At 39.5% G+C, this 72089-nt stretch overlaps 2 protein-coding genes across 2 annotated transcripts; both read right to left on the bottom strand.

Annotated features, from left to right (window-relative positions):
• Positions 1–40753: 40753 nt before the first annotated feature.
• LOC142172514 (uncharacterized) lies at positions 40754–48592 on the bottom strand. The gene is made up of 5 exons (XM_075236146.1): positions 48280–48592; positions 47949–48013; positions 45164–45748; positions 43798–43910; positions 40754–40877 (listed from the first exon to the last, which is right to left on the bottom strand). The coding sequence occupies exons 1-5, from the start codon at positions 48590–48592 to the stop codon at positions 40754–40756; spliced, it is 1200 nt and encodes a 399-aa protein (XP_075092247.1).
• A 12150-nt stretch (positions 48593–60742) lies between these two features.
• LOC107783468 (cyclin-D5-3-like) lies at positions 60743–62627 on the bottom strand. Its single transcript, XM_016604440.2, has 4 exons — positions 62117–62627; positions 61642–62020; positions 61414–61547; positions 60743–61327 (listed from the first exon to the last, which is right to left on the bottom strand). Exons 1-4 carry the CDS (start codon positions 62321–62323, stop codon positions 61211–61213), a joined length of 837 nt encoding a protein of 278 aa, XP_016459926.2. The 5' UTR covers positions 62324–62627; the 3' UTR covers positions 60743–61210.
• Positions 62628–72089: the final 9462 nt, after the last annotated feature.

The raw sequence follows: 72089 nt of genomic DNA, 5'->3' as shown, positions 1-72089 counted from the left end.
CATACCTCCATTGAAGCCGACGACCACGTTGTCATTACCCCGACGTCGTCACTGCTCAAACGACCCTCCACAGCTGCTCCGGCAAACACCTTTGTTTCAGCAGCTGTTGCTTCGACTTCCCGTTCCAAGCGTATTGCGGGCTGCTGCTGTGGAGTCCTTCGCCATAGTTGCTGCTTAGGCGTTCGACCTCAAGCCCCGAGCATCCTCGCCGACGACGAACTGCTGTTGTGTTCGCCGCTGTCCATCGCTGCATCTGCAGCTGCACCGTCGTTACTGTTGCTGCTGCCCTTCCTCCATGGATGCGGCATCGACCACTTGCCCTCATGACTGCTGCCCGCACCCCATCTCCTTCACGTAACCAAACAAACCCCCAGCTGCCTTTGTTGCTTCACTTCTGCCGCGTCAATTGCCGATATAGCTTCGGCATGGCTTCAGTTGTTTCTTAGGTTCGTGTTCGTCGTCGTTTGGTCGAGGTTCGTCGAAACAGTCCGTATGTATGTTGTTCGATCCGGTTAGTAGTTTTTTTTTTAGTTTTATTTTTGTCCGTATTTTGTTTTGATATTTTCGAATCTAAAATCGGCAAATGTTTGTTTTGTTTATCGTTTGAATTAATTTTTTAGTTCATGTTCATGTGTTGTTTGTTAAATTAATTTTTCAGATTTCAAATGAAAGATTAATTAACTGTTTTTCATATTTATTTCATGTTTGTATTGTTGTTTAAGTGAATATTTGTTGGTTTGATGTTTGTTAGATTCAAATTGAAATTTAATTAATTATTTCTTCAATTTGTTTCATGTGTTATGTAATTTCCAGAAAATATTAATGTTGTTTGAATCGTTAGAATCCGTCATGTTTGTTGCTTAAAGATAGATTAAATTCATGTTCGTCTTGGTTTGAAGTTCATGTTTAAATCCAGTGATTTAATGTGAGTTTATGTTTGTCTTTGATTTGTTAGTTTAATTTGAATCATGCATATTGTTGTTTGTATTATTGTCTCTTTGTTCATCCATTAATGGTCTAAATTAACCAGGATTGGTTCCCGATATGGTTGATTTATTTCCATTAATTTGGAGTTTGTGTTGTTCATCATGTTCATGTAAATTGTTGTTGAAGATTGTTGAGAAATTGGTCATCTTGACTATATTTTGGTTGAGTTATGATTAATTGATTGTTTAGAGCAGAAGGGTAATTTGGTAAATTGTATTGCATTCGGGGGTAGATTTGTAATTGCAACAAGGCCGGAGGGGTAGTTTGGTAATTGAACATTATTTTGATTCTTTATGTTAAGCATGGGGGACAAATATAATGGGGTGGAGTTTTTGATGTACTTGTTTAATATAATGGGGAACAAGACAAAACATAATGGGGAGGAATCTTGTACTTTTTTAATATAGGCATGGGGGACATATGGTAATGGGTTGGGAATGTGGTATTTATTTAATATAGGCATGGGGGACATATGGTAATGGGTTGGGAATGTGGTATTTATTTAATGTAGGCGTGGGGGACAAAGTTTAAAATAAAGAAAACATTAAGTAGTGGGACAAAACATGCCATTGGGGGAATAATTTTGGGGTTGGGAATTGAAGACTTGTCTTGCTATATATAGAGGACTATTCTTGACATTAAGGGAGAACTTGAACCTTGAGAGGATTTTTTGGGAGAGAAAAAAGAAGAGAATTTTTAGAACTTGAATATTAAGAGATACTTGAGAGAGTTTGTGAGAGTAAAAAGAGAAATCCAATTTGAACTTCACTCGAATAATTTCTGTTTGCTTTTCTTCGAGTGTTATTCAAAAATCCGAAGCTACTGCATCTCGTGTCTTTTCTCTCTTCTGCTTTGACTGCGATTGTACTTTTTTCACTGTTGAGTTTACAATCTGTCACTGGGTTATTCTACTGGTTGTTACTGGTTTTGCGGTGTTGCGGAACCTGCTGTTGCTGCGTTATTACTGTTGCTGACTCCTACTTCTTTTGTTCTTGTACTGCTGTTTCCAGGTACACATTTGTACACTCTTGGTTCGAAGCAAAAATGAAATATTAATCAGGCTCCTGTTCCTGTTGAATTCTTTTGTTTGGATTTGTGTTTGAATATTAATTTCCCTCTCTTGGTGTAAAAATGTAGTTGATTGATTAAATGAGCAATGATGTCGCATATGTATAACTTCTTCATCTAATAATGTTAGTTTACATTAATCGAAGAATAGTTAATCTGTTTTGATATTATTGTGTATTTATCTCATGTTCTAGCAAATAATAAAATGTGGAATGAAAACAGTTTTTCCTTGTACAAACGCGATCGCAATTTTCCGTTCACATTAACCGTAACTTAATAACTAATAAGTTGCGTTTTTCAGCATGTAAATAATTAGGAGATTTTTCTTTTATTTTAGAGACAAACTTAATAGAAAAATGTAGTCGCTATAGGCTTATCCTTTTAAAATAAAAATGAGACGAGCCTCGCCAAATAAATCGCAAACCGCCGGGGCCCTCAATAAAATACATAACCATTGACTAGACTTTGGATTTGGTCGTTTAATGAACCTTCACGGCCTCTTCCTAAAATAACAATACGTTAGACTCTTTAGGACGCGCCTTAATAAATCTTACCTTCGTAAACTCGGGTGCACATTTATGTGACCCAAATCCAATTCACAACGGAGTCGAAATGTGTTTCTAATCACGGGTACATTGATTGTGACGTGATTCGAGATGCGTGTCCATGACGTTGCTGTAAGCACGTGATTTTTGCTTCACGGGCAATCGCTCCGAAAGAAAATAAAAAATAGTGGCAAAAGGCTTCGCTGTACAATTTTTCGATCTTTCCGTAACATGTGTTGTTAGTCGAGTCTGTCCATTTTGCATCTAGTCATTATCAAACAAAAATACAAAAAATATATGTGGCGTTAAAAGAAAATTCAAAAAAATATAAATATATGTGCATCGTTCGTTTTAGGTTGTGATTTAACTTACTTGGTATGATAATTATGTTGAAATGCCATATTGTTATTTGTTTTAATTTCATTTGTTTTATTTGTTATTTTTATTTTTCTTTAAATGGGAAAACAAAAGAAAGTTGAAATCAATTTGGGCCCAAAAAATAAGACAAAAACAGGCCCAAACCAACGATCTGACCCGGTCCAGGCCAGGCCTGCCCAGGCACCTCCTGAAACGACGTCGTTTCAGGCAAATCAATCTGAGCCGTCCGTCCCAGCCGATCCAACGGTTCAGGACCTCTTTCAGCGACCCATGTTCAAACCCGACCCAAATAACCAATCCGATCCGACCCCTCACTTAAACCAAACGACCCCGTTTAACTACCAAACGACCCCGTCTCATGTCTCATCCTCAGATCCAAGCCGTTGAGATCATCTGATCTAACGGCTCAGATCCAATCAGACTCCCCATATATAAACTCAACCCTTCACCCCACGCCCCCTATCCGAACCCCACCCCTCACTCGTCTCCTTCCCCGAACCCTGAAACCCCCAAACCCTAACGCCGCCCTAGCTTCCCTTCCACCAAAACCCGGCGGCATGAACGCCGGGGGCCACCTCCTGAACACCCTAAGCCCCCCTCACTCTCCTGAACATGGATCTGTTACCCCCTAGGCTCGAATCACTTTCCTTCGACTCGAATCTTCATTTGAAGATTTGAGTCGAACCTGGACCTATGCCAAACCACCCCATCTTCATACCAGACACTCCCCTGACCTTCCTCGTGACCAAGCTAAGCTTGGTTTGGTCCGAATCTACCCACAACTCCTAAAAATCCAGATCTGGAAATCCAGAACTTGAAACACATGCACCTGGGGAACCCGACCAGTTTTGACAAGGGTTTGAGGTCTAATAGACCTTAATCAAGGTGTTCTCATGTGAGAACACCCTGATTAAAGTTTGTTCGGCCTCAAAAGTTCGAAGATGAATCAGATTTGGGTCTGTTTGATTTAAACATTTTCGGTACGTTTTCCTTTCTTTGGTGTTAGTTTTAATTAAGTGGTCAGCATGTTTCGTTGGGTTTGTTTGTTATTTTTGTTATTTTTCATTCGGATTTCTTTCATCTCTTTAAAGACCCTTTTCTTTGGTCGGTTGATTTTCTATGTGTGTATTCTGAATGTACTCTGTGATAAACATGATCGTCGATTAGTTTAATCGTCAGATAAGTTAACTCATATAGGCCCCAGTAATTGAACAAAAATTGTCTGATGCCCTTTAGGTCCCTAAATGTATTGTTTATGTGAGCGATTGATTATTACCTGTTATAATTAGTATAGTCGACTTGATAAATATCGTCGATTAGCTTTCTATAACTAATAAATCGAATGAGCTAATAATGTCGCATGACTAATTGAGCTTTGCCACTAACTGTATGCCCCAGCATTGTTTGAAATGGTTTGTTTGCACTGTAAAACTGACTGAAAAGGTTCAGCCCAGGCAGTCTTGAGTTCGAACTTTCATCAGTTCAAAAAATGCCCTGATGCTACAATAGGCAGGGGCAGTAATAATCAAGGTTGACAGGGGTATTCCCGGGTGTTAAAAAGAACAGAAGTAATTAGTTTAAGTGAGCTGACAAATGGGGTACTAAATTAGGATTAAACTAATGCCAATGGGGGGACAAGACACAAGAGTATGGGTTTAAAATGAATAAATAAAACGAGCCCATAATTCTTGATTAAACAAAGACCAGGCGTGGGGAATAAAGGGGGCTGACACTAAAAGATGCTTAGGCATGGGCCTTAAAGGGTATGGGCATTCTGCCAATTGGCAGGGGAGGCAGCTCAACTGCACTAGTGCATTTGGCCTATAAAGAGGCCATTGGAGAACTTAAAGAGGGCTGGACTTTTAGTCTTCAGAAAAAGAGAGAGGAAAGACTGGAATTTTTAGTCTCGAGGCTGGACTTTTAGTCTTCAGAAAAAGAGAGAGAAAAGACTGGAATTTTTAGTCTCGAGGCTGGACTTTTAGTCTTCAGAAAAAGAGAGAGAAAAGACTGGAATTTTTAGTCTCGAGGCTGGACATTTCTTAGTCTTCAGAAAAGAAAAACAAGAAACATAAAGTCTCAGAATATTGTAACCAAACACTGTCTGAAAATTACATAAGAGTTTATGTTGGTTTAGCTGTCTTGGCCAATTACTGTTAGTTGCCTGTTTGAGCTGTTTGTGGTTGTTGAATTGCTGGGGTGTTTACATTGAATACTCTGCTGTCTCTGCTGGTTCATACTCTGTTTCGGGGATTGTTGTTTGTTGCTCGACTACTCGGGAGCTTCATCTTTGTTGGTTGATTTTGTTACTGTGTTGTTGCTGTGTATCTGCTGTTGCTGTGTTTACTGCATACTGCCCAGCTGATCATTCCTTTCTTCTTTGTCTTCTATACCAGGTACACAACCCATGCACTGTCAAATGTAATTGGGAAATTTGAGCATGAGTATAAATGAAAGTCCTGAAGAATGTCTTTATACATAGATGGTTACATTAAATATTCATGTAATATGTAATAGTTTGCATCCTTGTTTAGATACTGAAGGTAGCCTGTGTGCCCAATAGATGTCAATATGTGGTGATTGAATGCTAGTTTGTATATGTAGGTTGATAGATAAAAGGGTCTCAAATGCAGTAGGTTGTATCTTAGGTTTTTTATGGTTAGCATGTCCTTAAAACATAGAACTAACCATGTTAGTTAATTTCATGTCCTTTTGATAAATTGTCTCCTTATAATTGACAAACCATTGCTTTAAAATAAACGGCGCAAGGCTGCACTTCTCAACCTCCCGAAGGTCGAGCCCGAATCAAACGAACCCAGCAGCCTTTCATCAGAAAGGCATTGGCCCAGGTCCAGCCAATACCGTGTGGGCTGGGTTTGGGCCCACGGTGCTCGATTAGCTGCCCATGGGCACGATCATGTTTTCTTATTCTGCAAAGGCACTCGGGATTCCGTTATAATAACCTGCAAGCATGTAATTAAATAGGGTCATTTTTAACCTCAACTAGTAGAGACAAATGTGACAAGAAACGTAGTTGCTATAGGATATCCTGTTAAAATAAAGACGAGATGAGCTTCGACAAACAGAAACGCACAAGATGCGGGGCCCTCGTTAAATGTATATTATCAAAGCATTTAGTTTCCAGGACGGGTTGTTTAGTAAATTTCACAACCCTCCTAAAATAACAATACGTTAGACTCTTTAGGACGCGCCTTAATAAATCTTACCTTCTTAAACCCGGGTGCACATTTATGTGACCCAAATCCAATTCTCAACGGAGTCGAAATGTGTTTCTAATCACGGGTACATTGATTGTGACGTGGTTCGAGATGCGTGTCCATGACGTTGCAAATTCATTTTAAAAAAAAAATAAGAATGAGATGAGCCTCGCCAAATAAGATACAAATTGCGGGGCCCTCAGTAAATATTTGCTTTAAAAATTATTTAGATTTCGGGATGGACCGTTTAGTAAAATTCCACGGTCCTACCCAAAATAAATACGCTAGTCGCTTTAGGCGCGCCTTTAATAATTTAATTTCCTTAAACTCGGGTGCACATTGATGTGACCCAAATCCAAATCTCAACGGAGTCAAAGTGTGTCGACGACCACGGGTACATTGATTGTAACGCGGTTCGAGATACATTTTCACAACGTTGCAATTCTTGATAAAAACAGTAAATGATAAAAGCGGTTAAAAGTTAAATTTTGCACATAAGTTCAGACTTGTATAAAATCAGATAATCAAGCCGAATATAACAGTTGAGCGACCGTGCTAGAACCACGGAACTCGGGAATGCCTAACACCTTCTCCCAGGTTAACAGAATTCCTTATCCGGATTTCTGGTACGCAGACTGTAATATGGAGTCATTATTTTCCTCGCTTCGGGATTAAAATTGGTGACTTGGGACACCCTAAATCTCCCAAGTGGCGACTCTGAAATAAATAAATAAATCCCGTTTCGATTGTCCTTTAATTGGAAAAACTCCCTTGCACCCTCTCTGGTGCGGAAAAAAGAGGTGTGACAGCTCTGGCGACTCTGCTGGGGAATGACCCAGAACCACTGGTTCAGGGTTAAGAATTCGAGCTTAAAATAATTGTTATTATTTGGCTTTATTTATTATCTGATTTTTACATGTTTGAGCCTAATGTGCTAAATGTTGCTGTTACCGCTTTGATATTATTTGGACTGTATATAAACTGTGCCGAAACCCTTCTCTTCTTACCTACGGGGAGAAGCTCGCTGGTCGAGACTCCCTATTCTGTTAGTGTCAATACCCGAAATAAGAAAGAGGACGGATAAGTTACGAAGCCGGACGGCCTTTTGGTTCCCGGTAAGTTGCCCCTCCTCGGCTCGAGTTGTCCGCTCGGGTACACTGTCTAGAACACTGACCCAGGTTTTGAACATAGAATAACGTGACTTCATGCCGGATCCCTAGTAGGAACGCTTATTTGCATCATGTTGCATATGACTTAGGGGACTCAACACAGGGGTTGGGTCCGTCTAGGACTAGCGACCTGATATGAAAAGACCATTCTGATGCATCCTATTGTTTTTCGTGCATTTATTTGTCTCATGCCCGCATGCTGACCGGTGTTTGAATATTTGGAAAATTATGAAAAAAAAAAGGGGGAAGGAATAGCGGTTAAGGAGTTAATTGTTTATTTTTGAAAAAAAAGGCCAATGCCAAAATACCGTCAAAACTCTGCCGAAATTTTGAGAAAATGAAAAGAAAATGTCTTATTAGTTTTGTTTTATTAAATGCAAAGGGGAAATAGAAAAGAAGAGAAAAAAAGGGGTCGTCGTTCTGCTTTTATATACTTTATATATATATATATATATATATATATATAAAAAAGAGGGGTTTTCATAAGGTTTTATAAAAAGTATACGTCTAAATAAAGTTTTATTTTTTTCACTTGGCATAATCACCCTAATAAATGTGCAGGATGAGCACGGTACAAAACGAACCTTTTTCAGTAATGACCAAGATCCCGTTTGAGTTGCGGTTATGGTGGAACGACTTAGGCAAAGAAGGGCAAGACAAAGTAAGGAAATATCTGAAAGGTCTCCCGGACCTACTAAACGTTCAGCCTCGGGGTGATATCATCAGATCATTGGTCACTTGTTGGGATTCCGCACACAACGTGTTCCATTTTTCGGACTTCGAGCTCACCCCGACGTTGGAAGAAATACAGGGTACATCGGGATTGATGAAGCCCCTTTTAGGTTCAAATACTTGATTGCACCTAGAGCTATCACGGTACACAGGTTTCTGGATTTCCTAAAAATACCTCGGACGTTCCACCATCCAGATCTTGCCAAAGGATTCTGCAGTCTCCACCTCATATATGCTAGATACGGCCATGTGGGCGGGTTCAATAAGCCGGATTTCAAATTATGCAGTAGAGGCAACCGACAAAAGTGGGACGAACACAGGCTAGTGGCTTTTATGACAGCCTTTCTGGGTCTTATAGTGTTCCCTAGGAAAGATGGAAACATTGATCTAAGGATAACCGGGGTCGTCAATACTTTGCTTACCCAAGATAAAAGTACTCTGGCGCCTATGATTATGGCTGACATTTTCCGGGCTCTCACCGCTTGTCGAGCCAGGGGCGACTTTTTCGAAGGATGTAACCTACTGTTGCAAATGTGGATGACCGATCATTTATGCCATCGCTCCTCACTTTTGGGTTATGGTTCGCCAGAGAAAACTTGTATTGGAGAATTCTACACGAGAATCAAAGGGCTCAATTTACCTGAGGGAGTCACATCATGGACCTCATTTCTCCGAACTCTCACTGACAGCCAAATCCAATGGACACTCGGATGGTCACCTATCGAGGAAATCATATACATGCCGGCAACCCGGCCTCACTTTCTGTTGATGGAACTGAAAAGTATCCAACCCTATGCACCGTATCGGGTTTTGAGGCAACTTGGGAGGTACCAAGTGGTACCGAAAGATGAAGATTTGAGTACCCAAGTGATTGAAATCAGTCCGAACGGTCGTTTCCCTGAAGAAGAAGTTCGCCAAATCTGGAGTGAATGCCAACATCTGACAGCAGACACTTGTGTGATTGATACGGCAAAAGGGGAAGTCGCCCCGGGATATCACGCTTGGTTTAGAGGTAGCCTGTCCTACGAAAGACCGGCTAAGAGGCCGCATCTCAAAGATTTCGTAGAATCATCCCAAGGACAATGGAACTGGTTAGCAAAAGAGAAGGGTTATCGGGCAGAGATTGGCGATTTGAAGCTACAAATGGACAGTCTGAAATTCGATAACAGCGTACAAATCGCGACAGATCGAAGCGAAAAGAATAGATTGATCCAAGAGAATGAAGAGCTTAAGGCCCAAGTCCAAAGATTGAGATTGTCTCTTGATGAGCATCCCAGAAGTCGATCAGACCAGCGGTTGATAAAGGGTTTGAAAAGAGAGATCACGGAATGGCGAGACAGGTTAGAAGAATCCGAAAAGGTCATGACAGAGTTCAAGGCACGGTGGGGAACAAGAGTAGATAAGCATCGCCGATGTTTGAACCAATTGAAACGTGACCACGAGAAGACTGTGGCCAAAATAAAGAGGGAGATGGCTACACTTGAGTTTAAAGCAGTTAAGCAGGCCGGGGATTTCCAATCGGAGAGTAGATACTGTTACGACTTGTTGGCCCAAATGAAGGAAGAAGTGCGGCAGCTAAGGGATCAGCATATACAGGACTCACAGGTATTCAAGACGTGCAGTGATCAGATAAGACACCTACTCATAGAGAGGAAACAAACCAGAGACAAGATCAGGGCCATTGCCCATGCCATCATCAGAAGGTGTCGGCGGTGTGAAAACATGACCTGCGTTACCGTTCTCCCAGCAGTGATGGGTTATGTCAAACAGACCATGCACGAGTTGGAGCAGCTCGAAAGGGATCTCGCACCTAGAACCGCGAAAAGTCCGAACGACGCCTCGCGAGTCCCTAAGTTGGAAAATTAACCTCTGGTCGAGTCTTGTTTTAGTTGAGCTTTGATGTTTTCCCATATGTTGTTTTCCACTTTTCCTTCAATCAAATAGGGTCAAAGAACCGTGGAGTCTGTACTGTTGCTATTTTGTTTGAAGCAATGTGTAATAGCAAATTTTGATAATGAAATTAAGTGACTCCGGAAGAATTTCTATGTGTCTTTACTTTGAGGCAGAACTACGCCTGGTCTGATTCACGCGGGGACGTGATACGTAGGCAATCCCCATAAGATTCGACCGCTTTTAATAAATAAAGAAAAGAAAATGTAAATAAAATAAAACGCGGGGTTTCGCAAAATACTTTAAGAAGAGACGAATGAACAAACCGGGATGACACATGTGGTTTGAAGCAAAGCATGTAGAAACGGTTAACTGCCTAGGTGCATTGCATCCTCTATGTGTTATGATCAAATCTGTTAAGCTCTAACACTAACAAAGTTTGTTTTTGTCTGATACCAGACAGTTAGTTGTTAAAGAATTCTGGCAACACATTCATACCAAACCAGATCCAAAGGACCGGTAGCAACAAGCATGACAACTTCAGAGAATAGTAATGAGGAAGAAAGGCCGATGAGCCAGTTGCTAAAAGAAGCAATGGAAAAAATTGAAAGGATGGGACTAGAGATGCATGCAATGCAGCTAGCCCTGGCCAAAACACAAAAAAGCCCTGAGACACTGGGACACATGCCGGAGTACCCTCACTCTGGCCCTTCCACAAGCTGCCCAAATCCCCTCTATCATCCAGAAAGAAGCCCTCATGATTCCCAAGCTCCACCACCCCATCAACCTCTCCCAACACCCAATATTCCCATTTTTGTGGGACCTGCATCAGCCCCTTTGCAGCGAACGACCAGTGAGCCATTGTTTCAGGCTCATGATACACAATACTATCCCCCTGAGCCTACATTCCATGCACCCGAACCACAGGCTTACAATCCCCATTTGGAAGTACCGGCAGAGGTTGAGAAGCCGGTTAAGGCCCCTGAACAGGATGAAGTGTTGAGAAAGTTCAAGAGCCTGGAGCAATCCTTCAGGAACTTACACGGGCTGGGCAATCAAGTCAGCGTGGCATACAAAGATCTGTGCCCTTTCCCAGATGTCCAACTCCCGGCTGGGTTCAAGATGCCCAAGTTTGATTTATATGAAGGGCACGGTGATCCCATGGCACATTTGCGGGGATTCTGTAGCAAAATGAGAGGGGCAGGAGGCAAGGATGAGCTTTTGATAGCTTATTTCGGCCAAAGTCTGAGCGGATCTGCACTGGAATGGTATACCAGGCAGGATTTCAGCAGGTGGTACACGTGGGATGACCTGGCGCAGGCTTTTGCAGGTCATTTCCAGTACAATCTGGAGATAGTCCCTGACCGTCTCACGTTATTGAGAACTGGGAAGAAACCCGGAGAAAGTTTTCGCGAGTTCGGGTTCCGCTGGAGAGAACAAGCAGCTAGAGTCGATCCTCCCATGAGAGAGGGAGAGATGGTGGACTATTTTTTGCAGACATTGGATCCAACCTACTTTGGTCACTTGGTGACAACGGTTGGAAAATCTTTCAACGAGGTGGTCAAAATAGGGGTCATGATAGAAGAAGGTTTGAGGTCGGACAAGATCTTAAACTATTCGGCACTTAAGGCCACAACCCAGGCTATTCAAAGCGGCACGGGAGGTGAGCTAAGAAGAAAGAAAGAAGAGGTTGCCACGATCGAGGCAGGCAGTTGGTCCAGGGCTGGCAGGCCGCACTACAACCAACCCAGGCCTCACAGGTCAAACTACCCATACAACCCACCACAAAATTTCTATCCACCTCGAGAACCACATTGTTCCGTACACCAAGCCCAGGTATACACTCAGCCCCCGGTTCGCCCACAATGGCGCGCACCAGCTCCCCAGAACATATATGCACCACCACAAAACACCTACCCTCCACCAAGGGCATATAGAAATCCTTCAGGGGCAGGTTTCCGGGGAAATCCAGATGCCAGGAATGACAGGTTGCGGAAGCAAAGAACCTTCACCGAACTGGGAGAAACCTACACCGCTGTGTTCCACAAGCTGCGGCAATTGGGTTTGGTTAGTCCTGTCCATACTCGGGAACCAAATCCCCCGCCTCAGAATTTGGATCGTTCAATCAGTTGTGAATACTGTTCAGGGATGCTCGAGCACGATACCGAGAAGTGCTGGAAGTTAAGGCATGCCATACAGGATCTTATTGACACCAATAAGATCGAGGTCCAGACACCCGAGGCTCCTAACATCAACCAAAACCCACTGCCAGCGCACCACGAAACTCACATGATTGAGTTGGTGTGTGAGGGAGGAGAATTAAGAAAACCTTCACAAACAGTGATGATGATCCAAGCTGCCCCAAGAGAAGTCTTAACCAGTGGAGGAACAAATGTACAGTCGCAGGGAGAAGGCGTCAAGCCGGTAGTAATATGGGGGAAGAGCCCGTCTGTCATAGCAAGCAAACCCGAGCCAAGCAAGTTGGTAATACCAGGGATCCTGCCCACACCGGCAGTCATGTTGAAAGGGGTATGTAGAGAACGGGTGACCATAAAGCCGGTGGTCCAACTGCCAATGCTTGACAGCAGGGCTGTGCCCTGGAAATATGAAAAAGCAGTGGTGACATACCAAGGAAAACAGGTGGAAGAAGTCAGTTGTGAAGCGCAAGGGCTGACTCGATCAGGTCGATGCTTTGCTCCGGTGGAGTTAAGAAAAACCAACCCAGTGGCAACCAAGAAGCCAGTGTCAGAAGAAGAGGCTGAAGACTTCCTGAGGAAGATGAAAGTACAAGACTATTCTGTGGTTGAGCAGCTGAGAAAAACACCTGCCCAGATCTCACTATTGTCATTACTCCTCCATTCCGAGGAACATCGTCGGGCCCTGTTAAAGATATTGAACGAGGCCCATGTACCCAGTGAGATTTCTGTAAACCACCTAGAAACCATTGCTAGCAAGATTTTCGAGGTGAACCGAGTAACATTCTCAGATGATGACCTGCCAGTGGAAGGTACGGAGCATAACAAAGCTCTATCCTAGTTGTCAAATGTGAAGACTCGGTGGTAACTCGAGTATTGGTGGATAACGGCTCAAGCGCCAATATTTGTCCATTGTCCACCCTGGACCAGTTAAAGATTGACCGTGGAAGAATCCGGGAGAATAGCATCTGTGTCCGGGGGTTTGACGGAAACGGAACAACCACTATGGGGGATGTCGTACTTGAACTGACCATTGGCCCGGTCCTGTTTACCATGGAATTCCAGGTATTGGACGCCAAGGTATCTTACAACTTGCTGTTAGGACGACCCTGGATTCATGCAGCTAAATCGGTGCCTTCCACCCTACATCAGACAGTGAAGTTCGAGTGGGAAAGACAAGAGGTCGTGTTGCACGGCGAGGATACAACATGCACCATGGGCGGAACCATTGTGCCTTTCATAGAGACCACTGATGACAAGGGTCCCTGGGTCTACCAGATTCTCGATACAGGGTCGGCCAACAAAATTTCTGAAGGAGAAATCATCCCGCACCCTAGGGTGGCTGCCGCAACAGTCATGATGGTATCAGAAATGCTGGGTAATGGGTTTGTGCCGGGAAAAGGCCTGGGAGTTGAACTTCAAGGGATAGTCCAACCTGTCTCCCTTCCTAAGAATCTGGAAACTTTCGGGTTGGGGTTCAAACCAACCGCAGCAGACAGGAAGCAAGCGCGAAAAATGAAGAAGAGAGTCTGGTTTCTGCCTAAACCAGTGCCATGCCTCTCAAGGTCTTTTGTTAAAGCTAGTGCCAAGGAGTCAGCGATCCCAAAGATTCGAGGACCTTTGATCGGCATAAGTGAAGACCTGAATCAGAGTTTTGAGAGACTATTCGCGGATGTCAGTATGGTGGAAGCTGGAGAGGGTTCCAGCAGAGCAGAGATACAATTTGTGGGGCCTGAGGCCAAGACCAACAATTGGACGGTTACTCCTCTTCCTGTCCGAGGGGAGTCTTGGTAGTAGGCTTTGATTAATGTTTTGTTTGTTTGTTTGTTTGATCGGATTATTCAAGGGTGTAATCCAAACTTTACTTTCGTTTTGTAAAAGTGTGAACCCTTTTTATCCTGCAAATTTAATAAAGCTCTTTTCTTTTGTCCCATTTTAATTTCTTGTTTTGTTCTTTTTCTTTCTGAACAGTTCTCTTTTTACTGGTCCTAATGACATGGCATGCACAGCGGATCTTCGACCTAGTCTAATAAATCAATCTGAAACCGACTCAATGATGCAAAAGGTCGTTTGTGACGATGAATCTGAATGTGACGAAGGTGAAGCCTTCGAAGAAATAAACAGAGAACTGTGCCAATTTGAAGAGAAACCCAAGCCTAACTTGAATGACACCGAGGCTGTAAATCTAGGAGACGCGGATAACGTCCAAGAGACCAAAATTAGCATCCACATTGAGCCGAATGTCAAAGCAGAATTGATCGAAACTCTCAGGGAATTCAAAGATGTTTTTGCATGGTCATATGATGATATGCCTGGATTGAGCACCAATTTAGTGGTTCACAAACTACCCACTGACCCGGCATACCCTCCGGTCAAGCAAAAACTAAGGAAATTTAAAACAAAAATGAGTGTAAAGATCAAAGAAGAAGTGATTAAGCAGTTGCAATCGAAGGTCATTCGGGTCACTCGATATCCCGAGTGGTTGGCCAATGTGGTACCAGTCCCTAAGAAGGATGGAAAAATCAGGGTATGTGTCGACTACCGCAACCTCAACAAAGCAAGTCCCAAGGACAATTTTCCGCCACCCAACATTCATATCCTGATCGATAATTGCGCTGGGCGCGAGATCGGATCCTTTGTGGATTGCTATGCGGGTTATCATCAGATCCTAATGGACGAAGAGGATGCGGAGAAGACAGCGTTTATTACGCCATGGGGGACCTACTGCTATCGGGTAATGCCATTCGGGTTAAAGAACGCTGGGGCAACGTACATGCGAGCAATGACTGCTGTGTTTCATGACATGATACACAAAGAAATAGAGGTGTACGTCGATGATGTGATCATCAAATCTCGGCGTCAGGAGGACCATGTTGCAGACCTAAGGAGATTTTTCCAAAGACTCCGGAGGTATGATATCAAGCTTAACCCGGCCAAATGCGCATTCGGGGTTCCATCAGGAAAGTTGCTAGGATTCATCGTCAGTCGACGGGGGATTGAGTTGGACCCATACAAAATTGAATCCATCCGAGACTTGCCACCGCCAAGGAACAAAACAGAGGTAATGAGTTTGCTGGGTAGACTCAATTATATCAGCAGGTTCATCGCTCAACTCACAGCAACTTGTGAGCCCATATTTCGGCTGCTGAGAAAGATGCTGCAGTAGGTTGGACAGCAGAGTGTCAGGAGGCCTTCGACCAAATCAAAGGGTATCTGTCTAATCCACCCGTATTGGTCCCGCCTAAGCCCGGGAAACCCCTAATCCTTTACCTGACGGTCTTGGAAAATTCATTTGGTTGTGTACTGGGGCAACATGATGACACAGGGAGGAAGGAGCAGGCCATCTACTATCTTAGCAAGAAATTCACAGTGCATGAGGTCAAGTACACTCAACTCGAGAAAACATGTTGCGCCCTAACTTGGGTAGCTCAGAAGTTGAAGCACTACCTGTCTTCATATACTACTTATCTCATATCCCGCTTGGACCCATTGAAGTATATCTTTCAGAAACCTATGCCCACGGGAAGGTTGGAAAAATGGCAAATTCTGCTCACAGAGTTTGATATCATCTATGTGACGAGGACGGCCATGAAAGCCCAGGCGCTGGCAGACCATTTGGCCGAGAATCCTGTTGATGAAAAATACGAGCCCTTAAGAACGTATTTTCCTGACGAAGAGGTGATGCATACGAATGAGTAGGAATTACCCGAGGAACCGAGTTGGAAGCTTTTCTTCGATGGAGCTGCAAACGCAAAAGGGGTTGGAATAGGAGCAGTACTCATTTCTGAAACAGGACGGCATTATCCTGTTACGGCTCAACTGCGCTTCTATTGCACCAACAATATGGCCGAATATGAGGCTTGCATTCTGGGTCTGCGCCTGGCTGCCGACATGGATGTCCAAGACGTCTTGGTCTTGGGAGACTCGGACCTCTTGATACATCAAATTCAGGGAGAATAGGAAACACGAGATCTAAAACTCGTACCATACCGACAATGCTTGCATGATCTGAGCAAGCAATTTCGATCGGTAAAGTTCAAACACATCCCGAGAGTTCACAATGAGGTTGCGGATGCCTTAGCCACCTTAGCATCAATGCAGCACCACCCTGACAAAATGTATGTTGATCCTCTGCACATCCAAGTCCATGATCAGCACGCCTACTGCAATGCCATAGAAGAAGAAGCGGATGGCGAACCCTGGTTTCATGACATCAAAGAATACCTCAGGATGGGGATATATCCAGAACATGCCTCTGGAGACCAAAAAAGAGCCCTTCGGCGTTTGTCGAATGATTTCTTCCTCAGTGGGGGAATATTGCACAAAAGAACCCCGGATCTGGGATTGTTGAGATGCATAGATGCCCGGCAGGCAACAACGGTTATGGCAGAAGTACATGTTGGAGTTTGTGGGCCACATATGAGTGGATATGTATTGGCAAGAAAAATCCTTCGAACAGGGTGTTATTGGCTCACCATGGAACACGACTGTATCACTTTCGTGAGGAAATGCCATCAGTGCCAGATACATGGAGACTTGATTCACTCTCCGCCAACAGAGTTACATACGATGTCAGCACCCTGGCCGTTTGTAGCATGGGGCATGGATGTCATTGGACCCATCGAGCCAGCAGCGTCCAACGGTCATAGGTTCGTTCTAGTGACCATTGATTACTTCACCAAATGGGTTGAGGCTAAAACCTTCAAATCAGTAACTAAGAAGGCAGTGGTGGACTTTGTCCACTCCCATATCATCTGCAGATTTGGGATCCCAAAAGTGATCATCACGGATAACGGTGCGAATATTAATAGCAGCTTGATGAGAGAGGTATGCCAACAATTCAAGATTACGCACCGCAATTCCACCCCATATCGTCCTAAGGCAAATGGAGCAGTCGAAGCAGCCAATAAGAATATCAAGAAGATACTGCGAAAAATGGTGGAAGGGTCCAGACAATGGCACGAGAAATTACCCTTTGCTTTGTTGGGTTACCGCACTACCGTCCGGACTTCCATAGGCACAACTCCTTATTTGTTGGTGTATGGAACTGAGGCCGTGATACCAGCGGAGGTCGAAATTCCGTCCCTCCGAATTATCGCTGAAGCCGGAATTGATGATGATGAATGGATCAAAGCTCGCTTGGAACAGTTGAGCCTGATAGATGAGAAAAGATTGGCAGCAGTGTGCCATGGTCAGCTGTACCAGAAGAGAATGGCAAGAGCGTATAATAAAAAGGTGCGCCCCAGGAAGTTTGAAGTAGGGCAGCAGGTATTGAAGAAGATCCTCCCACATCAGGTCGAGGCGAAAGGCAAATTTGCCCCAAATTGGCAAGGGCCTTATATCGTGACCAGAGTATTGTCCAACGGTGCTTTGTGTTTGACAGATGTCGAGGGTAGATGTGTCGACATGGCTATCAATTCAGATGCAGTCAAGAGATATTATGCGTAATTTCTTTAATTACGGCAATTTTTGGTTTATTTGTTTGTATTTGGCATTTGTTGAATAATGAGATGACGGAGGCAATTCTTTCTTCTATCCAAACACTTTTAACCCTCGCTTCCCCCTTTGAGCCTTAAGCAAATTCTTTCAATACCCCTCTTTTGGAATCACTAATGGGAAAGATACGAAAAAAAAAAAAAAGAAAAGGAAAAGAAAATGAAAAGAAAGAAAAGAAAAATCAAGAAATATAAAACCGTGGGAACTACGTTTGACCTGATTCCTCAAAGAGGATACGTAGGCGCCTCACGGCTCGGTCATAGTATGCATCATAGTAAATATAGGATGCATAAGGTACATAGTGTGCATAATAGGCACAGCGTGCGTAACGCACGTAACTCAACATAAGCGTAAAAAAATAAATTCCCCAAGCAAGAAAACCGGGGCAGAGGTTATGTTTTAAATTCCAACAAAGGTCTGATTCCAAAAGTTGTAGCACATCACCCTTCAAGTTGTTTTCATTTTTATAGCCCTTCTTCAATCCCACACCAAAACCAACATCAACATCCAAAAGACCTCCCGATCAATGTTCGAGAGGTGCCAAATCCGGCAAATAAGACCGAGAATAATACACTGATCCCCAGCAAAGAAGAGGATCGTGAGACTGAGAATGAATTGATAGTCAAAGGAATCTCCAGAAGAGAGGGTCGTATCTACAACGCCCCGATTCATCGAAAGAAATAAAATGAGAGAGTCTCATCGGTGAAAACCTTCGCAGGCACCGAGAGGCGATGTAAGATGAGGGATATGAAATGAGAGAGTCTTATTGGTGAAAACCTTCACAGGCACCATAAGGCGCCGGGAGATGAGAGAAAAGAGAGAGTCTCATTAGTGAAAACCCCTCGAAGGGCACCATGAGGCGACAAGATAGAGCAACAAAAGCTACCACATTCGCAACAAGATGAACATCCATTTATCATCCCCAGCAAGTCAGACCATCGGGCAAATCGATTGATACAAATAGACTGGGTCGGGAATCTATGGTGCACGTCATGATCACGGGGACCAGTTGTGTCCTCCAGATAAGTCCTTTTGATTGTCTCCTCCCACAAAATATTGGTTCAGAAAGATTTTCTCCTTTCCATATCTTTATTTCTTTTCCTAAAAAGTGTCTTTAAAGGATTTTTCAAAGCTTACTACCAGAAACCGAAGGGGAATTCATCCAATGCAGGATAATACAAACAGTCTTAAAGGCCGGCCCCAGGCAATGCAGGGATTGTGCTCGGAAATGTTGGAAGAAGTATGCTCCAAAAGGGAGTGGTTTCGGGAGTTAGAAGCAGACTCTCACATCATGTGTTTAAAGAGAAAGCAGAGAAGGGGATAAATTGAAAACCAATCCCCAGCAGGCTAGGGACCCCCAACAGGCAACTTTGCCCGCCGACCAATTATGGGGACAAAGAGCAAGAAAAGGAGAAGAAAGGAAGATCATCCGCCAGAAAGGCACCCTCTACCACCACGATAAAAACTAATTAAATCCTTCTGTCTGCTGCAGGAAAACAAAGGATTGATGAGGACAGCGAGATGCAACGCCAGGGAAGTCACCAAAAACCGGGGCAGAAAATTTTCCGCCGATTGTCGAAAATTTTCTCGGAAGAACGGGGAAGCAATTTTAATACATTTAAGTTCTAGGTCGCCCACCAGTATAATGCGGGAATACTTTTAAGTTCTAGGTCACCCACCAGTATAATGCGGGAATACATTTAAGTTCTAGGTCGCCCACCAGTATAATGCGGGAATATATTCAAGTTCTAGGTCGCCCACCAGTATAATGCGGGAATACTTTTAAGTTCTAGGTCGCCCACCAGTATAATGCGGGAATACATTTAAGTTCTAGGTCGCCCACCAGTATAATGCGGGAATACATTTAAGTTCTAGGTCGCCCACCAGTATAATGCGGGAATACATTTAAGTTCTAGGTCGCCCACCAGTATAATGCGGGAATACATTCAAGTTCTAGGTCGCCCACCAGTATAATGCGGGAATACTTTTAAGTTCTAGGTCGCCCACCAGTATAATACGGGAATACATTTAAGTTCTAGGTCGCCCACCAGTATAATGCGGGAATACTTTTAAGTTCTAGGTCGCCCACCAGTATAATGCGGGAATACATTTAAGTTCTAGGTCGCCCACCAGTATAATGCGGGAATACTTTTAAGTTCTAGGTCGCCCACCAGTATAATGCGGGAATACATTTAAGTTCTAGGTCGCCCACCAGTATAATGCGAGAATACATTTAAGTTCTAGGTCGCCCACCAGTATAATGCGGGAATACTTTTAAGTTCTAGGTCGCCCACCAGTATAATGCGGGAATACATTCAAGTTCTAGGTCGCCCACCAGTATAATGCGGGAATACATTCAAGTTCTAGGTCGCCCACCAGTATAATGCGGGAATACATTTAAGTTCTAGGTCGCCCACCAGTATAATGCGGGAATACATTTAAGTTCTAGGTCGCCCACCAGTATAATGCGGGAATACATTTAAGTTCTAGGTCGCCCACCAGTATAATGCGGGAATACATTTCAGTTCTAGGTCGCCCACCAGTATAATGCGGGAATACATTTAAGTTCTAGGTCGCCCACCAGTATAATGCGGGAATACATTCAGCTCTAGATTTTGGAATCAGTCACCCCACCTGAAGACAGAAGGTTACAACAGAGATCCCCAAACGGGAAACAATAAAATCCCCAGCACCAAGAAGCAGACAACTGCAAAAGCAAGCGCACATTCAAAGGGAAGAAGGAACGCGTCTCAAAAGAAGCAGTTTGAGAACGCTATGGCATGCCCAACATAACAATTCTGATGAAAAGCCATACCACTGAGGAAACCATTGAAAGATTTAAAGAAGAAAGCCGTATCCCCAGCGGGTCAAGCAAAGTGATGAAAACTGGCATTCAAACGTTAGCTAAGGACCAACATCATCTCCCAAAGTCACAAGATAAAGGCATCGGAGGAAAGCGATAGCCGACAAGAAAGCAAGGCAACAAGAACAAGTCGAAGATGGATGAGATTTCAGGATCCTCAGTTTGGCTTAGCTTCTTGTTTTTCCTTTTAGAGCAATGTAACAGGGAGATCGGTTGAGCAGTAGCATCCTACAGCAGCATACAACAGCGCACAACAACAGCAAGCAATACAGTCACATGGTAGTCCCAGCTACCAAAATTTCCCGAACTACATTGACCTGATTCCTGTTCAGCCCAGGATATGTAGGAAACCTCTGAAGCAAAGGTTCGGTCAAATCTTTTTCAAAAAATGCTTCACACGGAGTATTCGAACGGGCAAAAATCGCTCGCTTTATCTTTGCGCGAAAATCCTTCGCGTCTTCGTGCAAAGAGGGGCAGCTGTAAGCACGTGATTTTTGCTTCACGGGCAATCGCTCCGAAAGAAAATAAAAAATAGTGGCAAAAGGCTTCGCTGTACAATTTTTCGATCTTTCCGTAACATGTGTTGTTAGTCGAGTCTGTCCATTTTGCATCTAGTCATTATCAAACAAAAATACAAAAAATATATGTGGCGTTAAAAGAAAATTCAAAAAAATATAAATATATGTGCATCGTCCGTTTTAGGTTGTGATTTAACTTACTTGGTATGATAATTATGTTGAAATGCCATATTGTTATTTGTTTTAATTTCATTTGTTTTATTTGTTATTTTTATTTTTCTTTAAATGGGAAAACAAAAGAAAGTTGAAATCAATTTGGGCCCAAAAAATAAGACAAAAACAGGCCCAAACCAACGATCTGACCCGGTCCAGGCCAGGCCTGCCCAGGTACCTCCTGAAACGACGTCGTTTCAGGCAAATCAATCTGAGCCGTCCGTCCCAGCCGATCCAACGGTTCAGGACCTCTTTCAGCGACCCATGTTCAAACCCGACCCAAATAACCAATCCGATCCGACCCCTCACTTAAACCAAACGACCCCGTTTAACTACCAAACGACCCCGTCTCATGTCTCATCCTCAGATCCAAGCCGTTGAGATCATCTGATCTAACGGCTCAGATCCAATCAGACTCCCCATATATAAACTCAACCCTTCACCCCACGCCCCCTATCCGAACCCCACCCCTCACTCGTCTCCTTCCCCGAACCCTGAAACCCCCAAACCCTAACGCCGCCCTAGCTTCCCTTCCACCAAAACCCGGCGGCATGAACGCCGGGGGCCACCTCCTGAACACCCTAAGCCCCCCTCACTCTCCTGAACATGGATCTGTTACCCCCTAGGCTCGAATCACTTTCCTTCGACTCGAATCTTCATTTGAAGATTTGAGTCGAACCTGGACCTATGCCAAACCACCCCATCTTCATACCAGACACTCCCCTGACCTTCCTCGTGACCAAGCTAAGCTTGGTTTGGTCTGAATCTACCCACAACTCCTAAAAATCCAGATCTGGAAATCCAGAACTTGAAACACATGCACCTGGGGAACCCGGCCAGTTTTGACAAGGGTTTGAGGTCTAATAGACCTTAATCAAGGTGTTCTCATGTGAGAACACCCTGATTAAAGTTTGTTCGGCCTCAAAAGTTCGAAGATGAATCAGATTTGGGTCTGTTTGATTTAAACATTTTCGGTACGTTTTCCTTTCTTTGGTGTTAGTTTTAATTAAGTGGTCAGCATGTTTCGTTGGGTTTGTTTGTTATTTTTGTTATTTTTCATTCAGATTTCTTTCATCTCTTTAAAGACCCTTTTCTTTGGTCGGTTGATTTTCTATGTGTGTATTCTGAATGTACTCTGTGATAAACATGATCGTCGATTAGTTTAATCGTCAGATAAGTTAACTCATATAGGCCCCAGTAATTGAACAAAAATTGTCTGATGCCCTTTAGGTCCCTAAACGTATTGTTTATGTGAGCGATTGATTATTACCTGTTATAATTAGTATAGTCGACTTGATAAATATCGTCGATTAGCTTTCTATAACTAATAAATCGAATGAGCTAATAATGTCGCATGACTAATTGAGCTTTGCCACTAACTGTATGCCCCAGCATTGTTTGAAATGGTTTGTTTGCACTGTAAAACTGACTGAAAAGGTTCAGCCCAGGCAGTCTTGAGTTCGAACTTTCATCAGTTCAAAAAATGCCCTGATGCTACAATAGGCAGGGGCAGTAATAATCAAGGTTGACAGGGGTATTCCCGGGTGTTAAAAAGAACAGAAGTAATTAGTTTAAGTGAGCTGACAAATGGGGTACTAAATTAGGATTAAACTAATGCCAATGGGGGGACAAGACACAAGAGTATGGGTTTAAAATGAATAAATAAAACGAGCCCATAACTCTTGATTAAACAAAGACCAGGCGTGGGGAGCAAAGGGGCTGGCACCAAAAGATGCTTAGGCATGGGCCTTAAAGGGTATGGGCATTCTGCCAATTGGCAGGGGAGGCAGCTCAACTGCACTAGTGCATTTGGCCTATAAAGAGGCCATTGGAGAACTTAAAGAGGGCTGGACTTTTAGTCTTCAGAAAAAGAGAGAGGAAAGACTGGAATTTTTAGTCTCGAGGCTGGACTTTTAGTCTTCAGAAAAAGAGAGAGAAAAGACTGGAATTTTTAGTCTCGAGGCTGGACTTTTAGTCTTCAGAAAAAGAGAGAGAAAAGACTGGAATTTTTAGTCTCGAGGCTGGACTTTTAGTCTTCAGAAAAAGAGAGAGAAAAGACTGGAATTTTTAGTTTCGAGGCTGGACATTTCTTAGTCTTCAGAAAAGAAAAACAAGAAACATAAAGTCTCAGAATATTGTAACCAAACACTGTCTGAAAATTACATAAGAGTTTATGTTGGTTTAGCTGTCTTTGCCAATTACTGTTAGTTGCCTGTTTGAGCTGTTTGTGGTTGTTGAATTGCTGGGGTGTTTACATTGAATACTCTGCTATCTCTGCTGATTCATACTCTGTTTCGGGGATTGTTGTTTGTTGCTCGACTACTCGGGAGCTTCATCTTTGTTGGTTGATTTTGTTGCTGTGTTGTTGTTGTGTATCTGTTGTTGCTGTGTTTACTGCATACTGCCCAGCTGATCATTCCTTTCTTCTTTGTCTTCTATACCAGGTACACAACCCATGCACTGTCAAATGTAATTGGGAAATTTGAGCATGAGTATAAATGAAAGTCCTGAAGAATGTCTTTATACATAGATGGTTACATTAAATATTCATGTAATATGTAATAGTTTGCATCCTTGTTTAGATACTGAAGGTAGCCTGTGTGCCCAATAGATGTCAATATGTGGTGATTGAATGCTAGTTTGTATATGTAGGTTGATAGATAAAAGGGTCTCAAATGCAGTAGGTTGTATCTTAGGTTTTTTATGGTTAGCATGTCCTTAAAACATAGAACTAACCATGTTAGTTAATTTCATGTCCTTTTGATAAATTGTCTCCTTATAATTGACAAACCATTGCTTTAAAATAAACGGCGCAAGGCTGCACTTCTCAACCTCCCGAAGGTCGAGCCCGAATCAAACGAACCCAGCAGCCTTTCATCAGAAAGGCATTGGCCCAGGTCCAGCCAATACCGTGTGGGCTGGGTTTGGGCCCACGGTGCTCGTTTAGCTGCCCATGGGCACGATCATGTTTTCTTATTCTGATAAGGCACTCGGGATTCCGTTATAATAACCTGCAAGCATGTAATTAAATAGGGTCATTTTTAACCTCAACTAGTAGAGACAAATGTGACAAGAAACGTAGTTGCTATAGGATATCCTGTTAAAATAAAGACGAGATGAGCTTCGACAAACAGAAACGCACAAGATGCGGGGCCCTCGTTAAACGTATATTATCAAAGCATTTAGTTTCCAGGACGGGTTGTTTAGTAAATTTCACAACCCTCCTAAAATAACAATACGTTAGACTCTTTAGGACACGCCTTAATAAATCTTACCTTCTTAAACCCGGGTGCACATTTATGTGACCCAAATCCAATTCTCAACGGAGTCGAAATGTATTTCTAATCACGGGTACATTGATTGTGACGTGGTTCGAGATGCGTGTCCATGACGTTGCAAATTCATTTTAAAAAAAAAATAAGAATGAGATGAGCCTCGCCAAATAAGATACAAATTGCGGGGCCCTCAGTAAATATTTGCTTTAAAAATTATTTAGATTTCGGGATGGACCGTTTAGTAAAATTCCACGGTCCTACCCAAAATAAATACGCTAGTCGTATTAGGCGCGCCTTTAATAATTTAATTTCCTTAAACTCGGGTGCACATTGATGTGACCCAAATCCAAATCTCAACGGAGTCAAAGTGTGTCGACGACCACGGGTACATTGATTGTAACGCGGTTCGAGATACATTTTCACAACGTTGCAATTCTTGATAAAAACAGTAAATGATAAAAGCGGTTAAAAGTTAAATTTTGCACATAAGTTCAGACTTGTATAAAATCAGATAATCAAGCCGAATATAACAGTTGAGCGACCGTGCTAGAACCACGGAACTCGGGAATGCCTAACACCTTCTCCCAGGTTAACAGAATTCCTTATCCGGATTTCTGGTACGCAGACTGTAATATGGAGTCATTATTTTCCTCGCTTCGGGATTAAAATTGGTGACTTGGGACACCCTAAATCTCCCAAGTGGCGACTCTGAAATAAATAAATAAATCCCGTTTCGATTGTCCTTTAATTGGAAAAACTCCCTTACACCCTCTCTGGTGCGGAAAAAGGAGGTGTGACAGTTGCAAATTCATTTTAAAAAATAAGAATGAGATGAGCCTCGCCAAATAAATTACAAATTGCGGGGCCCTCAGTAAACATTTGCTTTAAAAATTATTTGGACTTCGGGATGGACCGTTTAGTAAAATTCCACGGTCTTACCCAAAATAAATACGCTAGTCGCTTTAGGCGCGCCTTTAATAATTTAATTTCCTTAAACTCGGGTGCACATTGATGTGACCCAAATCCAAATCTCAACAGAGTCAAAGTGTGTCGACGACCACGGGTACATTGATTGTAACGCGGTTCGAGATACATTTTCACAACGTTGCAATTCTTAAAAATAACAGTAAATGATAAAAGCGGTTGAAAGATAAAATTTGCACATAAGTTCATATTGTATTTAAAATCAGATAAATAAGCCAAATATAACAGTTGAGCGACCGTGCTAGAACCACGGAACTCGGGAATGCCTAACACCTTCTCCCGGGTTAACAGAATTCCTTATCCGGATTTCTGGTACACAGACTGTAATATGGAGTCATTCATTTCCTCGATTCGGGATTAAAATTGGTGACTTGGGACACCCTAAATCTCCCAAGTGGCGACTCTGAAATAATTAAACCAATCCCGTTTCGATTGTCCTTTAATTGGAAAAAACTCCCATGCGCCACGCGGGTGCGGAAAAAGGAGGTGTGACAGACATGTTGTTAGGAGTTATTTTGGTGTTACTCTGGCAGGTGGATAGGCCCAATTACAGGGGAGACTCTGCCAAAATTTCTGAAAAATTTGGGAGTTAGAAAAATTTGGGATATTGAGATGTGCAAAGAAAGAGATAAGTTACATTATGTGTTTGAAGACGGACTTTACTTCTCATTTAAGGATGAATGACCCTAAGTGGGGGAGAATGTAACACCCCATATTTGATGGGTGCGCATGCACGAGTTGTTATAGCCAGTCGAGACTAATATCGTGTGTTGATGTGAAAATCGGACCTTTCTGAAAATGATTGGAGTGTAAGAAATTTGGTCTTAAAGGTTACAAATATGGATAAAGGAAATAATCTTGATTGAAATAGTATTGTCAGACTTATGTTGAATGAGGTAATGTGGGATCAACCGCGAATATTTGTGTAAAAATAAAATCATCAATTTGGTAACCTAAGAATAATTCTTAGCACATTCGAGGACGAATGTTTGTTCTAGAGGCGAAGAATGTGATGACCCAAAATGTCATCTTTAAATTAAATAATTATCTCGGTATTTTAAGACCACGAAAAGCGGTATCAATAATTTCTCTACTTGCGTGCGTAGTCCGTATAATTTTTCGAAAGGTTTTTATGTGAAAAATGGATTAAATTGTGAATTAGAGCTTTAAAACTCAACTGAATTGACTTCGGTTAACATTTTGAGCAAACGAACTCGGGCATAAGTTTTGACCATTCCGATAGTTCCGTATCGTGATTTGGGACTTGGTCTTATGTCCGAAATCGAATTCGGAGGTCCCTAGATCAAATTATCAGCAATTAACGAAATCTAGAAATCTAAGGCTAAAGATTTCTTAAGTTACACCAGAGATATGACTTTTGAGAAAATGACCCCGGATTAGATTTTTGATGATTCCAATAGCTTCATATGGTGATTTTGGACTTAGGCGCATGTTCGAATTTGGATTTGGAAGTCTGTAGGATAATTTGGCGCATTTTGGCAAAAGTTGGAAAATAGAAGATTTTTGGAAAGTTTGACCGAGGGTTGACTTTTTGATATCGGGGTCGGAATCTAGTTCTGAAAATTTTCATAGCTTCGTTATGTCATTTATGACTTGTGTGCAAAATATGAGGTCAATCGGCTTGATTTGATAGGTTTCAGCATGAATATAGAAGTTGGAAGTTCTTAGTTTCATTAAGCTTGAATTGGGGTGTGATTCACGGTTTTAACATTGTTTGATATAATTTGAGGCATCGACTAAGTTTGTGTCATATTATGAGACTTGTTAGTATACTTGGTTGGGGTCCCATGAGGCTCGGATAAATTTTGGAAGAGTTTTTGGAAGATTTTGGCATTTTGAGCATAAGCATGTAATGATCCAAAGGTCCATTTTTAGTTATAGAGATCGAATTTGATTTCGAGACTTCCGGGATTTTGATAATGAATTATAGGAGTGATCTGAAAAGTTTGGTCTAATTTCATCAAGTCGCGATTGGATTTTTAATGCGAAAGATGAGTTAATTGTTTAACGAGCGAAATGGGAATCTCACTAAGCAAATGAGCTCCGAATTGAGTTTCAATTGAAGGATTATGTTCATATTATTATTTGTGACTCATAGGAACAAGAATCATTGGATTCCGAGTTCGTATGATGGAGTTAGAGCCTTTTTAGTGAAATTAAAGACTGTTGGTGCAACAGATCTGGTGTGCACCTTTAGCAACCAGATTTGACCACTTTTAGCGACGACAATTGACTTTTAGTGACCAGAATCGGGGTTTTAATGTTGTTTCTATTTTTTAAGATCATTTTGACATTTTTTGGTGAAAGAACATGGCTTGGGGCGATTTTTGAGCAAGAAATCATGGGAAATCATGAGGTAAGTCACTTGTGATCATTTCTACTCCATAATATTGAATTATCATTGAATAATCCGACTAGATTACATGTTTTTGAGGTGTAAATTTGGGATTTAGACCTAGGGATTTGAAAATAAGATTTTAAGATTTGGAGGCTGAATTGTTATCGAAATTTAGTAATTTTGGTATGGTTGGACTCGTGGCTGAATAGGTTGTCGGATTTTGTGAGTTTCGTCGGATTCCGAGACGTGGGCCCCGTAGGTGATTTTGAGTTAAATTTTTAATTTTGTTTGAAAATTAGTATTTTCATAGGGAATTAATTCCTATAATTTGTATTGACTAAATTGAATTAACTATGGCTAGATTCGTGTCGATTGGAGGTCGATTCGAGGGGCAAAGGCATTTCGGAGTAGAATTTTTACTCGGATTAAGGTAAGTAATGGTTATAAATCTGGTCCTGAGGGTATGAAACCCCGGACATTGTGTCTTATGACTATTTTGGAGGTGACGCACATGCTAGGTGACGGGCGTGTGGGCGTGCACCGTAGGGATTGTGACTTGGTCCATCCCGCGAGACTGTAGAATTAATTGGCCTACTATTTAATACATGTTCCCTCTGTTTTCATAGAAATTGACTGTACTTCATGTTAGAGATCATGTTTAGGCCTTATGTGATCACTATTGAGACCTGCGAGGTCGTGTACTTGCTAAATTAGCTGCTAATTACTGTTTTGTACTCAGTCATAGCTTTTCTTGCTTATTATGCCTATGCCTCTTGTTGTTCATTGTTGATACATGACATTACCTCTGTTTGGGCTGTTTATATGATTTTTGAGAGCTCGAGAGACTGGAGAGATTGATAACTGAGTGAGGCCGAGGGCATAGTTGTGAGGTTATTGATATTATAGCACGTGAGTTGTCCGTGCAACACATGAGTTGTCTGTGCAGATCCAGATATTATATTATAGCATGTGAGTTGTCCATGCAGCATGTGAGTTGTCCGTGCGGATCCAGATACTATATTATTATAGCACGTGAGTTGTCCGTGGAGTTTATAGCGCTTGGGCTGAAGGAGCTCCTCCGGAGTCTGTACACCCCAGTGAGCGTAGGTACCTACCGAGTGCGAGTGCTGAGTGCGAGTGCCGAGTGCTGAGCGACTGGGAGGAATGAGTGATTGTGAGGTTGGAGTGAATGGGAGGACATAATGACTATTATTTTGAGAAAATACATTTACTTCATTTCCGTTGCATCGCAGATGTCATAAGTTTTGAAAATTATTGGAAGATATTATTTACTACTCAGTCAAATTTGATATCTGGTTTATTGAGTACGTACTGATGTGACTTAAAATGTTAAATTGAAAGTATGACTACTCTTATTTGAAAGTTATTAAGATAACTGTATTTGCATAGCTCGCCACTTCTTCTCAGTTCTTTATTTATTTCTGTTACTTACTGAGTTGGTGTATTCACGTTATCCCCTGTATCTCGTGTACAGATCTAGACACTTCTGGTCACGACGATTGTTGATTGAGGAGTCAGACTCATAAGACTATTGAGGTAGTTGCATGGAGTTCGCTGACCTTGACTCTCCTTTCCTTTCATGTTGTACTGTTCTATATTTCCAAACAATATTTTATCAGTCAGATGTTGTTCTTATTTAGATGCTCATGCACTCAATGACACCGGGTTTTGGGGATGGATTGTTTAGTACTTTTGGAGTTATATTCTATTCTTAAAGGTTTTATTTAATATTAACTGCTTCTGCCTTTATTTAAAAGTTCTACTATGTTGAGATGTTGAGTTGAGGCTTGCCTTGTACCACGATAGGTGCCATCACGACAGGTGAGATTTTGGGTCGTGACAGGGTAATGGAGACGGCATTCTTATTTTTGTAGATGAGGCAAAGATACGTGGTATTGATTTCGTGCAGGATTTTTTGTTCCCTAAAAATTTGTTGACAAAAAGATGTGACTAAATATTTGATATCAGTCCAATATTTTGATAAAAGTATGGGTGTAGTCCATATAGACCTGGAGCCTTTAAGGTCTGAAAAGAGTTGATTGCATCAATTATTTCATTGTCTTGTAATGGTAGTATGAGTGTACTATGATCTGCTTGTAAGAGTGAGTTGTGGGGATATAGAAGATAGGAGTTGGTGGAGGAGGATGAGCTAGTAGCGAAGAGATTTTGGTAGTATTCCAGAGTGTGAGATTGTACATGTGATGGTTAACAAATCCAATTTCCTCCAATATCTTGAAATGTTGTAATTTTATTTCTATGACGCATTTGGAGAGTTGAGAGGTGAAAGAATTTTGTATTTGTTTCGCCTTTATTTAGCCAAGTAATCCTGGATTTGAGTTTCCAAAACTCTTGCTCCTGTTGTAGGAGGAAGTTGTATCCTCCTATTAGGTCTTTTTCTAGGTTTTGTAAAGATATACTAGTTGGGTACTTGAGAGAGTATTGAAGACCCGCTAACCTGTCCAGTAGTATTTTTTTAAATATTACTAAAATGAGTTTTATTCCAAGCTTGGACAGTAGTGGTGAAGTTTTCAATGGCAGGAAACAGGTGGTCGTATGGATTATTATCTCCCATGTAGACAATCTGACTCATTTGCTTGTAAGTTGCAAACCAATTCTTGTGTGGGCACATGTAAAAAGTAGCATCAAAATCAAGAATCAAAGAATTCTGCTCATGATTAGAACTCATGGCACAAACTTCCCCTACATAGTCATATCATCAGAATAATTGTCAGTGTCAAAAGTATTTGCAGAATTATCTACTTCTGCTTCCCTCTTTTCTCTTTCAACTTTGATAATCTCTCTTGTAGTCACCTTGCTCCCCCCACTCATAACAATTTTACTTTCTTGCTCTAGACTTCGATTTGGTTGTTGACCTTTTTCAATTAAAGTCTTTCTGTTGTGTTCTTCCTCTACTCACAAGACCCTCACCCTTAGTTCTTTTTTTTGAAAAGTTCTTTTTCAACTCTTTAGATTTTAGTAAATTACTAACATCTTTCAGCGGCGAGACTTTAGGGGGGGAATGGTAGGTGAGACTGGACTCGCAGGTCATCCCTAGAAGAGGGAGTTTTAAGTACCTTAGGTCTATTATTCAGGGGATGGGGAGATTGATGAAGATGTCACACATCGTATTAGGGCGGGATGGATGAAATGGAGACTCGTCTCCGGTGTTTTTTGTGACAAGAAGGTGCCACCAAAACTTAAGGTTAAGTTCTACAAAGTGGCGGTCAGACCAACAATATTGTATGGGGCTGAGTGTTGGTTAGTCAAGATTGCTCATGTCCAAAAGATGAAGGTAACATAGATGAGGATGTTGAGATGGATGTGCGGGCACACCAGGTTAGATAAGAATAGAAATGAGGTTATTCGTGATAAGGTGGGGGTGGCCTCTATTGAGGACAAGATGTGATGTGATTCTTTGAGTTAACAAAGAACCAACCGACCAGGATCAAGATCTTGAGACGAAAACGTGGTTTGTGGGCCGGTTTCAAGAAATAGCGTATCTCAAGTTTTAGAACTCTGAATATGATGATTCAAAAAATGAGGTGAAAGATGATAATCTGAACTATAAGAAAGACTATTTACTCGTTCAAAACAAGTAAATATTGAAGTTGTAGTGGTTCAATGAAAGTTCTGATCCTAGGATATCAAAATAACGAATTTATATCAAGAAACGTGTTCTTGAATAAATAGTTCCTAAAGTCACCACTTGGAATCAATTAGCGTGATAAAGAAACACCACAAACAATTGAAAACAAGATAAAGACTATCACCACCTTGCTTGGAATCAAAAACAAGGATAAAGAAGACAAAATAGAGAAAAACACTCTATTGTAAAACTAGGGCAAGCCTAAAAAATGTGATTGCTCTTTTACAAGGCATGAGAACCCTTTATATAGGCCTAGAGTCTCTTCTTTGATGACTACAATTCCTATTCTAATAAGGAAATAAATCTAAAGACAAGAAAAGTAAAATCTCTATTCTACAAGGAAAAGAAACTAGAATCCTACTAAAAGGAAAATCCTTATTCTAAAAGGAATAAAATAAATCTTATTTTAAGAAGGAAAGAATCTTGGCTTCTTAAAATCAATCTTGAGCTTCTTGGACTTCTTGCGCTTCTTGAAAATAAGTCATTATGTTTGGAATTGAGCTCTAAAATATTATCTTGTCCAAAATTAATAAAATTTAACATAGATTATTCTTTTACATCATTCTCCCCTGGTTGAGAAAGACTTGTCCTCGAGTCTAAAGGCTCCACAAATGGCACAATCTTATCAAGTTCCATGATTTGATTGAACTCATATTCACCAGGCTCTAAGTTGCATTTTTCTAACTTGTCAAAGATCTTTATCTTATTGTAACAAAGCTTAGCATGTGGCCAAACTAGATCCCACTTTCTCAATAGTAACTTTGGTATATTTCTGCAATAAATCCTTCTAAATAGATTTTCAAACACTAATCCATAATCATAAGTTATTTTCTTTTTATCTCCAGGAATCTTGAACTTCTCCATGTTAATGTGGTGCTTATGGGATTTGCCCAAAAAAAATCAATTTAGTACCACAAAAACCCTTAGAAGAATCAAATTCAAGTACCTTTGGATCTATCTTAAAAATCGAAGTATATCTTCTTGAGAGTTTATCAGCAACAACGCGCTCATATTTAACTAGACCATATCCATTGATGGAATTTGTTTGAGATCTCTTTTTCCAACATATTCTTGAAAATATTCATCCTTTGGGGGCAAGAAAAAAATTGGAACAAAATATAAACTCAAACCCTCCATTATGGACTCCTTTTTAAGTAACCCTTCCTCTTGTGTTTGCAAAATTTCATGGACTTCTGGATTAATGCAATATATTGCCTCATTTGGAAGGATAGAATCAACAATCAAATTAATATTATGTTGAGCATCTCTATTAGGTGAAAAGTAAGCTCACATATGGGATGCTCCAATGGGTCATCATCAAACTTCGGAGGTAAATCCTCAACTTGTAGATCCAATTCATGCTCCTCCTCCTTGATTGGACCGACACTTAAAGACTTTTCTCTCTTGATTGGACCAATTATTTGTAATTTGGTCAGAAAAGAATCATCATTGAACTTCAGCTTTTTAGCAATTTCTTCTGGATTCAATGGTATTAAAATAATCTTGCGTTCATCCTTTGTAAAAGAATAGGTATTAAGGTATTCATCATATTTAGCACACCTATCAAACACCCATGGTCTTCCAAGTAGTAAGTGACAAGCATTTATCTTCACTACGTCACACCAAATCTGGTCTTTATAGATCTTACCAATAGAAAAAGATACTAGGCATTGACGAGTTACCTCTAAAACATCATCATCTTCAACTTCGATGTTGTAAGAGAATGGATGAAATTTAGTTGACAACCCAAGTTTAATAACCATCTCTTCAAAAATGATATTTATGTGACTCCCATGATCAATGATCAATGAACAAACTTTTCCATAGGAGGTACATATCGTGTGAAAAAGAGATTCATGTTGTCTCGTTTCTTCATCTTCTTGAATCAAGAATCTTCTTCTTGGTTGAATCTAAGACATGATGATTTCTCAATCTTTGGACATGTGGGTTATAGCTCTTATAGCAAATTGATGTGATTCTTCGAGTTAACAAAGAACCAACCGACCAGGATCAAGATCTTGAGATGAAAACGTGGTTTGTGGGCCGGTTTCAAGAAACAGCGTATCTCAAGTTTTAGAACTCGGAATATAATGATTCAAAAACCAGGTGAAAGGTGACAATCTGAACTATAAGAAAGACTATTTACTCGTTCAAAACAAGTAAATATTGAAGTTGTAGTGGTTCAATGAAAGTTCTGATTCTAGGATATCAAAATAACGAATTTATATCAAGAAACGTGTTCTTGAATGAATAGTTCCTACAGTCACCACTTGGAATCAATTAACGTGATAAAGAAACTCCACAAACAATTGAAAACAAGATAAAGACTATCACCACCTTGCTTGGAACCAAAAACAAGGATAAAGAAGACAAAATAGAGAAAAACACTCTATTGTAAAACTAGGGCAAGCCTAAAAAACGTGATTTCTCTTTTACAAGGCATGAGAACCCTTTATATAGGCCTAAAGTCTCTTCTTTGATGACTATAATTCCTATTCTAATAAGAAAAGAAAATAACTAAAGACAAGGAAAGTAAAATCCCTATTCTACAAGGAAAAGAAACTAGAATCCTATTAAAAGGAAAATCCTTATTCTAAAAGGAATAAAATAAATCCTATTTTAAGAAGGAAAGAATCATGACTTCTTGAAATCAATCGTGAGCTTCTTGAAAATAAATCCTTATGTTTGGACTTGAGCTCTAAAGTATTATCTTGTCCAAAATTAATAAAATTTAACATAGATTCTTCTTTTACATCAAGAAGCGGGAAGCACGACTTATGTGGTTTGGTCATGTGAGGAAGAAGAGCACAGACGCCCAGGTGAGGAGGTGTGAGAGCTTGACATTGGAGGTCCTGCGGAGAGGTAGAGGTAGGCCAAAGAAGAGGTGGGGAGAAGTGATTAGGCAAGACATGGTGCAACTTCAGCTGACCGAAGACATGACCCTTGATAGGAAGGTATGGAGGTCGAGAATTAGGGTAGTAGAGTAGGTAGTATAGAATGTTCATAACTTTTGTATTGGCACGCACTCTCGTTTTCTGTTGTTAGTAGGTTTTTATGACTAACCGTTATTTTCTTTCATTGTTGATCATTTTACTGTCTTGTTGTGTTATTCTGCTTTTATATGGATTTTTGATACTGTCTCTTCTTACCTATATTTTTATTAATGTGGTACTTATACTGTCTTGAGCCGAGGGTCTATTGGAAAAAACCTCTCTATCCTCACAAGGTAGGGGTAAGGTCTGCTTACATACTACCCTCCCCAGATCTCGCGGTATGGAATAATACTGGGTATGTTGTTATTGTACTAACATCTTCCAATGAAATAATGTATTTACCATATAGCAACATATTGACAAAAGTATCATAAGATGGTGGTAAAGTAAATAAAACAATCAAGGCCTGATCCCCACTCTCAATTTTGATATCCGCATTCTTCAAACCATTATAATTGAATTAAACACATCAAAGTAAGTATTAACAGATGTACATTTGTTCTTATGGAGATTGTATAACGTCTTTTTCAAGTGGAGGTGGTTTGTCTGCGATTTCTTATAATACAGATCTTCCAACTTCTTCCATGTTGTTGGTGCTGAAGTTTCTTCAGCAATTTCCTAAGAACGCTATCTTCAACGCTCATGAAGATCTCACTCAAAGCCCGCTCCTTCAAGTCTGCCTTCTCTGTCTCTTTTATATCTTCAGGAAAATCCTCATCAATTGTCTTCCAAAACCCTTGTAACACCAGGACCAATTTCATCCTAATCTTTCATAGACTGAAACTAGAACCCCCCCCCCCCATCGAATTTCTCTACTTCGTACTTTTTTGAAGACGATGAAGACATCTTAACCCTAGATTATATGTAGAAACCCGAATATTGCTCTGATACTAATTATTGCGAAAAATCGTAAGTTAACTAACACATAATCACACAAAAAGCAAATGGAGAAGAAAAAAATAACACAATGATTTTAGCGAGGGTCGACTAAGCCTAATCTTAGGGGCAAAAGCAGAGAGAGTTTTCCACTATGATTGAGAAGAAAAGCACAATGCAATTTGTAGAATTTCCAACTAAAAACCCTATATATAGATCCCAAATAGTCTCAAATCTATAAGAGAAAGTTTTTTCATTCCTACTAGAACAAAAAGTTTTCCTTTCCCAAATCGATTAGAACAATATGTTTTCTCAAACCTATAGGGATTATAATTTTTCTAAAATACAAAAAAATAATTCAAGCCACAGATAACAAGAGCAATCTCATCATGACGATATTTTAATGGTTTCAATTGGGGGCAAAGATTTGTGTAAGATTATGGTGATGGATAGAGGTGTTAATGATTCGATTCGGTTGATTACTTCAAAAAACTTATACCATATCAACTTTTCGGTTAATTTATTGTGTATATTAATTAAAATTGGACTTTTTTATATTTTCCCGGTCATTTCAGTTTCTTTTTTTTTTGTTCGATTCATTTCATTAAATTTTTGGAATTTTAGTTTAAAACATCAAATAAAACTATTAAGTGCATTATGATTCTCATTAGTTTCTTATCTTTAAGCGGTAAGCTTTAAAATAGACCCAAAAAAAAAGAAGTACAAATCCCATATTAAGAAACAATAGAAAAAATGACTAACTTTTTAATTGTACCTACTTCCAAAAGTATTTTTGTGTGTTTATAGGCGCTTTATCCTTTGCTCTACAAATCAACGTGCATCTCATTTAAGAGGCTTGCTTCTTATTGATACTTATTGGTTGAATATATTAAGACAAGTCAACTTATATTAGTGAATAAAAAAAATAACTTTAAAATCTAATAGTGTAATGAATCTTGCAGACAATACTTATTTTCATTCATCCAAATTGTTTCATTTAAGGCAACAAAAGAATGGACATTTGCATTTATACCTAACTAGTCAATTTGATTGTAAAGGAAAATATTAAATTTATGATTTTGATCTTATTATAATTTAATTAAAATATAACATATTGTTAAATATATAAATATCTTTTCATAATTCTGGAGTATTAAAATTAATAACAAAAGTAGTTTTTTTTTCTTCAAGAGATTGATCAAAAAGCTAGTACTGTGTAAACTCAAGTTACCAAAAAAAAGGTCAAATCAAACCATCACATATATGTTTGTTTTAGGCAAAGACGTAAAAATAAAAAGAAGTAGTTGCGGTGGCACCACAAAAAAAAAGACTAAATAAATATCTCTAAAAAAAATTTACTCACTCACAATACATTTTTATTACACTTTTCCAAACTGATTCTTAAAAGTTTAGTCAAGAAGCCTGATAATCAAGCCTACAATGTTGCAATGGGGTTTACTTTACTAAGCATATATGGAAGCTACCGTTCGGAATGTTTAAACATTTCATCTACTTTTGCTGGACATAAAATCACAGGATATAAAATTAAAAAGAAAAAAGAAGCAGAAAAAAGAGAACACATAATGTAGCTAAGTGATTCCTTTAAGATCTTTCATATTCAGTACAACAAATAAATAATATTGGCTTTAGGCGAGTTTTGATACCTGCTCAAAGTTCAATTATTTTGATCTTACAACTTGAGATAATGAAACAGAAAAAGTAATTTCCTATATTCTAAAAGAAGAAGCTATACAAAAAGAGCGTTGCTTGACAAAAATATGAAAAAAACTTCACCAAGTTTGAGCTACTCTGTATCGCGAACATAGAAATTCCTCCTTGATGTCTGTATTGTACATAGCAGTAGACTTATATCAAATGCCTACATATATCTCTATAAAAGACTTTTGCAATTCTCCTTATTTATGATGAATCAGAATAGTCTTTCAAACTCTTCCAAATAAAGAGATTGTTATACTTGACCATCATATTATTAAGTAGCAGGATAGTCATCTTTCAATGCTTTCACTCCTCCTTCTATTTCCTTTCTTCTAATGATCAAAGTTAAATTCTTTTTGTGCGTAGTGAAGGAGATATTGGAATTCAGGTCTGGTCAATTTGAAAATAAGCCAATTTCATTGGAGGTATTATAAGGAGAACAGAAGAGGAACTGATGCTTGTTCAAAGAGAAATGGTACGATATGCTTTATAAGCAAAGAGAATTGGAAGAAAAAGGCTCACACTCAATCCTCATAACTATTGTATTAATTCAATTTAGGAAGAAGAAGAAAACGGAAGGTTCTAAAAAGGCTCACACATTAATCCTCATAATTGTTGTATTAATCAATTTAGGAAGGAGAAAACAGAAACCATACAAGGAAACAGAGAGATTTTAGGAGAGTAAAGGAGTAATAATAAATAGAATAATAACGAAATAAATAAATCTGGTAATTTTAAATTTCTTCAATTCACCATATGAATAAGAATAAAAGAGCAAAAAACTTAGAAAAGAGATAAATAGGTTTCCTTGCATATAAGAGGTGCCACATCACTTTTTCAATTCCCAACTTTATATATAATAGATTGAGATCTACACTTACTAATGCCATCACTTGGTTCCCAAATCAATTTATATCCATTTTCCACAAAAATTAAAAGTCTATCCACTTTTCAAATAATTTTAGACATACGGGCCTGTCAAAAATTTATGTCTGAAGTTTGAACTTCAAAAAATTTTGCCTAAAGTATGGCCTTATCAAAAAAAAAAAAAAAACAGATATTTCCTCCTCAAATTTGGCTTGTCATAATGCAAATTTAAGACAAATTAATATGAAGTTCTACAAACTTCAGACAAAATCAGTTTATTATAAACCCTCTTTGACTAATTAAAAGACCAAAAGATAGCTTTACATTGATATGCGCAAAAAGGGAAAAACAGAAAGAAGGAAAAAGGAAGACGACAGAAACGAGAAAAGCAGATCTGCCCGGAAAGGAATAAAAGAGAAAGAAGGAAGAAAAAAGCCAGAGCATAACATGAAATTGGAAGACAATTACTGATGGAGTCGGTTGGTTTTTTAAAATGCTCGACTTAAATAACCAGATCGATTTCCATTGGTTTTTTGAATATTAATTTTAATTTATGTTACATAAAAAATCGATCAAAGTTAGTCGGTTGCTTAAAAATTAAATTTTGCGGGATGCCAAAATAATTTTTCATATTTTTGTGCCAAAAACCCAACCGAAGTTGGTCGTAAAAAAAATTAAAAAATAAAAAACACTTCGGTTGGTTTTTTGGTTAGTATTTTGACCGACCGAAGTCGGTCGGCTGCGTTCGATTATGACCAAATTTCTAGTAGTAAATTTTCAAAAAAAATAAAAATTTACTCCCCTCCAGATTCGTTGGCCACATCTCGTCTTATATTTATATTAGCTTATAAAGTTGTATTGTATAGAGCAAAAGCACAAGCAAAACGGTAATGTGAAGTTATAAACTTTAAATTGAAATAAATCTATCTTATTTTGCTTGCTGAGCTTTCTAAAGTTTAGAAATATACCCGTTTCTTATTTCTTCACCTACAACAAAAAATTAGCCCCATAAAAGAAGAGCAAATTGAGGTAAACAAACACTCAATAGTTGACATATGTGGAGAGCAAATTGACGTAAACACTCAACAGTTGACATATGTTGGTGAATTTATACAGTCATTCAGGTGTCTTCATTATTTCCAATACTCAAACAACAACAACAACCCAATAAAATTTCATTATAGGGTCTGGGAAGGGTAGTGTGTACGCAGACCTTACCCCTACCCCGAAGGATAGAGATGCTGTTTCCGAAAGACCCTCGGCTCAATAGAACAAAAAGACAAAAGGAGACAATATTAGTATCACTACAGAAATCATAGGAAAAATAGGAACAACATGAAATCCCGAAGAAAGATGCAAAGCAAAAGCGATAGCTAGTAAATAGGTCATGCACTGAAAAATAGTAAGACACAACATTGCCACTAGCTATCTTAGACAAAAACCCTACCAGACTAGTCTCACAAAGGTATTAAGTAAGGCAAGAGTCAATTACCTCCTAACCTACAACTCTAATACTCGACCTCCACAATTTCCTATCAAGTGTCAAGTCCTCGAAAATCTGAAGTCTCGTCATATCCTGCCTGATCACCTCTCCCCAATACTTCTTAGGCCACCTTTACCTCTTCTCATTCTCTCCACAACCAGCCACTCACACCTCCTTACTAGAGCATCTGGGCTTCTCCTATGAACATGTCCAAACCATCTGAGCCTTTCTTCCTGATCACGCCCAACTATACCTTATAAAAAGGACAAAGCGGTCGCTGCAAATATAATCCGAGTATTTAGCTCAGAGTCGAATCCTCAGAGAATTAACCTACCAATTACTTTTGTTAGACTCACTAAATTCTTTGAAATCAACTTCCCAGATATTTAAATAACAATTGGTGATGGTTTAACTAACTATAATTGAATATAAGCAAGTAAACTAACAGCTAACTATGATTGAGTTGTAAACAAATAAGAGAAGGGTCTAAGGTTATGATTTCCCCTATTGATGGAATCCTTTCCTGTTATGTTTCGCATAGATTTGCCTAATCGTCTCTATCGATCATGAGCACTGTTATTACCGTAAATCTGTCCCGAGTAATCACGACAATTTACTAAATGCACTCTCCCGAGTTACGCTAGCTGGCTTTTATTACAACTCACTTTAGATCGCACTCAAGGCTTCAGTATCCCTAATCCCGCCTTTAAACCCTCGGTTATTGATCCCTCATATACTTTGCGAGTGGTGTTGTTCAACAATTACCTAAATATGCACTCTCTCCCGAGTAATACATACTAAATAGGTACAGCTAATTGAGGATCCTATCAATTAACTACAACAAGAACGTAGCTGAACAAATAGAGATTAAATTGGGCAAGCTATATTAACATAACATGATGTTCATCATTCAATAGGTTTCATCAAAACCCTAGACTAAATATTTAGCTACTCGTATCAAAGCAAGATAAAACCACAAAAGTATTCATACTGTGCAAATAAAGATAACAAAGAGAAGATTGAAAAACTTTAATGGTTAATTGATCTTCTCAGACTTGTTTTTGCCTCCAATTCAATCTAAAAACCTTGATAATGTCCCTTTAGGCGAGCTGGACCTCTTATAGGTTAAGTCCCCGAACTTTCAAGTTTACCCCTAAATTATATTTTTCCGAACTGGACTAGCGCGGTTGCGCTAGTGGGCGCGCTACTAACCGCGCATATGGCATAGTATTCTGCCTCGAACTCCTGGGTTAGCGCGGTCGTGCTAGTGGATCATCATTTCAGCTCTTCTTTTCTCTCTTCTTTCAACATACTTAGCTCTGAGGGGCTTCCCTTGTTTCAATTTAGCTCCAAATATAGTCTTAAGTCCTCGTACGCGCAACTCGCTCCTGCAAAACATAAAATTCACAATTAGAGCTAATTTATCATTATTTAACTATCCTACAACAGTGAAACATAGTCAAGCTGGGGCATAAACAGTCGCCAAATTACATGAATCTAGACTATTATCAACACCCCACACTTAAATCATTTCTAGCCCTCGAGCAATCCACCACACTCTATAAAAGTTCCTTCACTAAGCTTTTCCCCTAACGTATCACACCAAGAACAAATCACCAAAAATTACGTCTAGTCGTGAGCAATCTTTGCCTCAAAAGTTGATTCTCACGTGCCGTGCAATATTTTACTTACTCAAATTACTCTATGCAGAAGTCAAGACTTACCTTTCCTTCGTGATTCACATGACCTCACATCACACAAGAGAGTAGTTCCACAAATAATAATATTAAGAACACTTAGGAACTTAAATAGACAAAATTCGCTCACTCTCAGAAAGAACATTCACATGCCATAAAGATGCACCATAGGCTTGCTCGTAGTGTATTACTCTACTAATCGAGCTCATTTAGTCTAAGATCAATTAGGACTTTATTTGGTTGTAATGTAGGCTAAGGGATGGGTAGGATATATTTGGATATAGTGACTAACCTCCCTAAGCACTTTTAACACAATCATATTAACCTTCAAAACCATACTTATGTCAATCAGACATTCCACCGCATTTTTATTTATAACATCCCACTCCATTAGGTGCAATTGTATCAAGTCACCACTTATCAACTACTACATTTATTCATTCTCTTTTTTTTTTTAACTGGTGCTTATTTTTTTACTTTTTCAAAAACTGCACCTTTTCTCTATTTCATCGGTTCCACTCAAAAAACAAACAATCACCCCACACTTTAGCTTTTGAATATTTCATGACCATTCAAGTGCTCATGGGAGGTAAAAGGGTTCAAACAGATGGGTCATTCAAACAATTGGGTATGGTTCGTAATGTGGTTGCCAAAGAAACAGGCTTATAGGCTCAACGGGGTTAACTATGATGTATTACATATAGGTGGGTCTACTTTATATATCTGGCTTAATAAAGAAATGTCTATATCACTTCTAAGACTGAATAAAGCTACTATTTCACTTTGCAAACACACAGGGCAAGTTCTAGGCATCAAAGGTAGAGCATAGAATACAATACAACTCACATACACATGGCACATGACTCACTCTAGATTGGCTAATCAAGACACTCTCGTTTGAGTATTCAAGTCAGTTATAAACATACAATTTAAGGCACTATAGCAAGAATCAACCACTGAGACTAAGCGTTACACTCTAGTGTCGACTATGTTCATGTGCATCAACGCCAAGGGTTTGTCTTTCTATTTCAGCTCGTAGCCCATCATTACTAACTAAAAACTAAAAATAAAATAAACAAAAACTAACTACACTCAGTTCAAGCAAAACCCTTGGAAAAGAATCGTGGCCCAAAGAAAAACTAAGGGAGAGTTACTACACTACCTAAAACAAAAAAATCTTTTTGGTATTTTCTTTAGACTTACTTCCCTCAAGAAAACTGTCTAGAAGATCCGTCATCAGGAAGAGTCCAATATATTCCTATTTTTTCCAGATTTTTACGTCGACTTAGACCCTCAAGAACCTTGTCGAAAGAGATCCGTCGTCGGGACAAGTCAACGTACCTATTTTAAACTTACCTAATTTGACTATTACTCAAAACCACCAAAAATAATCAAGAAAACATCAATCAGTCAAATTGTTACATATACATACATACACTGAAGTATCCCCCACCCCACACTTAAAAGAAAGACATGTCCTAATGGCATACAAAATAAAGAACAGTGAGGTAAAGGAACTTCCCTGAAAGATCACTCTTGATCGGAGACCGTGTCTGGGTTCAAATTGCAAGCACGACCCAGAGCTCTCAGCCAGCCCAATATTTTCTTCTCTGATTTCACCTACTGGGCAGCCACCGTGTCAACACGTGTACCCAAGTCAGTGACCAAGGTATGCAGTCCGGCCACCTCCTGCTCCAAAGCTGTGAACCGGGTAACTCGAGCTGTCCTAGATGGTGCTGCAGTCCTAGATGGCACTGCAGTTGCTGCAATTTACTCATGGGCCTGTGGCTCGGCCCTCACATCCTCCTGCTTAGCCTCATCTTCCTCATATCATCAGAATCACCACTATCATCACCACCCGCTGCCACCGGCTCCTTCCCAGTAGTGACCTTATCCGCTCGGAACTTGTGGTCTTTTGGCACTCTTCCATTGACATCCAGATTTTTCGGCACCCGAGCTGCCCGGCAAAGTCGAGTAACCAAGGAAGGGAAGAAGAACCCATACCTTTTCACTAGACAACGGGTGAACATCTCCTCATGAATCATTTGGCCACGTCAAAGTTGTGACTATTTATAAAGCACCAAATTAGAGACGCTCGAGGACCATTCACCTCCGTAGTATTGGAATACGGGATCGGGCGGTTGTTGATAATATACAACCAGCACTTCCCTTCAAAGGTAAGCGTCGTTGGGTGAAACTTCTGACCATACTTCATCTAGACAATCTCCTTTCCGGGTACACATATTGTTTCAAAGAATATGTCCACTGCGTGTGTGATTTGCTATACCCCTCATAATAGTCTTCATATGGATCCACAGGAGGGGGCAGCTGGTACATCCTCCATATAGCCTCAACAGAGGCATCCACCGCCTTTCTACGCACAGTTACTATGCCATTCACATGCTCTTTTACATTTGCGTAGAACCCCTAGACAACCATCACATTTCCCTCGTCCGGCTCATCAATGAAGATTTGTATCCCCCGCCTTAGCAACTCATTATACAAGTGAGGGCATCCCAACTGGACCGACCCTATATCTACGCCCCTTTCCGGTATCGGTTTCGTAGTGGCCTTATCCGCAAAGCGGTCCTGAGCCTTGGCAGAGACAAACCTGCTACTATCAAAGAGACGAGCAAGAGTTGACATGCGCGCCCTGGACGATCCAACTTGACTGCTGGAAGAGGCACCTGTGGTTCGGACGTTTCCTAGATGGAGCCATAGTACCTGGAAAAAGGAATAACATTAGCACAGCCCAAAAAAAATTGTGATTCAATGCGGTTACTCAAACTTCATGCGCACAATTGGTCACAATTACTCAATTATATTCACTGAGGCATTTAAACAAACACCTTGTGGGCATTATATGCTCACACCTCATTTCAAACATGTTACAACCCCAATAACACCACAATTTTTCCCAAACACCCAGTAAGTTAAGATACAACTCCACCAACATTACCACCCACAAACATTACACAAATACTACAAACTTCTACTAAGAAAAGAAAAGAAAAGGCTACTACATAAATTAAACAAATAAAATGAAAATCTTGAAAAAAATTAAAATGGCACAAAGAAATCATACATGTAGTGAGAGAATGTGGGGAGAAGTGAAGAAGAGTAGGGGAGAGCGTGGCTTGAAACTTGGGGAAGTTGGGTTGGGAATTTGAAAAAGATGGAATTTTGAAGAAGAAGGGGTTAGGGTTGGGGGGGGGGATTTCAGCGTTTTGGGAATATTTGGGAATGAAGAGAGGGGATTAATTAGATAGGGGTGGAAATAGAATAAAGGAAAAAAAAGTTAAACTAAAATAAAAAAACCTATTATTAAGTTTAAAAAAAATGCGTCAGGTGGGCGGGACTAGCGCGGTACGAGCGCAGCCGCGCTAGTCCAGACAGTGTACTTGGCCATATGCGCGGCCACTAGCACGGTCGCACTAGTGTTTGAGAGCTGAGGCAGAATGTTTGCCCATATGCGCGGCCTGTAGAGCTGACACGCTCCTGGGCACGAAATTTTTTCATTTTTTCACCTGTTCTTTCCGAGTCCGGTGGACTTATCACCTGCCCAAGCTCACCTGCATTGGTTAGTATTTCCCAGACTAAAAATTAACAACTACTAACTATCATTGGGTTGCCTCCCAACCAGTGCCTTAGTTAATGTCATGGCACGACGATTACAACAAATCAATGGGTTGCCTCCCATGCAATGCCTGATTTAACGTCGCGACACGATGCAGATAAGTGCAAGGCTCGATCGACCTCTGAGGTTCAGTTAGATGGATCTCTGACACTTCCTTTGGTTCATTCATACCCACATATAGTTTCAATCTCTGTCCATTGACTCTAAATTTATGATAGTCTTTCTATGAGGCAATCTCTACAGCCCCTAAAGGGAATAATTCGACCACTCGAAATGGTCCAGACCATCGTGACTTGAGTTTACCCGGAAATAGCCTTAATATTGAGTTATAAAGCAATACCATGTCCTCGGGGTTGAAATTTTGCTCAACAATGTTCTTGTCGTTCAACCTCTTCATTCTTTCCTTGTACAACCTTGTGCTCTCAAAGGTAAGATATCGGAACTCGTCGAGCTCATGCAATTCTGTGACTCTAGTTATGCATGCAGCCTCCATGTCCAGGTTTAGCTGTTTCTTTGCCCACCAAGCTCTATGTTCTAATTCTACCGGCAAGTGGCAGGCCTTCCTGAACACCAACTTATATGGTGACATACCAATTGGTGTTTTAAAAGCAATTCTGTAGGCCCAGAGCGCATCATCTAGCTTTTTTGCCCAATCAGTTCTTGTGGCGTTCATAGTCTTGGTCAGTACACTCTTTATCTCTTGATTAGACACTTTGACCTGTCCACTGGTCTGAGCTTGATATGGTGTTTCCATCTTGTGGCGCACATCGTACTTTACTAGCAACTTCTCGAAGGCTCGATTGCAAAAGTGAGTGCCTTCGTCACTGACAATAGCTCTCGGGGTCCTAAAACGGGTGAATATATTCTTCTTCAAAAACCCCACCACCACTCTGGCATCATTGGTGGGAAGTGCTGCAGCTTCCACCTATTTGGACACGTAATCTACAACAACAAGTATGTACTTATTGCCAAAGGAGCTGACGAAGGGGCCCATGATGTCTTTCCTTCAGACACCGAACACTTCAACCTCTTGAATTGGGTTCATGGGCATCTCATGGCGACGAGAAATGTTCCCGGTTTGTTGACATTCATTACAGCCCTTCACCCATTGATGTGCATCCTTAAACACTGTTGGCCAGTAAAACCCGGCCTCTAGCACTTTCACGGCCGTCCTGACTCCTCCAAAATGCCCTCCATACGCCGATGCGTGACATGCCTGCAAAATAGAAGATTGTTCTATCTCGGGGATACACCTCCGGACAGATAAGGTTCATCCCAATAATACATGCAGCAATAACGATAAAAAATTTTCTTTTGCACAGAGGAAAGGTCATAGGGAACTATACCGCTTGCGAGATAATTTGAAAAGTTTGCATACCATGGCACCTCCTCAAGGCTTATAGCGAGTAGCTTCTCGTCTGGAAAGGTTTCCATAATATCTTCATCCTCAACTGAGTTTTTATCTCCTTCAAGTCGTGATAGATGATCAGCGACTTGGTTTTCTGTGCCCTTACGGTCACGAATTTCGAGGTTGAACTCTTTTAGTAACAGCACCCAATGAATCAGGCACAGTTTGAACTCCTTCTTCTCAATCAAGTACCTGAGAGTTGCATGATCAGTATATATAATTACCTTAGAGCCAATCAAGTATGATCTAAACTTGTCGAATGCAAACACCACAGCCAGCATCTCCTTTTCAGTCACAGTGTAGTTCAGTTGGGCTCCACCCAACGTTCTACTGACATATTAGATTGGGTGCATTAGCTTGTCTTTCCACTGTCCCAACACTGCCCCCACTGCATAGTCACTAGCGTCACACATGAGTTCAAATGGTTGCTCCCAGTCAAGGGAAACAATGATGGGTGCTGTGACAAACCTCTTTTTCAACTCCTCGAATGCTACCCTGCAATCATCAAAAAACAAGAAAGGGTGATTTTTTTCTAACAACTTACAGAGTTTTTGAGAAATCTCTTATGAACCTTCGGTAGAAGCTGGCATGCCCGAGGAAGCTCCTGATTGCCTTGACTGAAGTGGGGGTGGCAACTTTGCTATCACGTCAACTTTAGCACAATCCACCTCGATTCCCTTACTTGATACCCGGTGTCCCAATACTATGCCCTCTTGTACCATGAAATGACACTTTTCTCAATTAAGTACCAGGTTAGTCTCAATACATCTTTTTAACACTCGGGTTAGATTTATAAGGCATTCATCGAATGAGTTTCCCACCACTGAGAAATCAGCCATGAACACCTCCATTATGTCTTCGACTGTGTCAGTGAATATGGTCATCATGCACCTTTGGAATGTAGCAGGTGCATTGCATAGGCCAAAGGGCATCCTCCGAAAAGCATAAATGCCATATGGTCATGTGAAGGAGGTATTCTCTCTATCCTCTGGTGCAATGAAGATTTGATTGTACCTAGAGTACCCATCAAGAAAACAGAAGTGGGACCTCCTTGCCAGTCTTTCAAGCATCTGATCAATGAAGGGAACTGGGAAGTGGTCTTTCCGGGTGGCCAGATTTAATTTTTTGTAGTTCATGCAAATTCTCCAGCCTGTGATGGTTCTTGTAGAGATCAGCTCATTCTTATCATTTTTGGCCAACATCATGCCACCCTTCTTAGGAACACATTGCACCGGGCTAACCAGTTGCTGTCAGAGATTGAGAAAATAATTCCTGCATCCAACAACTTAATCACTTCTTTCTTCACCACTTCCTTCATATTGGGTTTCAGCCTTCTTTGGTGCTCCCTGGAAGGTTTGTGTCCCTCTTCCAGCAGAATTTTATGCATACAATATGTCGGGCTGATCCCCTTAATTTCTGCTATGGTCTACCCAATGGCAGTCTTGCACTCCTTGAGTACCTGCAAAAGTTTTTGTGCCTCCACATCTAACAAAGTAGATGAGATAATAACAGGTAATGTGGAGTTAGGTTCTAGGAACTCATACCTGAGATGGGCGGGCAGTGGCTTCAATTCTAGCTTTGGTGGTTCTTCTATGGATGGCTTGACTGGAGGAGTTTCTCTGTTGTCTAATTGCAGGGGCTTGAATTCAAGAGTTCTATCCCAAAACCCTCTACCCTCTAAAGCCAACACTCATTCTGCCAATTCTTCCCCATTCACCTCATCTAAATTTACCAGACATGCAGCAAGAGGGTCCTCAATAGTTAACGTCTCATCATCAGCTTCTACGATTACATCCATGGCATCAATAAGAGAACAATTGGCAAATTCACTTGGTCGCCTCATAGATTTCTGCACATTGAATATTATCTCCTCATCGTTCAACCTCATCTTCAGCTCCCAGTTTCACAATCAATGAGAGCTCTCCCCGTGGCTAATAACGGACTTCCCAAAATTATGGGAATTTTTTCATCCACCTTGCAATCTAGAATCACAAAATCTGCAGGGAACACAAATTTCCCCACCTGAATCAACACATCATCCAAGATACCAGAGGGTTTTTTTACGGTCCTGTCAGCCAGTTGCAATAACATAGAAGTGGGTCTAGATCTTCCAATCCCCAACCTCTTATAGATCGCCAGTGGCATAAGATTTATGCTAGCCCCCAAATCAAAAGGTGCTTTAGCAAAAACAAAGTTACCAATGGTGCAGGGAATTGTGAAATTCCCTAGGTCAGACAGCTTCTCAGCAACTGGTCTAGTCACCACAGCACTGCATGTCTGAGTAAGAGTCACTATGGACAAGTCTTGGAAATCGAATTTTCGGGACATCAAGTCCTTCATCATTTTTGCATACCCAGGCATCTCCTTCATGCCAACAGTATTTACCTAGATTTATTTCAGCATCTCCAAGAATTTCTTGTATTGTTCTGGGAATGGTGCTGGAGGTCTCTTCTTCCCAATGATTTGGGTATTTTCTTTGTCAGACACTACCTCAACTACCGGTTCCTAGGCTGTCTCAGCTGATTTCTCAGCCTCAATCTGTGTGTTGGTTTCTTCCTGGGCCGGCTGTATTGTCACCTCTGTCAGTTTCGTTGCATTATCTAGCTCAATAGGCACTGGTACAAGTGTCTTAGCTTGTCTGTTTTCTCGAGCTCTGTCTTGCTCCAAGTCTAAGTCTCTGTCATTACATAGACTCATTGCCATCAGCTACTTCGGGCCTTGATCTTTTGGATTTATTTGAGTGTCTGCAGGCAATGTCCTATGAGGACGATTATTCAAAGACATCGAAATCTGGCCCATTTGCACTTCAATATTTTTTATAGCTGACTCATGTGCATCTACCCTTTCACTCATTTTTGCATTTGACCCAATAACCTGCTGCATCATTGCCTCGAGTCTGGCAAACCCATCTTCTTGTCTTCCACCATGCTGCTGTTGAGGAGGATGATAACCCTGCTGCTGATTTTGATTATTATATCTCTGTGGCCTTTGGTAAGGCACCATATTATTGTGAAGTCGCATACCTCCCATATTTCCATTATTGAGCTGTGGCTGGACTGGCCTGTATGGCTGATTTTGTTGGCCCCAATTCTGACCACCCTGTCTCTGGCCTCCATAATTAGACACATAATTCATGTCCTCAGGGTAATGATGATGCTCACTTTAAGCATTCCACTAGTTATCAATTGGCTAACTAATGCAAGATGTGCATAAGCCCCTATCGGTAGTATCAGCAATGTGTACCTGCTGCTTCTGCCCTGACTCCTCCACCTTTTTGGTAAGTACACTCATTTGGGTCATTAATGTGGCCCTATTTTTAGCAAGAGTGTTGGATGGATCTAAAGGCACTGAGTGAACTACTGGAGTGATAGGTACATTCCTGGTTGTCCACCCCGAATTCTGTTCTATCTTTCTTTCTCTCCATGTTTTGCTCAAGAATGCTCCACCAGCCGAAGCATCAACATTACCCTTCACGTTATCTGTCAAACCCATGTAAAATCGTTGCCCCAACATCTGATCTGGAATACCATAGTGCGGACATATAACCAACATCCCCTTGAATCATTCCCATGTTTCTTGCAGTGTCTCCATTGATTTCTGTTTGAAGCTCAAAATTTCATCAATTTTTTAGCAGTTTGTTGGGTGGATGAAACTTATTCACAAATTGCTTGACTAACTCCTCCCAAGTCATTATGGAATCAATAGGGAGTAAGTTTAGCCAAGTCTAGGCAGCTCTTGTCACTGAGAATGGAAATAACAACAGCTTTATTGCTTCTTGAGTTACGTTGGGCTGCCTTTGAGTTTTGCAGATTGACAGGAAATTCTTCAAGTGCCATTGAGGATCTTTGATGTGTGGCCCCGAAAATAGTCCCTCAAGGGCAGCATGTTGTTCGTGATTTGAAACAACTCGGCCTGTATCTGTGGGACTAAAATCGTTGTGGCCGAATTCTCAGCTGTGAGTTATGCCCAGTGATATAGAGCAGCCTCTGGCACAAGAGGTGCCAATGGCGCAGCTAGGTCTAACAAATTATCCCCTATGTCCGGTTCGAGTTGTTCAGTTGATTGTTGTTGTTTGTTTTTCCGGTTGGTCCAATTCGAGGCCTTGAAAACTTTCTCGGGATCTGATAATGCTTCACATACTTCACCAGTTCTCGATGAGTTTCTAGGCATGCACCTGTGCAACCAAGTCAACAAACGTTAAAATTTCAATGTATAGATTGAAAATAAAGAAAACTGACTATACTAAGAATTTTTGTATTTCTTTCAACTGTAATTGATAACACCGTTAATTCCCCAGCAACGACGCCAAAATTTGATCACGCCCAACTATGCCTTATAAAAAGGACAAAACGGTCGCTGCAAATATAATCCGAGTATTTAGCCCAAAGTCGAATCCTTAGAGAATTAACCTACCAATTACTTTTGTTAGACTCACTAAATTCTTTGTAATCAACTTCCTAGATATTTAAATAACAATTGGTGATGGTTTAACTAACTATAACTGAATATAAGCAAGTAAACTAATAGCTAACTATGATTGAGTTGTAAACAAATAAGAGAAGGGTCTAAGGTTATGATTTCCCCTATTGATGCAATCCCTTCCTGTTATGTTTCGCATAGATTTGTCTAATCATCTCTATCGATCATGAGCACTGTTATTACCATAAATCTCTTCTGAGTAATCACAACAATTTACTAGACGCACTCTTCCGAGTTACGCTAGCTGGTTTTTATTACAACTCACTTTAGATCGCACTCAAGGCTTCGTTATCCCTAATCCCGCCTTTAAACCCTCGGTTATTGATCCCTAATATACTTTGGGAGTGATGTTGTTCAATAATTACATAAATATGCACTCTCTCACGAGTAATATATACTAAATAGGTACAGCTAATTGAGGATCTTATCAATTAACTTCAACAAGAACGTAGTTAAACAAATAGAGATTAAACTGTGCAAACTATATTAACATAACAGGAAGTTCATCCTTCAATAGGTTTCATCAAAACCCTAGACTAAATATTTAGCTACTCATAGTAAAGCAAGATAAAACCACAAAAGTATTCATACTGTGCAAATAAAGATAACAAAGAGAAGATTGAAAAACTCTAATGGTTAATTGATCTTCTCACACTTGTTCTTGCCTCCAATTCAATCTAAAACCCTTGATAATGTCCCTTTGGGCGAGCTGGACCTCTTATAGGTTAAGTGGAATTACCCCCGAACTTCCAAGTTTACCCCTGAATTATATTTTTCCGAACTGGACTAGCGCGATCGCGCTAGTGGGCGCGCTACTGACCGCGCATATGTGCCTCGAACTCCTGGGCTAGCGCGGGCGCGCTAGTGGTCGCGCTAGTGGATCATCATTTCATCTCTTCTTTTCTCTCTTCTTTCAACGTACTCAGCTCCGAGGGGCTTCCCTTGCTTCAATTTAGCTCCAAATACAGTCCTAAGTCCTTGTACGTGCAACTCGCTCCTGCAAAACATGAAATTCACAATTACAGCCAATCTATCATCATATAACTATCCTACAACAGTGAAACATTGTCAAGCTGGGGCAAAAACAGTTGCCAAATTACATGAATCTAGCATATTATCACTTCCCCTATCTTGTCATCAATGGAAGCCACATGCACCTTCTCCCGAATATCATTATTCCTAATCTTATACATCCTAGTATGCCCGCACATCCACCTCAGCATCCTCATTTCTGCTACTTTCATTTTCTGGATATGTGAGTTCTTAACAGGCCAACACTCATCTACATACATCATGGACCGTCTAACCACCGCTTTATAGAACTTACCTTTGAATATCGGCGGCACTCTCTTGTCACACAGGTCTCCAGATGCTAACCTCCACTTTATCCTTCCTACCCCAATACGATGTGTGACATCCTCGTCGATCTCCCCCCCTTGGATAACCGACCCAAGGTACTTGAAGTTGCCTCTACATGGGATGACCTGTGATTCAAGCCTCACATCCACACCCATTTCCCACGGCTCAGCACTGAACTTACACTCCAGGTATTCCGTCTTCGTCATGATTAGCTTGAAATCCTTAAACTCAAGATCATGTCTCCAAACCTCCAGCCTCTCGTTAACACTGACTCACGGCTCATCAATCAGGACTATATCATCGGGGAATAGCGTTCACCATGGCACCTCCCAATGCTCAAAGTTCTTTTATAGATTTATTTTATGTGCATGATATGTCATACACATATTATTAATATAAGTTGGTTCGATTTGGTATCTTTTCGGGTCTTTATATGAAAATAAAAAATTAACTTAATTATTCGATAGGAGTATAGGCTCATACTAAAATTTAAGCGTTTATGAAAAAAATCTAAAACTCGTTTTGTTTAAGTTCGATTGGGTCTATTGTCAGTAGAGGTGCCAAAAAAAGAAAGAGAAAAGGATATTGTATAGCTACTCTCAGAATAACAGCCAAAAAATATATATTTTTTGTATGCATATGTATTTATATATATTTTGTATAAAATATTATATAAATTCTATATAATTTTATGATAACCAAATGTAAATAGTTTCGATCACGGGATAAAAGTGATCTTTTGCTCAAAAAAGAATCTAAAACTCGTTACCCTCTAAGACGTGAATAGAAGGGGTTGGGGTTGTGACACTAAGTGGCCACGGAAGGGGTTGCTAAGGTTGGCATTACTAGAGAAACAACGGCGGAGGCAAGGGCGGATTTATAAACAAAATTACATGGCACGTGAATTCATAGTTTTTCTATAAAATTAGATATTATATATATTAAATTGGTATAATATTAACTGTTGGCACCCTGCTCCAAGAAGGTTGAATGGTGCACTTGGTTGAAGGTTAAGCTATTTCAAAAAGAAAAAGGATCAATTCTCACTTAATACATTTTCTCCTCTTTTTTTAGTAGTCCACACATGTACTAGAAATTCTAAATCTGCCTCTAAGCAGAGGTAAAATTTTCATCAAGGAATTTAACATCTTCTATGTATACGTAAAAAAGAATTAATCTTTTTATATAATGAATATTTCGGTAAAGGTGATTTAGATAAACTCTCGCCCTCTAGCTCTACCCCTTCAGAGAAGATCTATTTAAAGTTTAAAAAAGAGTTTATCAAAGCTGAAATTATATTCCAGTACTTGTAGTTATTATTATTCTTTTGTGGAAGTTGAAAATTTAAAATAACTTTATTTAGAACACACCTCCAAACCACTAAGTTCAAAAACTTGAACTCAAACAATGCTTTCTTGCAAATTCTCCTTAAGAAAAAATGGGGCATTTGCATCTATACCCGCTTTTTATGCCACATTTTAACTTGTGCCGAAAAAAAATTGCAAGTGTGCCCACTTTTTCGCATAACTTCAGCATACGGGGCTGAAGTAGCAAAGACAATCACGCAAAACTTCAGCATTCTAGTAGACGGGCCTGAAGTAGCAAGTGTGTTGAACCAAGTGTGCTGAAGTTTTTGTTTTGTAACTGGCGAACTTCAGCTCTAGAGCTGAAGTTTTTGTTTTTGTATCTGGCAAACTTCAGCTCTAGAGCTGAAGTTTTTATTTTGTAACTCGCGAACTTCAGCTCTAAAGCTGAAGTTTTTGTTTTTGTAACTGGCAAACTTCAGCTCTAGAGCTGAAGTTTTTGTTTTGTAACTGGCGAACTTCAGCTCTAGAGCTGAAGTTATTTAGTTCATTTGTAAAAATTTCAGCACTATTTATGTTTGTTTGAGATCTTGGTCATCTGTATTTTGTTTGTGAAAGCAAAACTCATAGATAGCAAAATAACTTACTGCTAAAGAACCCTGTTAATCTATGGACTTCAAACGCTACAAACTGTCGTATTAATTTTTTTACTTTTAAATCAAACATAGTTTGTTTATAAAGCGATGAAATGGAATGCATACTATTGTGCCTACACAACTACAAAGTGCTACAGACCACACAACCTTATTTGAGGTACTCATTTCTGAAAATCTACAAGAAAACTGCTGAAATAATGGCCAATGCACTCATATACACATCCTGTATTTCTATGAAAGAAACCACAATTTCGTTTGATTAATTGGATAAAAGAAACTAAGTGATTTTATCTCACTGAAGCAGTTGTGACTTTCCATTTCCTTTGCTTGAAAACGAAGGAGGAGAAGGGGGGCTGAATTTATTTAAAAAGTGGGTACAAGTTAAAAGTTTTTAAAAAAAATGAGTATAGGTTTAAAATTTTTACAGAGAAAATAAAAACTTCAAATAATTACTTGCAACAAAAGTTTAAAATTTTAGAAACAAATGCCACAAAGTGTGTTTGTATACAAATTTGTTTCACGTAATCATGATAGGTATTCTCAACTCGTTGAATAATTTAACAAGATAACTTGATATTATTTGATGAAAACATGTAGATACGTATAAGTTTTTACCGGGTCAGTTGAGGCACGCACGGTAAGAATTAAAATATATAGAGACAGGAAATACGGGAAGTAGCAAAGAGCTGCAAGGTTAAAAAAAAATCAATTTTCTCTATGCCAACAAAGCAGGCTAGCTCTACTACATCTCCCTCCCAAATATCTCTTAACATTTGACAGCTTGTGACATGAGCTTTTGACTGAACAGAACACACCCCGCCCCCTCCAATCTGGATACCCCTACCCCTAGCCAAAAAATGAGAATATTAGATGATATATCAAGAAACAACGATAAGTACAGTAAAGTTTTGAGACTAGTAGCCTGTTTGGCCAAGTAAAGTTTTTTGACTAGTAGACTACTAGTAGCTTTTGATTGTAGACTGAACAGTACAGTAAAGTTTTTTTTTTGCCAGATTTTTTTTTTTTTTGCCAAAAACACTTTTGACCAAAAATTGAGGTGTTTGGCTAAGCTTTTGGAAAGAAAAAAAGTACTTTTGAGGAGAAGCAGAAGCAGTTTTAGAGAAGCAGAAAAAAGTAGCTTCTCTCCAAAAGCACTTTTTTTAGAAGCACTTTTGAGAAAAATACACTTAGAAGCAGTTTTTTAAAGCTTGGCCAAACACTAATTGCTGCTCAGAATTGTTTTTCAAACTAATTAGTCAAACACAAACTACTTCTCACCAAAAGTACTTTTGAGAAAAGCACTTTTAAAAAAACACTGCTCAAAATAAACTGATTTTTGCAGCTTGGCTAAACGGGCTATAGATATCAAGAAACAAGGTCATCAACTTGATCATTTTGACATGGTCTTGTTGCACAAAACAATTCCATTAGAGAACAATTGGAACAAATTATTAAAATTATCAGGCGAGCCACAATCTTTTTATCTTCATTTTTCCTTAATTCATTTGGGTAGTAATTGATAGGAAAAGTTCATCTCAGGAAAGTTTTCATCAAAATTAGAACTAAATACAGCTGGCATGACTTACACCGATCTACCAGGTTATTTTAAGGATGTGTTGCATTGCGGAAGAGCAAAAATCCAGCGAAAATGTTCAAGGGTAACATCGGTCGATTTGAAATTACTTGATCTAACTATCCGGGCTCTGATACCATGATAAAGCTTGGATTCGAAACAAATCTCTAGGAAATTATCTAGGGTTAAAGGTATAACGCAGAGAGAGCTAGAAAAGAAGCTTCTAGCTTCTGTATTTTGGGAAAGACCGAACTCGAATGAACTGAATGAATTGTTCAATTACAATCCTAAGTTATATGGGCCAAAGCTAACAGGACAAGTGCATAAATACAAGAGTAGGCTTCTTTGCCCAGTACAAAAGAAGTAAAAGGAAAGAAAATAGAGAGGCCCAATGTAATGTTTAAGTGACATTCTCCTTATACATCGTAACATGCTTAGGATTGTAATTGAACAATTCTTTCAGTTCATTCGAGTTCGGTCTTTCCCAAAATACAGAAGCTAGAAGCTTCTTTTCTCTCTCTGCGTTATATCTTTAACCCTAGATAATTTCCTATAGATTTTCTTCGAATCCAAGCTTTATCAGGATGACTCATCCTCCTTTTAAATTTCACTTTGTGGAGTTAATATATAAGACACGTTTCAGTTGATGAGATAGACATCGCCTGCACTATTTTAATGCAGGGCAATTAAACATAACCCAAGTAATACTCATGAGACTGTTTGGTTGCTGGAAATTAGGGGATTATTCCACTATAAAACTCGGGATTAAATTTGTCTGGTGCGTACAATTCAAAAAAGATATAGATCAATGTATAGATTCCAATCCTCTTCCTAAAAAGGTTCTCTTTTACTTTTAGCTAAAGAGCTTTTATTCAATTTTTTAACAGACAGTTTTGATTCTTTTTTATATTTTGACTTTGCATTATAAAAGTTTTAAATTATAAAAAAGGATCATTAAACTTATCAAATTGATTTGGGCTGTGGGTAAAATAAAATATGTTTAACCAAAATTTCATACGAATAATCCACTAAATTTTAGTGAAAAGGAAGCAACCCTAACATACAAAGACATAGATATCTATCTGGTAGTACCCCCTTATTGTAATATAGGCTAGTTTACACACATAGTAAATTGAGGGACCTATGTGTCAAGGATAGAAAGTTTTGTCCTTAAAAAGTTAGTCAGTTAGAGGCAGTTAAAAGTGGGACTTATGTCACGCCCCAACCTCGGAAAGCGCGACCGGCGCTCAATCGAATGAACCCGGTCGAGCAAGCCTGATAAACACTTTCTACCCAACTCGCTTATGATCTAGAGAAGGCACGTTTCCATTAGTTAAACATTAGAAGGATCATATATATAAACATTACTAATTCATTTCATTTCATTTTGCTACATCATTATTAAGTTCCCAAAATATATACAATTTACGATTTAATGGATCAAGAGTCCAAAACACAACATAATCTGCCTGGCCTTTCTAGCACTCATACACAATCCACGTAATATCCACAGAGCCTCTAAAGATACAAAAGATAGTTATGATAATGCTGGCGACGGAGCCCCGATACAGATTTTCAGTCGCACTGTGATCCGCAAATGGGCCGCATAATTGGCCATTAATCTTGACACAATTTTTTTTTATTTTTTAAAAATAAACTTTTTATATTTAAAAACTATATAAAAGTACTATAAGTCACAATAATTAACAATTTAAAATATTTAAAAGACATGAAAAAACTACAATCAAAGCATAATTTATTTGAGTCTCAAAATTCGAATGGTGCCACATAAATTGGGATAGAGAGAGAACGTACTATATTTGGTAATCTATCCAACTCATTGTTTCTTTGTTTTGCAAGAAATTTACCTGGAGGAGATAAATTTGCACCAAGGTCAAGGAAATCTGTTCTCATTGGCTACTCAAAAACACAAAGGGCTATAGGTTATATGATCTGAAAAGCAGAAAAGTATTTGTTAGCGGAGATGTAACATTCAGAGAGAATATCTTCCCTTTCAAGGAAGGGATGCAGGTTGCAGAAGATCTCTTCCCAAGTGATACACCATCAATTTTCCCAGATGAGCTCCTGCCTGAACAACTAGTTTATCATCCAAACACTAAAGAGCAGATTCCAACTGAATAAATGGCAACATCAGACTTAGAAGTCATTCTAGTAGTAGCTGATTCTGAACAAGCTATGACTCCAATAGCTGAGTCTGATGATGCAGACACAGTTCAACAGTGTGCACATCAGTTGAGGCACAAACAGACACAAGCTAACCATCTGTAGAAGAGACACTTGAAGATAACTTGTATACCAGAAAGTCCAGCATAGATTCAAGACCCTCCATTTGGTTGGAAGATTACTTTACCACATCCAGCTCACAGAACAAGCCACACTGCATCTCAAACTTTATTGCCTACACTCATTTATCCAATAACTACCAAGCTTATTTGGGAGTGTTTGCAGCAGAAGTTGAACTTAAATCCTTCAAGGAAGCATGCAAGGACAAGAACTGGATAAAAGCAATGTCACAAGAAATTAAGACCTTTGAGGACAATACTACTTGGGAGATAGTTGACTTGCATGTTAGTAAGAGAACAATAAGATCTAAATGGATGTTTAAGATAAAATACAAAGCAAATGAGAAATAGAGAGATACAAAGCTAGATTAGTGGCCAAGGGTTATACTCAACAAGAAGGCATAATCTTCTCCTAGTGGGAAAAATAGTCACTGTGAGGACAATAACCAGCATTGCAGCATCAAGAGGTTGGACTTTATTTCAAATGGATGTGAACAATGCATTTTTGCAAGGAGACCTCTATGGAGAATTTTATATGGACTTACCTCAAGTTTTCCAGAAACAGGAGGACCGCAAATACAAGCTGCTCAAATCTCCGTATGGCCTTAAACATGCCTCAAGGTAGTGGAACATTAAGCTGACTGAAACTTTACTGGAAGGAAGATACTCTCAAAGTGCTCATGATCACTCTCTATTCCCTAAGAAGACAAGACCTCACATTGTTATCATCCTGGTATATGTGGATGATTTACTTATAACTGACAACAATGTAGAACTAATAGAAGAGGTTAAACAGACCTTACACAATTCCTTTAAGGTAAAGGATCTATGAGAACTTCAATATTTCCTTGGCATAGAGGTTCTGAGATCAATGTAAGGGATTCTGCTCACTCAGAGAAAGTATGCATTTGATCTCAGAGGTTGGACTTGCAGCAGCCAAGCCAATGTTCACTCCCATTGAATTGAATCAGGAATTGACTACCATCGTCTATGATAAGCATGTAAGAGTCAAGGGAGATGAGGAACTAGAAGATATTGGAAGCTACCAAAGACTCACTGGGAAGTTAGTCTAACTAACCATTACTAGACCAGATCTTAGCTTTGCAGTTCAAGTGCTCAGCCAGTTTATGCAACATCCCAAACAATCTCATTAGGATGCAGCATTGCGTGTGGTCAGCTATGTGAAATCAGCCCCAGGCCTTGGATTTTACTAAGCACATGCCCTCTTAACGGTCTATCTGCTTATTGTGATTATGACTAGGCATCTTGTCCAAACACTAGGAGATCACTCACAGGCTACATCATTAAATTGAGTGATTCCTTGCTTTCCTGGAAGTCCAAGAAGCAAAAAACTATGAGTCAAAGTTCAGTAGAAGCTGAATACAGGAGTCTAGCAGCAGCGGCTGCAGAATTACATGGTTTTTAGGACTGCGGAAAAAGCTTTAAGTCCATGTGCAAAAACTAGTTCCTTTGCATTGCGACAGTAAGGCTGCTCTACAGATAGCAGCCAGTCCCATCTTTCATGAAAGAACTAAGCATATTGAGATAGATTGTTATTTTGTTCGAGAAAAAATCAAGACTGGACAATTGGCACAACAATACATTTCTATCAATCTACAATTGGCAGACCTTATGACCAAGGGTCTGGGATCAGCACATCATCATTTTCTTTTGTCCAATCTTGGTGTGCTCAATGTGCTTCACCCACCAGCTTGAAGGGGAATATTGTAATATAGGCTAGTTTACACACAGAGTAAATTGAGGGACCTATGTGTCAAAGTTAGAAAGTTTTGTCCTTAAAAAGTTAGTCAATTAAAGGCGGTTAGAAGTGGGACTTATAAATTCCCATTCACGTTTATTTCAGCTACTCTAGTGAGAATTGCAGACAATCATCTTCTTCACCTCGTTTCCTCTCATTTCTCTTGGTAAATTCCTCACTCTGAATCAATTGCATGTTACATTGTCGAGTGAATTCAACTGGTTTTATCAACCCTACACATTATATATATATATATCAAGGAACGAACAGTCCTCTTCAGAAAAGGAAAATGAAGTACACAAAGATGTGTTACTATCAAATTTAATCCAAAGTACAAATTCTTTCCTTTTCACTACTCTACAAAATGACTTAGTTTCAAAACTTTTCAAGATTTCCCATTAGGCATAGCTTCATATGGGGAAAAAGAAAATACATATAGTCCAGTAAATTTGAGTGAAAAGGAAGCAACTCTAACATACAAAGACATAGACATCTATCTTGTAGTACCCCCCTTCACATAATATATATCAAGGAAAGAACAGTCCACTTCAGAAAAGGAAAATGAAGTACACAAAGATGTCTTACTATAAAGTTAAATTAAAGTACAAATTCTTTTGCTTTTCACTACACTACAAAATGACTTAAGAATTCTAAAATTCCAAAAAAAGTAAAAAAAATTTAAATTAAAAATGGTATTTTAAAATTAGAGTTGTGTTTGAACATGAATACTATTTGGAGTAATTTTTAAATTTTTGTGAGTGATTTGAAGTGAAAAAAATTTGAAAAATAACTTTTTGAAGTTTTTAAATTTCCGAAAAAAAATCTGAAATTTAACTTCAAGTGAAATTTGAAGTTTTCATGGATAAGCACTGATTCTGATTAAAGAAAAAAAATTCAAAAAAAGTGAATAATTTCTTATAGCCAAATGGGCCCTAAGTTTCTCTTTTCAAGATTTCCCATTAGGCGAAGCTTCATATGGAGAAAAAAGAGCACAAGGACCCTACCCTCAAAAAGGCTAAATGTCCCAAAAATTCAAAACAAATCCAATCGCATTCTACAAACCTTTTTCTTTTTCTTGTTGATGGCTATTGGCCAACAAGAGACATAGATGCATCAAATCACACAAACAGTTCTAAACTTTCATCCTCTCATAGCCCCAAATTGCTTTCCACTTTCTTCAAAAGACACTTGTTATATTATAAAAGCATCCCAAGTGAAAGGAAAAAAAATCTGAGGGAGCTGTAACTACACATTACCCCGTTCTGATTTGAAGATAGACAGACTATCCTAGTAAGCTTGAGAGATGAATAAACAACAAAAATAAATTAATAAACAATAAATTCAACAAACACTAAAACCAACAATTCCTACTAATGTTTCTTTAACGGTTGAGACCCTAATAACCCAACTGATTGGAGTTGAACTTGTGCTTTATTTGCCAACATTACTTGTGCATTGACGCTTCTGCTGGGGTTTATCATCAATTTGGTCAATCTCCAGGAAAGTGAGTCTCTTTCTTTTGGATGGAACTGAAGATTTTTCTAATTTACCAATTCCTCAGCAGTTGATTTGGTGACAATTGAGGAGATACTAAGCACTTGTGTGACTTACATATTTCCTTGTTAAGGTATAACATTTGATTATAGCAAGAAAACACATCATCCTGGAGTAGCAGTTACAAAAGAAAAGGTTATTTGAACAATATAATAATGGGATATTCTAATAAAAAGTAAAGGGTCAGAGACTCACAATTTGAAGAATACCATTCAAATGTAAGACATTTATTTCAACCTCTAAAGCTTCCATGGTCAAACTTTTATTTAGTACCAGTAATGTAGCCGCTGCTGCTAGTACAGATGGTCTCACACTCATTAACTTTATATCTGCTTAATTAAATGGTAAAACAAAAAACAAAAAACAAAAAATCACTATTGACTAAATCAGAAAACTAGACTTTGAATGAGAAATCAAAATTACCTCTGAGAGCACCAAAGATGATTTCCACAGTACTGGAAATCACACATTTCCTTGAATCATTTTTGCAAAATCTTGATACAAAATAATTAATGAAATAAAAAGGAGTGATACACCCCATTCTCCATTCCAGTGTATTAAGTACCAAGAGCTCCATTCTTTGAGTCACTCTGCTCTCAAAAATATATTCTTCACTGGGATATTCTGTTAATGTTGGCACTTTGCATTCCTCCATTTTTGCAGCCAAAGATAAACATGCCACTGCTAGTAACTTTACTGCCCACTGTTTTTCACCATCTAGAAACCTTCTTGAAAGAAATCCGTCACAATATGTCACTGCTATATAAACTGTTTGGAATCTAAATCCAAATGATTCTCCTGTCTGCATCAAATTAACATTTATTTCACATTGTCATAAAAAACATCGAAAGAAAATTCAAAAAAAATAAAATAAATGGGGGTTTTTGTTAGGACTAACTTTAAGAATATACTGAACTGCAGCCAAGCGAGCTTGTTGAATCCAGTCAAAATTGGTAACATGTGAAGAGTTTTGACCTAGGAGTCCAAAACTGGCAATTTCTCTATCAATCAACATTTGTATATATTCATCACCATTTTCTTCAGATATAATCAGTGTGTGTTCTTCTTCACGTAGAAGACTGGAATAAGAAAATGTATTTTCCATCTTAAAACATTTTTTTGCCCACTTGGGGTTAGTTTACATGTGTACAATGCATACAAGTAGCAGAAATTTTAGGATAAATATGGTAGTGATGAGATAAGGAGGGGAAAGAAATTTGCGGGGTACAATTTATATATTCTGATTTTACGTGTGCTGTATAATTTTATAACCGTCAAAAACGGTGTAAATTTTGAGATGTGGGCGTGAATATAGAGACTTGCCGGTACGTGGTGGCGAGTACGCCAGCGGAGATGGTGGTGGCAGTTTTGAGTCAAAGCTGAATGAGTAAGGTTTGACTAGAGAGAGAAAGAGAAAATTCAGTTGTGAGGGAGATTAGGGGTTTTAACTATTAAGGAGATGAGAGTATGGGCGCGTGAAGGGACGGTCCAATGGGATGAATGTTAGTGGACAATTTCTATTGCTGTAATTCTTTTGGTGATTGGACACGACTCTTTTTCTTTCTGGTGTTAGAGTAATTCAGTATTTTCGAATGACAAGTCAAGTAGCTACCATGTCAGCCGCCATATGCGTTTGTTTGAAATTTTGTAAAAATAGAGTTTACAAATTTAATTTTTAAGTTTTCAGAACTTGTTTGTTAGAGTAAATTCTTTTAAAAAACATGTCTTTTCTTTTGTGCGTATCTCCAATATTGATCACATTCCAGTAAGCAAGTTTCATATATTTTTATTTATATTTATATTGTTATAAGTCTTTATCCGTAAAACGATACGGTTGAATTTATACGTGTGTTTATCTCGAAAAATGGGAGTAACAATTAAATATGATTTGTGGTTTTAAAGATATGTGATTTATTCTAATACTAGTGAATATACATAATATTAGGTCCAAGTAAGAGGAATTGATGAACCAAACCAATGTTGCTAGAGCAATAAGGACCTCGAGCTCAATTTTCTTGGGGGCCTCGAGGTGAGCTAAGAACAATAAAATATGAACAGTAAAGTAAAAGCAATAAAGCTGAAGAACACTTGGTGAGCACAGTAAACAAGTGCATAGTAGAATATTCTATTACAGTGAATAATGTGAGATGATACTTGCAAAATGATTGGGGTCCCCTTTATATAGGAGGAGAAAACCCCAATATAGTACATTCCTAATTGTAGTAAAGAATTCTACTGGTACAGGTGTACAATAACCTAGTACGGACCTATACCATTTCGTACAAATTTTATCCTTTAATTTATGCCCTGACCACGAGTCCTTGAGAAATTTCCGCTCTTTCTTGAGTGCCCTCGAGCCAAACATTCGATCTGCTTCCTCGAGGTGTGTGTCCTCCAACCGGGTCTGACCTCTGCTTCGAGTCGCCCAGATTCGGACTCATAGCCCAATTTAAGACTTCGAAATCGGGTTCCTTGATTTTGACCGTATATAGATAGTCCCCGCGTTTCTTAGAATGAAATGATATGAAACGATTTGGATTCCCAAAGTCATTTATGATGGCACCACTCTTATGTAAGCGTTGAAATGACCAAAGTGCCCCGTCAGTTCTTTTCCCCAAAAGTAATAAATGCACGTCAGAGCCGGTCGACCATCACTACTAATGAACTGTCGCCGCCTTCCACTATATATACTTGATTTCTCTTCTCATTAAGGATTTTTCCACCTTGCAACACCTATTCTCTTCTATACTTTTCCTTTTCACCCCCAGTTCCTCCGTTGCATCGGCTCAACACCTTGCGGGTTCACTCATTTTCTTCCTTATTTTCCTAAGGCACTGATGGCGAAAACATCCAAGTATGTTCCTAAAAAAAAAGAACTCTACTTCTACTTCCCGTCCGGCCGGTGGTAAACCTCGGCTCTTCATGAGATCGTACCAGGCAAAATTTCCTTAAGAAAAGACTTTATAGTCGAAAACCCTCCCGACATTGCCGGCCGTCGATAGCATGCATCGAGGTACATACGGTCAATTGAGGAAAGTCATCTCGATGCTGTGAGGAGGGAGTGCAAGTGGGGAGAGGAGGTTGTTTTGCAAATACCTTCTCGAGGGGAGGACATCACAACTTACGTAGAGGGGTTCCTGAGTGTGTATACATACCCCTTTTAAGTTGGGTCCCCTCGACCCGTTCGTGCTCGAATTCCGCCGAAGATATCAAGTAACTTTGGGCTAGATTCATCCATCTTTTTTACGGATCGTAATAATGATGAGATTCTTCAGTGAAAAGGCCGGGCTCGAGTTCACCCTTAGCCATCTCATCCGATTATATCGACCTCAACATTTCTGAGGTTAATCAAACTCCAACGCCGATCAACCAAGTCTTTCTTCTCCAGTAACGACTAAGGCAAGGATCGAGGTTTGATGAGCCGGTTCATCCGGGTGAGGACCATCGATATTATTCCCGAGAAATTCCTGTTGTTCCCCGAGAAATGGAATTTCAAATGTGTGTGGAATTCTTTTAACTCTTTTCCATATTTTTTGCTAAACTTTGCATAATTACTCCTTTCCCCTTTCTACAGTGGTTCCGTGGATGCCTAATGCGATCCTCGACCTCGAGGACTGGGTTCGCAAACTAGCTGCTACTTCACCATATGACAAACGCAAATGGCGGGACTTGTCGAATGGCAAGTGGGAAGCAAAACATCATGGTACATGCCATAATGTTTCTTTCCTCATTAAGAATATCTTTCTTCATGTGACCTGATTCCTCTATCGCAGGTATTGGTGAGTTCTTTGAGTGAGGCCGACCCCTTCCGGGGAGGAAGCAGGATCTTCGGCTCCAAAGCCTAAGGAGGACAACAAAAGGAAGAGGTCCTCGACGAGAGAGGACACCCAAAGCCAAGTATAGCCTGCTCGGAGGCGTAAGAGAAGCATCGTTATCAGTGTGGACGTTGACTCGGCCCACCAGTTCATGGATGATGATGGTGACAAGATGGAGGGTTCGACGCTAGCAGCTCGAAACTGGGAAATCCTCCGAGGCTATCAAGCCTACTAAGATCGGGGCCCATATCCTCGAGGAAGGAACTTTAAAAGAAAAGGGAATGAAGGCCCTACATCATCTGACGCGGCAAATGCTTCTCAGACTTCTGGAAATACCCCAAAAGGAGCGAGCTTCGATGTTTGTTGGCCCAAGAACAGGTGAAGTTTTGAAGAATGACAAATAAACTCAGTCATGGACCAGGTCCATCATGTGAAGCACAATCATGATCAATCTATGCATGTGAGATGTACGTGAAGGAGATAAGTCCTACTGATCAAGCAACAATATCTCCTGATCTGATCAAAAAGGTTGCATATTAGATAAGGGGAGAAAGTCTCTTATATGAAGAGAACACGATCCAGGATAAAGATAGTGTTAGAGTTTGAGATCATAATGAACTCTTCAATGATAGAAGTTCAGCAATTGAGTCCTGATCAAGCTCTGATTACTAACCTATTAAATGACAGTGATTGTTCTCTTTTACAAGTATTGCACATATGTAGAAGTGAAACTAAATTGAGAGCAAAAGACAATGTGATTTTGCAAGCAATTTATGTGTGATTTGAGTGTGCACTCCTGAAGCTACTTGAACGAGATAGAAGAACCAGTTCCATTGTATCTATCTTTTACTCTAGTTCAATTGTAGTATGTAGTTTAAAGTTGTACCTTTCAGCTTTCATATAAGCAATTGTATTAGGTACCTAGAGCGTTCAAGTTATAGCTAACTTGAAGTTGTCGCAATAGTTGAGGCTGTGTGCCACACCGGGATTAGAGTTAATCCTTAGGTTTACAAAGAGTTTTTGTAAATGCTGTTTTGGCTCAGTGATTTTAGTGGAAGTTTGGGAAATCCTACTGAGTAGTAGGTCGTGGTTTTCTCACTTTTTGAGCCAGGTGTTTTCCACGTAAAAATCTCTATGTTTTTTATTTTATGTACTTATTAAATGTAGTAGTTAGAACACCTAGAAGAACCAGGTTCTTCTGTAGCGGAAATTGGGTACCACACAAATCACCCTCCCTCTTGTGTGGTATTGATGCTTAAAACATCAATTGGTATCAGAGCAGGTTATCCTTGAAGAGGCTAACACCTTAGGAAAAGATCAAAATGAGTGCACCACCTGGGAACTGGGAAGGGTAATCCATTGCTAGGCCTCCACTTTTTAATGGTCAGTACTATTCTTGGTGGAAGAATAGGATGAGGGATCACATCATAGGAGAAGACTATGAAATCTGGGACATAGTCACTGATGGTCCTCTAGCAACCACAAAGAAGAATGCTGAAGGAGTGGATGTGCCAAAGACAAGAGCTGACTGCATTGCTGAAGATTTGAAGAAATGGGAAAAGAATGCCAAGGCCAAGAAATGGCTTGTGTGCAGACTGGGTCCAGACGAGTACAGTAGAATTCAAAGTTGTACCACTGCTAAGGAAATCTGGGACACTTTGCAAGTGGCCCATGAAGGAACACCTCAAGTGAAGAGGTCCAAAGGAATACTGTTGTATTCTTAGTATGAGAATTTCACCATGAAGGAAGGAGAAACCATCCAAGAGATGTATACAAGGTTGACCACACTGACAAATGAACTTAAGCCTCTTGGAAGGGTTATTCTTGAAGAAGACAAAGTTGAGAAGATTTTGACAAGGGTTCTGTCAGTCTCTTGGGAAAGCAAAATTACTGAGATTTAGGAATCAAAGAATATTGCTACCCTCTATCTGGATGAACTAATTGGAAACCTCACTACCTATGAACTGAGAAGGCAAACCATGAAAATGGATGCACCCAAGAAGGAAATAAGTTTGACTCTCAGAATTGCTGAAGGTTCAGATCTGGAGGATGATAAAATGGCTATGGTCACAAGAGATTTCAAAAAGTACCTGATGAGAGGAAAGAGTTCTTCAAGAGGTACAACCTTCAACAAACCAAGGGCTCCTGAGAAACAGACCAATGAGGGTTGTTACAAATGTGGTAAGACTGATCACATGATCAAGAACCGTCCTCAATGGGAAATTGAGTGGAAGAAGGAAAGGGCTGGACGAAGGAACATGTTCAACCAAGAAGGAACAAAGGATCAACAAAGGCTATGATTGCTGCCTGGGGAGAAACATCAGATGAGGACTCAGAAGATGAAGCTGGAGATGAACAAACACTTATGGCCATTGGAGAATCAGCTGATGAACAAGAGGTAAGTATCCTTCATCTCAAAGATAAGATTAAATTCCTATCTAAAGAAAGGTTGTCTGAGCTATTGCTAGATTTCATTTATGAGTCTGAAATAATTAACAATGAGAAGGAAGATCTGTCTAGGGAATGTGTGATCCTAAAGGCCAAGTGCAAAAACCTAGAGTCTAGGGCTAATGAGAGTGAGAGTAAAAATGCTGAGCTGAAGAACCAGGTTCTTGAACTTGACGCCAGTATCCTAGAACTTAGGTTTGAGAACATAAAACTGAAAGTAGGGACAGGTAAGAAGAAAGCTGACCGCACACATCTCACTCTAGAAGAAAACTTGGGAAAAATGAAAGATGAGTTGTACAGGAAGGATGAGCAGATAAAAGTCTTAAAAGAAGATCTAGGGAAGGTAAAACATGAACTAGACATAACTTGCAAATGGCACAAGGCTTCTGATGCACTTTTCTGACTACAAGAACATCACAGTAGCAACAAAAGAGGACTTGGCTATGGAACTCAAGCACCTAAGTGGGATCCTAAAAGCAAGTATCTCACTCTTCTTGAGAACAAAATCTGCATACAATGTGGTAAGACTGGCCATTACAAAAATGAATGTAATGCAAAAGAAAAGGCCAGTCAAAAGAACAAAACTTTTGTTCAAGAGAAAAATATGCTGTCTGGGTGGGCTAAAAGGAATTTGATTTATCCCTTTTCCTATAGAAAGGGACCCAAACAAGTTTGGGTTCCTAAGACTAACCATTGATTTCGTTTTGCAGGTCCAAGTGAAGGGAAGTAGTCAAATATGGTACATAGATAGTGGCTACTCAAAATATATGATTGGAAGCAAGAACCAGTTCTTTTCACTTGAGGACCTAAAGGGAGGTAATGTCTCCTTTGGAAATGGGAAGAAAAGTGAGATTATTGGGGTTAGAAAGTTAGGTAAGACATATTCTCACTCCATTGAGAATGTCTACTTGATAGATGGCTTGAAATACAGCCTGATCAGTGTGTCACAACTGTGTGACAGAGGTAACCTTGTAGCATTTACCTCTACTAAATGCTTTGTGATTAACATTACCACTGACAAGATTTTTTTGCAGGGAAAAAGAGTTAACAATATTTTCATTGTAGATTTGTCTACTCTTTCAGAAAATGAACTCACTTGTATAAGTGTATTGGATAATGATCCCCTCATGTGGCACAAAAGACTTGGTCATGCTAGTCTGAATCAGCTAAACAAATTAGTCTCTAAGAACTTGGTGATTGGGTTACCTAACATCAAGTTCAAGGTAGATAAAGTTTGTGAGGCTTGTGCAAGGAGGAAGCAGGTAAGATCATCCTTCAAAAGCAAAAAAATGGTAAGCACAACCAAGTCGTTGGAACTGGTCCATATGGATCTCTGTGGTCCAATGAGAACCATGAGAAGAGGTGGAAAGAAATATGTAATGGTACTTGTTGATGATTATTCTAGATTTACCTGGGTATTATTTCTAACATCTAAAGATGGAGCATTTAACATGTTTACTGCTTTTGTTAGAAAAACTCAAAAACAATTAGGAAATCAACTTGCATCCATTAAGTCTGATCATGGAACTGAATTTGAAAATGCTAAGTTTGCTGAATTCTGTGATGAAAATGGTATAGATCATAACTTCTCCGCCCCTAGGACTCCTCAACAAAATAGAGTAGTTGAAAGAAAGAACATGACTCTTGAAGACATGGCTAGGACTATGCTTCTTTCTAGTAAACTGCCCCACAACTTCTGGGCAGAGGCTGTAAATAATGCATGTTACATTATCAATAGATGCATGACTAGACCTCTTGTAGAAAAGACTCCCTATGAGTTACTTAAAGGGAGAAAACCAAATATATCCCATCTTAGGGCATTTGGATGCAAGTGCTTTGTGCACAATAATGGAAAAGACTCCCTAGGTAAGTTTGATCCCAGAAGTGATGAAGGAGTATTATTGGGATATTCTTCACATAGCAAAGCATATAAAGTGTTCAATAAAAGAACTTTATGTGTAGAAGAAAGTGTGCATGTAGTGTTTGATGAAACTAACATTCTTTTTGAGAGACAGGAACATGAAGATGAAGCCATTGGATTGGTAAAGAATTTGACTAAGCCTCAGCACAAGTTAAAGTGACACTAAAAGAAGGAACAAATGATGGAATAAGTTCTTTCATTCAGGGCAACTTGACAGGGGGAACTTATCAAAGAGGAGTTGAAATAAACCCTCTAAAAGAACATGTTCATGACCATGTTCCTCAACAACAGAACATGGGAGAAACATCTAGCAGAAAACAGTTGGTTGTGAAACCTCACAAGTATTAAAGTTCTCATCCTATTGAGAACATTATCACTAATCCAACATATGGAGTCAAAACTAGATCACAATTAAAGAATCTATATACTTTTGATGCCTTTTTATCTCTTATTGAACCTAAAAATGTTGTTGAGGCTTTGCAGAATGTAGATTGGGTGAATGCAATGCAAGATAAACTCAATCAGTTCGAGAGAAGTCAAGTTTGGTATCTAGTTCCAAGACCCAAGGACAGATCAGTTATTGGTACAAAATGGGTCTTCAGAAATAAACTTGATGAAAATGGAACAGGTACAAGAAACAGGAAAGACTGGTGGTCCAAGGTTACATCCAAGAGGAGGGCATAGATTATAATGAGACTTTTGCTCCAGTTGCAAGACTAGAGGCAATAAAACTCCTCATAGCCTTTGCAGCACACATGGAATTTACTCTTTATCAGATGGATGTCAAAAGTGCCTTCCTGAATGGCTACCTGAAAGAAGAATTGTTTGTAAAACAACCTCCATGGTTTGAGAGCAAGGAATGTCCTGAGCATGTGTACAAATTAGACAAGGCTCTCTATGGACTTAAGCAGGCTCCAAGAGCATGGTATGAACGACTGTCCAAATTTATGCTTGAACATGGGTTTAAAAGAGGTAAAATCGACAGTACTTTATTCTTAAGGGAAAAAGGTAAAGATCTCCTTGTGGTACAAATATATGTTGATGACATAATCTTTGGGGCCACCACTGATAAGCTAAGTAAGAATTTTGCAAAATTAATGAGGAGTGAGTTTGAAATGAGTATGATGGGTGAGCTTAACTTCTTCTTATGCTTACAGATCAAACAAAACCCAAATGGAACTATGATCCATCAGTAGAAGTATGCAAAAGAGCTCATCAAAAAGTTTAAAATGGAGGAATCAAAGGAAATAGATTGTAACTGCCACAAAATTAGACATTGATGAACCTGATTCATCAGTTGATCAAAAGTTGTATAGGGGTATGATTGGTTCACTCTTGTATCTAACTGCTAGCAGACCTGACATAGTCTTTAGTGTAGGGCTTTGTACTCGCTTCCAGGCCAATCCAACAGAGTCTCACTTGAATGTTGTCAACAGAATACTAAGATACTTGAAAGGCACCACTAATCTGTGTCTTTGGTATCCCAAAGGTAGTAATTAGAATCTAGTAGGATATGCTGATGCTGATTATGCAAGTTTCCTTATGGATAGGAAAAGCACCTCAGGTATGGCTCACTTTCTTGGTTCATGTCTTGTATCCTGGGCCACTAAAAAGCAAAATTCAGTGGCCTTATCCATTGCTGAGACTGAATATGTTCTTGCTGCATCTTGTTGTGCTCAATTGTTATGGATCAAACAACACCTTGTAGATTTTGGCATTGAAGTTGGTTTTATTCCTATATGCTGTGATAACACTAGTGCTATAAGTATGACAAAGAGCCCTGTTCATCATAAGAGGACTAATCACATAGATGTTAGACACTACTTCTTAAGAGATAACTATGAGAAAGGATTGATCTCCATAGAATTATGTGCTACTCATAAGCAAATTGTTGACATCTTCACTAAAGCACTGAGTAGAGAAAACTTTGAGAGGAACAGGTTGGAATTAGGGATGATTAAGATCACCTAATAGGTCCAGCTCAGAATGCACAATGAAAAAATATGGAAAAAAATTTGGCTTGGAATTCTGAACTTGTGTAAATATCTAGATTAATTCTTATTCAGCTTCATACTTTAATTAGTATACTCCTGTGACATGAGTTTATATGACTCACTGATTTCTTACAAAATTTTCTCTATTATGGCATTTGAGGTATGTTCAAGAGAGTTCTAAATGAAGAACCTGGTTCATCAGTATGGGTTCATATGAGAGCTCAGGTATGTTTTCTATACTCTGCACAATTTGAAAGATTAATAATTCAATCATGAGCAGAAGTCCTATACTTGTCAAATTCCTAAAAAAATCTATCCGTTAACATTGAACCAGTTCCGTCCACCTAGAACTCTAAACCGTAATTTTTGCCTAATATCTAGGGAAGCCAAATAGATCATTCAAAATTTGGAATTTCAGGTTGATTAGACTCCTATTTGACCGCTGTAAAAGGCTGCCGTTACTTATTAAATGTGTAATTCCTTTAAATACATATCTTTTCTACAACCTTTATCATAATTCCAAACCGTCAAAAACTCTTCTTCACATTCACTTGCCTACTTCTCCAAAATTATCATATTCTCTCAAGAAACCAACAATCATGTCTAACCCACAAGAAAATCCTGGAACTCCTCCACCACCATCTCCCTCAAATTCATCATCATCTACTCCACCCAATGTATCCCCAAAACCTA

Source organism: Nicotiana tabacum, chromosome 18 (assembly GCF_000715075.1).
Source record: "Nicotiana tabacum cultivar K326 chromosome 18, ASM71507v2, whole genome shotgun sequence".
Lineage (NCBI taxonomy): Eukaryota > Viridiplantae > Streptophyta > Magnoliopsida > Solanales > Solanaceae > Nicotiana > Nicotiana tabacum.
Note: the sequence above shows the minus strand (reverse complement) of the source record. Positions and strands in the feature narration are given on the sequence as shown.

What these genes read in the sequence shown, in the direction of transcription:
- LOC107783468 (XM_016604440.2), bottom strand. Translation starts at nt 62,323, where the DNA reads ATGGAAAATACATTTTCTTATTCCAGTCTTCTACGTGAAGAAGAACAC. An exon ending in CAGTTCAGTATATTCTTAAA is followed by an intron (nt 62,021 to 62,116) that starts GTTAGTCCTAAC and finishes AATTTGATGCAG; the next exon opens with ACAGGAGAATCATTTGGATT. An exon ending in CATCTTTGGTGCTCTCAGAG is followed by an intron (nt 61,548 to 61,641) that starts GTAATTTTGATT and finishes TTAATTAAGCAG; the next exon opens with ATATAAAGTTAATGAGTGTG.
- LOC142172514 (XM_075236146.1), bottom strand. Translation starts at nt 48,592, where the DNA reads ATGCCTGGGTATGCAAAAATGATGAAGGACTTGATGTCCCGAAAATTC. An exon ending in GTCTGGTAAATTTAGATGAG is followed by an intron (nt 45,749 to 47,948) that starts GTGAATGGGGAA and finishes GTGTCCAAATAG; the next exon opens with GTGGAAGCTGCAGCACTTCC. An exon ending in CGTCTCTTTGATAGTAGCAG is followed by an intron (nt 40,878 to 43,797) that starts GTTTGTCTCTGC and finishes TATGTTTTGCAG; the next exon opens with GAGCGAGTTGCGCGTACGAG.